This window comes from Phyllobates terribilis, unplaced genomic scaffold (genome assembly GCF_046119375.1).
Source record: "Phyllobates terribilis strain yellow unplaced genomic scaffold, ASM4611937v1 Scaffold_4__5_contigs__length_816908805, whole genome shotgun sequence".
NCBI classification, from domain to species: domain Eukaryota; kingdom Metazoa; phylum Chordata; class Amphibia; order Anura; family Dendrobatidae; genus Phyllobates; species Phyllobates terribilis.
Genome location: NW_027362764.1, coordinates 465593535 through 465665623, shown reverse-complemented (window position 1 = coordinate 465665623; position 72089 = coordinate 465593535). Strand labels below are relative to the sequence as shown.

At 43.0% G+C, this 72089-nt stretch overlaps 1 protein-coding gene across 1 annotated transcript; it reads left to right on the top strand.

Annotated features, from left to right (window-relative positions):
* Positions 1–21655: 21655 nt before the first annotated feature.
* VPS4B (vacuolar protein sorting 4 homolog B) lies at positions 21656–62013 on the top strand. The gene is made up of 11 exons (XM_073678671.1): positions 21656–21890; positions 38142–38253; positions 43293–43446; positions 44454–44518; positions 45341–45460; positions 46063–46219; positions 47752–47900; positions 48002–48083; positions 53896–54115; positions 56292–56432; positions 60505–62013. Exons 1-11 carry the CDS (start codon positions 21867–21869, stop codon positions 60604–60606), a joined length of 1326 nt encoding a protein of 441 aa, XP_073534772.1. The 5' UTR covers positions 21656–21866; the 3' UTR covers positions 60607–62013.
* Positions 62014–72089: the final 10076 nt, after the last annotated feature.

The window sequence follows — 72089 nt, the reverse complement described above, 5'->3', positions numbered from 1 at the left end:
TTCGCTTGCGCCAAGGATCACTTATGATGGGCACACTTTTAGGCAGTGACCTGGGAGTCAGAGATGCTTCCAGAGGTCTTCCCCATGCTGTTCCCATGACTTTTCAGCACTGTATGCATGTGTCTGATGATGTGTCACACACCACATGGCCAGATAAGATTGTAAAATGTTAAAATGACATTTCCTGGTGAATGCATTTGTCTTGGTTGAAAGCAATGCAAAAGTGCAAAAACGCATCAAAAAAGCTACGTGTGAACATAGCCCAAAGTGTGGAGGAGTATTTTTGGTTTTGGTTATTTATTTTGTCTTCTATACAAGTCATTACCCTGGAAAGGATGTTCCTTAACATATTTCCCAGGAAAATCCATTTTGGTTTCGTTTTTGTTTGTTTTATTGTGAGTCCGTAAAAGTGGCATAATACCTCTGACAACGTTGTTGACAGCAGTGACCTGGGAGTCAGAAATGCTTCCAGGGGTCTTCCCCATGCTGTTCCCATGTCATTTGAGCGCTGTTCCCATGTCATTTGAGCACTGTTCCCATCGACTTGGGCAATTTTTAGGCCCTCTGCAGACTGCCGGGGAGAGCCATCTGAAAAATGCTTGAGTTTCCCATAGACCTACATTGGGCTCGTTGCTCGGGTCGAGCACCCGAGTATTCCAATTTGCTCGACCCAAGCAACGAGTACCCGAGCATTTTAGTGCTCGCTCATCACTAAAAATAATCAAAGGTGGGTGCACAGTAGTATCCAGAAAAGCACCATCTCTTGGATCGAGCCTCTCCCCCGGCTTTTTGAAAAACACACATGCTGATTCCTCTAGTTGGCTACGTTTCAATGTTTTTTTCAATTGTGGAATAACATCCTGCAAAACATGCAAATACTCCCACAAATGCCAGAAGTTTACAAACTCAAGTAGCAAAACGTTTCTTAATTGCAATACGTGCAGTGTAATTTACAGTATATAATGGAATGCACTGCTTGCAATTTAAAATATGTCAGCAGCACAAAACGCCAGTTAAAGACTAGAATCAGAGGGCACATTAACTATATCGAGAACAAAGGTGTCAATAGAAACATATCACAAATCTCCAAACATTTTATGCAGGAACATCAAAGTAATCTTACCATACTAATTATGTATGCAATTGAAAAGACACATAAAAGCCTTAGAGGTGGTGATAAGGAGGAAATACTGAGAAATAGAGGCGTGGTGGATCTTACATCTAAACACCCAAGTACCACATGGTTTAAATTTGGACATCATGCTTTCCTACTAAATCTCCATTTCCACCCTGCTCTCTCTTCTTAGGCTATGTTCACATATTGCGTCTTTTCAGAGTGTTTTTTCTTCAGCAAAACCTGATCTCTTGCTAGGAAGGTTTGTTTAGGATTTTGCTTGTTTTTTCCTTGTATTTGCTGCATTTTTTGCTGCATTTTTCAGGATTTCAAAGTTCAGCTTTGCTTCCACCACAGAAGCATGAACATAGGTCACAAATGCAAGACATATGTGAAACCATTGGTATAGAAGGATTAATGTTTTTCCTCTCTGCTCTATATTTCTCTACATTCTCTAGATTCCTGTCCCCGCTCTACCTTACGCTTGTAAACTTGGATGTTATGCTTCTTATCTTATATGCAACATTCTGCTAATTCCTGCTAAAACCGTGTTATGGGGACAGGGTGAATAAAGTTATCATGACCTGGACAAAGGGGGAGGGGTTACGCAGGCTGTATTGAGTTACATTGATTGTAAATGGTATAAGAGATAGTATTCTTGTGTGAATAAACAGAAACGTATTTGCTCACTATCTGTGTGCAGTCTTTTCTCCGAGCGCTCGTAATATTGGAGGGTCTAATCTCTTATTTCGGCTTCACTGGTGATCCAGCATATCTGACTTTGGGTCAGAATCAAAACAGCTACAACAGTTTTTGGCGCCCTAACGTGAGGTCATGGTAATCAGCCTATTAGGAAGCCGTGTATGGGAGTCTCCAGAGAGATTGAAACTTCAAATTCCACCTGCAGCATGGTAAGAAGCCTTTATTCTTACACTTTGTCTTTGTGCTTTCAATCTCTTGGAACTCTTGCAATATATATGGATGAAAGTTGCAAAAACCATGGTCCAAGAACCGAAACCGACATCACCAGTGAGTTTTCATGTATGAGAGTTGAATAATAGAGTAATAAGTATTATAAGATGCATCAGAGTTGAATAATAGAGTGATAAGATTATAAGTATTAAAAGTATCACCTGTATTATTATTTATCTATCTGCTAACTTGTTGAGCTGGTTGCGTAGTGCACAAAGCTGCAGGGTTAGGGCAGTCTCTGCGTGATTCTATTGCTGTGGTTATCTTGGATTGGTAGTACATTATTTAAGGCTGTATAAGCTGTGTTTATGTTTATGTAAGTGGCTTCGGGTGTTGCCGAAGCATCAGTGAACACTACAGTCCTTATAAGTGTGCACTCATTGCTAGGTTCAATAGGCAGGCTATGAGATTTGTATGAATTTTTGTATATATGTTTATAAGAACCTATGAATGACATCTGAATGACACAAGTGATGAGTAACTGAGTATAAGGGACAAACAAATAAGTCCCTGATTGAGATAAGAGGTTCCATTAGGCGTGGTCCACTGTATGTGACAGAGGACATTCAATTCACTTTGAGTTGAAACAGGTGGAGTGATTGAGATAAGGGACTCTATGTGAAAAAAAAAATCGCTGTGAAGTAGATCCCTGATTGAGCACGCATGAAAGAATCGTTATTTGTCATTTTTGTGATTCTGTTATTCTGTGAAAGCTGCACAGAAGTATAATATGTCAGGCTGAGTCCTACAGGAGTTTCATGTGGAATTTTTGGAGTTTCTGCGTTATGCTGAACAATTATAATAAGCCTATCTCATAGATGGTATGACATTGGACTGGTTCCTGTTTATGTATGATTACACTCGGATAGGATCAATCTTTTCAATTTATCCTAGGGGGTCATTGATCTGTCCCTATAGTGAACAACTTTGGTTTCATTACCCTATCTATGAGAATGAAGGTTTCAAAGACTGTGAGAATGAACTAAGACTGTATACTAATTATTCCTTTTTAACAAAAATAATAAGCTTAAGAAACTGTCATATTTGCAGCATTCCTTTAAGTTCTGTCCTTATCTCTGTGCTGTGTACTGGTTGGGAGGGTCTACTCTGCTCCTGTATGTGAAAAGGAGGGGGTGAAGTGCTGCAGCCATGCAGCTGCAAGTCCCTGCGAGAAATGTTTGTGTGTTTTTAAAGAGACAGTACTGTACCGCCCGCTGAGAGTAAAATTGTAAGTTGAAGGTCCAGGCACACTAAGAGGGCATTTACGGAAAGGTGAGCTGTGTGGAGAATAAGTTGAAGCCATGGGCAACTTGTTCTGGGTGCAGTCAGGGCCCCCAATGGGATCCGAAACAGCTAAACAGACAGAAAAAGACAGACATGGAGAGGAAGCAGTGAAGAGTGGGGGACCAACACTGAAAAAGGCAGATATGCCAGAGTGTGGATGTTTGGATGTACAAAAATGGCACAGTTTCAGGGAGAGGAATAAATGGTGGCAGGTGGCTGAGGAAACACATCAGCATGGATTTTTTTTTTTTATTTTAACATGGGTAACAGGTGAAAATGGACCCCAAAATTTGTTGTGCAATTGCTCCCGAGTACGGACATACCCCATATGTAGGGGAAAACTATTGTTTGTGTGCACAGCAGGGCTTGGATAGGAAGGAGTGATGTTTGGAACGCAGACTTTGATGGAATGTTCTGCGGGTGTCATGTCGCATTTGGAGAGCCCCTGATGTGCCTAAACAGTGGAAAACCCCGACAAGTTACCCCATTTTGGAAACTACACCCCTCAAGGATTTTATTCAGGTGTATAGAGAGCATTTTGAACCCACAGGTACTACACAGCATTTGATAACATTAGGTCGTCATATTGAAAATTTTCATTTTTTTCACGAAAATGTAGTTTTAGCCTTAAATTTGTAATTTTTACAATGGATAATAGGAGAAAACGGACCCCATAATTTGTTATGCTATTTCTCCCGCACGCGATGATGCCCCATATGTCATCACAAATTACTGTTAGGCCACACGTCAGGCATGAGAAGGAAAAAGCATGATTTGGCTTTTGGAGTATAGATTTTGGTAGAATAGTTTGTGGGAGACATTTGCGAAGCCCCAAAGGTGCCAGAACGGCAGGACAAAAAACAAAAGTGACCCCATTGTAGAAATTACACCACTCAATGAATTCATCTATGGCTGCAGTGACTATTATGTAACATTCACGCCAGGCTTTATTCTGGAGAGTTCAAAATATGCCAGTTTAGTGCCCATACATTGTGCCCCCATAAAGTGTAGTGCCCCTGTAATAGTGAAGAAGGGTGTAACCTTCTCCTAGGACTGAAGTAGTTAGAATTACATATCCCCATAGTTAGGCACTCTCTGAACTGCTATTAGGTCAAGTTACGGGGTTAATTTCAGTGGAGTAAGGGGGAAATGCAGTGACAGGGATAGACATTGGGCATGTCTAGAGGTTAGATATAATTCCTTGTGGGGCTGCAGTACTTTTTATCAGCCACAAGATGCCACTGCTGGGCACAGTTGTCAGTGAGAGGCAAGGCAGTTGCTAAGCAGATGGCTTAGTGGGTGGAGCCTATAGGTGTGCTAAAAATAGCGGCAGCCGTTATTTTTGAGTCAGTTGAAGCCCTGTCAGGGACATGACAGGAACTCTTACGTGCGGACGTCCAGGGAAATTGGCTGCTAGGGTAGACGGGGGCTCTCTACCCTCAGACAATGAATCTGTAGTGTGAATATCTCCTCACGCAGAAGTCCCATTAGACGGCCGGAAAAACTCAACAGAGGTATTGAGGACCCAAGGCACTTCTAGTCTGCAGGTAGTAGAGGAAAATAGGACTCCAGGATAAGCTGTGAGGGAGATAAAGGATCTGGGCACACTGTCGCTGGTGAGGAACCGTCTCTTAGGCTAAGGAATAGAAACAGAGACATGCTTCACCCAAAGAGGGCAACAGGGCTGAAGATGATTTTAGCACTGTATGGGAGACAAGAACCTGTTGGGCCTTATCCAATTTATCAGACTGTAAATATTGTAATTACTCCTTTCCCCCAAGTGAAACCCCAGTTATATTTAAGAACTTTGTGTCCTCTGAAATTATTACTGCCCTGGTCCCAGAAGGGAAATGTCTGGAGACAGCTGCGACCGGATGGTGTGAAGTAAGTGAAGAATGTCACATGCACAGCCACACATCAGAGGGAGGACATGAAATGTCGGTAAGGTGACAAAGCGAGCAGGGGCCACAACTCGCCCACGATTACCTCGCTGGGGCACCTTACATTTGGCGTAGTTGGCAGGATGCGAGCTCCTCGCATGAAGAAAACAGGGAAGAGCCGACGCAGAACACTGAAGAGAAAGTGTTGGAAGACATGCGGCACAAGATGGCAGCCAGAAGCATGGATTCTACGATGGCAACAATGGCGGTAAAGTATAGGAGAAGAACCGCTTATCGTGGGAGTGGACTGCGTCGGAGAGCGCAAAAAGGTGTCCAGCCCCTGCGACTTCCAGCCGAAAGAATGGGCCCAGCAGTAAAGATGCGTCCCAGGATGGGACGTCCAGTAAAGAAGACGGCGCGGGACAGAGCAAAGCCCGGTCCAGTGACCATCAGCGCGTCAAGAGAAGGAGCGTGGCTGAAGGCGGAGCTGCCGGGAGAGATTAGTGATGCGGCGGTCACTTTGGGAGCCTGGCCTAGAAAGAGGAGGAGTCGGACGCGCAGGAAGCGCATCACCGGTAAGCGACCAGCGCCATTCCTGTGTAAGCCTGCGACAGAGAAGGAGTAGAGAGAGGACGCCAGGAAGAATATGGCATGCGGCGGGTCGATTCAGGAGCAGCGCACTGTGCTCCGCACCTATCTAAGGGGGAGAAGCGCGGCTGAGGACCAGTCAGCTGCACCACAGACAACCGGGTCCATGGAGGAGGAAATCCTCGAGAAGGATGAGGAAGTCTTCTGATGGAGGGCCAAAAGAGAGGCTCTGCAGTTGTGGGCTAGGGAGGCACCTAAATTATTTCTACCCCCACCCAAGGCTGATGTCCCTCAAGAGGAGGAACCCAAGAAATGCCAATGGAGAGAGGTTGATAGCGAAGAGTAGGAAGGCTTCGCAAGCTCTGGTGAAGCTGACTCTTCTGGTGAGGCGCACACTGTCAGCTCCCCGCCAAAACAACCAGGAGGGGTTGGAGGAGCTGGTCAGGGGACTGCCAGGGATTCTCAAGCTGGCGCCAGCAAAGTGGTCCACAATTGTAAGGTTACCAGGTATGGCCCCACCCAAGTCGACTGCAGCAGCGCTACGTTCTCGGATGAAGACCCTGGGCCAGCAGGTACCCTGACCAGCCTTGCAGGTGGAAGAAACCACCTTCATCTGCAGCATAGGCTGCCTTCATGAAGGAGCGGAAGGAGGCACAGAAGAAGTGAGCACTTCTACCAAAAAGGTCAGTTGACCTTCCTGTTGCTTTAAAAATAGGACCCACTGGTGGTGGTTCCTACCAGGGTCTGTTTCCTAACGAGGGTGGATCACTCTGTTATGGTAAGGGCCAGAAAAATAGGAGGACTGTTTCACTACTTCCCAGGCCAAGGAGGCCTCAAGCAGCACGAAGTTGTGTACATAGGTGAGCAGCTGTTTTATTTTTATTTTTGTTGCACCTGTTGCACCTTTTTCTGCTGGAATTTACAATGCTGAGGCACACCTTGAGGATTGATGTCCTCTGCTACTAAGAGACTTGCGACCTAGCGGGAAGAACCGGTGACCCCCGCTAGGGCCAGGAAGAAAGAGACTCATGGGGTGTTTCCCTGTGACCGTGTGCCTCAGAACGTAGCCCTTGAAGGAGATTGAGGGCTATTGGTGTTTGACCCATTTTAAAGATATGGACATGGACACTGTGCTTCCAGGGTCCTTACCAAGAAGGACCGGTACTTGTGAATACTGTTGAAGGCTATAACAATGGACTGTTCCGGGGCCCTTAACCGAGAAGGGCCGGTATCCACCTGAGAGGAAGATTTCAAGAATCGTTGAGTACTAAAATATGTTAAGTACAGTACAGACCAAAAGTTAGGACACACCTTCTCATTTAAAGATTTTTCTGTATTTTCATGACTATGAAAATTGTACATTCACACTGAAGGCATCAAAACTATGAATTAACACATGTGGAATTATATACTTAACAAAAAAGTGTGAAACAACTGAAAATATGTGTTATATTTTAGGTTCTTCATAGTAGCCACCTTTTGCTTTGTTGACTGCTTTGCACACTCTTGGCATTCTCTTGAATCCGTAGCATGAATATCTCCTCACACAGGAGTCCCATTAGTCAGCCGGAAAAACTCAACAGAGGTATTGAGGACCCAAGGCACTTCTAGTCTGCAGGTAGCAGAGGAAAATAGGACTCCAGGATAAGCTGTGAGGGAGATAAAGGATCTGGGCACACTGTCGCTGGTGAGGAATGGTCTCTTAGGCTAAAGAATAGTAACAGAGAGATGCTTCACCTAAAGAGGGCAACAGGGCTGAAGATGATTTTAGCACCTGTATGGGAGACAAGAACCTGTTTGTATAAGGCCCATCTATTAGACTGTAAATATTGTAATTACTCTTTCCCCCCAAGTAAAACCCCAGTTATGTTTAATAACTTTGTCCTCTGAAATTATTACTGCCCTGGTCCCAGAAGGGAAATGTCTGGAGACAGCTGCGACCAGATGGTGTGAAGAATGTCACATGCACAGCCACACATCATAGGGAGGACACGAATTGTCTGTAAGGTACCAAAGCAAGCAGGGGCCACAACTCGCCCACGACTACCTCGCTAGGGCACCTTACATTCCCATACATTTCTCCTGGTGACACACACATCCCATAAATTGTTAAGTGCTCTCCCCGCTCCAATAATGCCAAACATGTGACCGCTTACTGCGGTTTAGGCATAGTGGGTCTCAGAAGGAGGGGGACATTTAGATTTGGAAAGGCAGAATTAATTGGATTTTATTTGAGGGAGTGGGAGCTGTTGCTTTTCCAGAGTCTTTGCTCTACCAGTAATGTGGGACCCCCAATTGTCCCAGTGACAGATGACGAACCTGAGAATTGTCTGGTTTTGTGTGTGATAAATTAGGGGTTTTATTGGTAACATTTTGGGGTACATAATTTTCGACTCCTTAGAGAATAAGACTGGATCACCAGTCTACCCTGAGCACTTACATCGGAGTTTCCGTGTAAATGCCACAAAAAATGCAAACCACCCACCACAAAGAGGCAGATGGAGACACTTTGGAGTCCGTTTGATGTCTGCTCCGGTGGTCTCCATCTTTTTAGGTATGCACAGATCTGTGGTCGTCCACACTTGTGCGCTAAAAAAAAGCCTAAAATGATGGGACACCGCTGGAACAGAAACCAGTCCAAGGGGACTCCATCGGCCTCATAAGTGAGTGGCTCCATCTGGGTTTTTTGTCTGAATTGCGGTTTTGGTGAATTTATACAGAAACCCCAACGTAAGCACACAGGGGGGAGAGCAGGATAAACGTGAGTCAAGCCTTCTTCAGATTTTTTTGGAGGCAGAATAAAGAAATAGACAGCAGTACCAGAACAGTTCTTTTTTTTTTTTTTCACCATGCGATATAAATGATAAGGTGGATTTATTCTTCGAGTCGGTGTGATTACAGGGATACCAGATTTATATTGGGTTTTTTTAGGTTTTGCTGCTTTCACACAGTAATAATGTTTTTTTTATACAGTATAAAAAGTAGTTATTTTCGTCGCCATATTCTGAGAGCTGTAACTTTTTTATGTTTTAGTGAACAGAGCTGTATGATGGCTTATTTTTTGCAGGACGAGTTGCAGATTTTTTTGGTACCATTTTGGGGCACATAGTAATTTTTGATCGCTGATCACTTTGTATTCAGAATTTTCAGACACAGAATGAACAAAAACCACTAATTCAGTTAATGTTTTTATTTTTTGCACCGTGTGGTAAGAGTGATAAGACCAATTTGTTCGTCGGGTCGGTACGATTACAGTGATATCAGATTTATATATTTTTTTTAGGATTTGCTATTTTTACACACTAAAAACAGTATTTTACAAAAAAACAATTTGATTTTGCATCGACACATTCTGAGAGCTGTAACTTTTTTTATTTATTTTTTTACGAATGAGCCATATTACGGCTTGTTTTTTGCAGGAGGGTTTGGCATTTTTATTTATATATTTATTTACATAAGACTTTTTGATCGCTTCTTATTCACTTTTTTGTGAGTCAGTATGATGAAAAAGCGTCATTTTTGGCGTGTTTATTATTATTTTTTTTTACGCTGTTAGCCAAATGGAGTAAAAACTGTGAAAGTTTTATAGAACAGGTAGTTCCGGAAGCGGCGATACCAATTATGTGCACTTTTTTCGTTTATTTTTGTTTTATCACAAACGTTGCATTTTGAGCTGTGAAACGGATTTTACTGATTTGTGTGCTCTTTTTTGTGTTTTTTTTACATATTTTATTTAACTTTGTTTTACTTTTTCACTATGTCCTACTGTGGGACATGTGTAATTTTCACTTTGATTGCTGATCTCACACACTGCAGTACTCCTGTACTGCAGTGCATGAGAACTGTCAGTGAGTCACTGACTCAGCCTGACTGTGCCTGTGAGACCCAGTTTATTGATGGATCTCACAGGCCACTGTACCCTGGGATCATCAGTGGTGCTATACACTTATGCCTCAGTGCCGTGAAAGAGCGGCGCTGAGGCATAAGTACCCTTAACTGCCGCCGTAAAAATGGGTTGCGGCGGTCGTTAACGGGTTAATAAATTTCTTCAATGTGGTTTTGAGCACCTCGAGGGGTGCAGTTTTTAGAATGGTGTCACTTTTGGGTACTTTGTCATATATGCCCCCCAAAGTCACTTCAAATGTGATATGGTCCCTAAAAAAATGGTTTTGTAAATTTTGTTGTAAAAATGACAAATCGCTGATCAACTTTGAAACCCTTCTAACTTCCTAACAAAAAAAATTGATGTTTCAAAAATTATGCAGATGTAAAGTAGACATGTGAGAAATGTTATTTTTTAACTATTTTGTGTGGTATAACTATCTAATTTAATCTATCTGACTTAATCTACCTATCTGAGTAAAACAGTCATGGCTCATACCGCAAACCTGATTTCTCCAGCGATGCTCTAGGAGTGCCGAATGCCTATGGAGGAAAACTCACACACTAGAAAACTTAATCCACTATAAATTTATGTTAAAAACCTATAACTCTGCCCTTCACCTCGCCAAACAGTCTTACTTCACCACCCTGATCTCCTCACTATCCAACAACCCAAAAAAACTCTTAGACACCTTTCACTCCCCCTTCAGTCCTAAAGCGCAGGCCCCTATCATGGACATTTGTGCTGAGGACCTGGTCTCCTACTTCACTGAGAAAACAGAGAACTTCCGTCAGGAAATCAGCTCCCAGCCACCAAGTGCCATGACTCCCATCTCTCCCCACATCTCCTCTGGATCACTCTCCACATTTGACCCAGTCACAGAAGAAGAAGTCTCCAGGCTCCTCTCTTCTTCTTATCCTACTACATGCACCACTGACCCCATTCCCTCACACCTTCTCCAGTCTCTCTCTTCTGTCATCACTACTCACCTTACTAAAATCTTCAACCTCTCTTCTGGTATCTTCCCCTCCTCCTTCAAACACTCTATCATCACTCCATTATTAAAAAAGCCCTCTCTTGACCCTTCCTGCACAAACAACTACAGACTAGTCTCCAATCTCCCATTCATCTCTAAACTCTTGGAGCACCTTGTCTACTCCTGCCTTACCAGTTACTTCTCCATTCACTCTCTTCTAGATTCATCACAGTCTGGCTTCTGCCCCCTACATTCTACAGAAACTACACTCATCAAAGTGACCAATGACCTTCTGACAGCAAAACATAACGATGACTACTCTCCTCTGCTCATTCTTCTTAACCTCTCTGCAGCTTTCGACACTGTTGACCACCACCTCCTACTCTCTATGCTCCACTCAATTAGCATAAGGGACACTGCTCTCCTGGTTCTCCTCCTATCTATCTGACTACTCTTTCAGTGTATAGTTTGCTGGATTCAATTCTTCCCCCCTTCCTCTCACTATTGGGGTTCCTCAGAGTTCAGTCCTTCGCCCTCTTCTCTCTCTACATGGCCCCAATTGGACAGACCATCAGCAAATTTGGCTTTCAGTACCACCTTTATCCTGATGACACACAACTAGTGTTGATCGAGCACTAAAATGCTCGGGTGCTCGAAGCTCGGGCCGAGCTCACTGTGATACTCGGGTGCTCAACCCGAGCAATGAGCCCAATGTTAGTCTATGGGAGACCCGAGCATTTTTGCAGCGGCACCCTCGGCAGTCTATAGAAAGCTTAAAAAGTGCCCAAAACGATAGTGACAGTGCTCAAATGACATGGGGACAGCATTGGGATCGCCCCAGGAAGCATTTCTGACCCCCAGGTCACTGTTGTCAACAACGTGGTCAGAGGTATTAAGCCACTTTTACGGGCTCACAATAAAACGTTCAAAAACAAAAGTGAAACTTTTTTCCTGTGAAATATGTTAAGGAACTTCCTTTCCAGGGTAAAGACTTGTGTATAAGGTAAAATAAATAACCAAAAACAAAAATACTCCTCCACACCTTGGGCTATGTTCACAAGTACCATTTTTTATGCGTTTTTGCACTTTTGTATTGCTTTCAACCGTGACAAATGCATTCACCGGGAAATGACATTTTAACATTCTACAATCATATCTGGCCATGTGCTGTGTGACACATGCATACAGTGCTGAAAAGATATGGGAACAGCATGGGAAAGACCCCTGGAAGCATCTCTGACACCCAGGTCACTGCCTAAAAGTGTGCCCATCAGAAGTGATCCTTGCCGCATCAGAAGATGCAGACTTGCAACTATCCCCGTGCAAGTCCTTGTCCCAGGGCAGTGTTCAATTGTACCTCCCCAATTCCTTGCAATGCAAGCTAAGTATGCAGCCTGCCACCCACCCACCCCCAGGCTGCAATACCATACTGCTTGCTTGCTTGCACTTGAAATTGGGCCTTTTAGGCATCTGGAGGCGGAATCTGGCCACCACGTCATGGCTGCGGCGGCGGCCTGGTGTCCATACTCAGTTCCCAGCCGCCCGGCGACCGGGTGTCCACGCTTGGTCCCCAGCCGCCAGGGGGCGGCCGGGTGTCCATACTCGGTCCCCAGCCGCCCCTATTTGTCCCGGTGCGCCTTATACACAAGCGCGCATACCAAAACATTACCTGTGCCCTCACCAGTGCATTTAGTGAGAAGGACAGCCGAACCACAAACATGTGGACAAGTGAATGTGGCCAGGGATGGTCCATCTCACTGACGCCTTCACACTGGGTTAATATTGTGCAAGGTTGACACAATTGGACACTGGGATGCAACAGGTCCCCCAGACATAGAGGATTACGGGTCCTGGGTCAATCAGGCTTCAACACAAAGTTCAGAAGGTAGACAGCAGCAGTGGTCGGCCTCCTACACAATGAGTAAATTATTCATGATCATGAGGCCATCCATCTCCTTAGCTTTCTGTTCCTTGGAATGCAACCGCATGTATGTAGTAGCGGCTAGGCCTGAGGTGGTCAGTGTTTTGGCACATATCCTACCTCCTCCGAGGATTGCTGGATGTTTTCCTGCTACTATCCCAGTTCTAAAAATAAAGCTTCAGGTGATAAATGATGGATGAGGTGGTGGCAAAGGAGAAAGAGCAGGAGGAACAGGGACCATTCACATCAATATCAGGCCAGTCAACCACACATATCTTGTAGGATATGTTTCTGCACCAAAAGGAGCGGTTTGGCTACACAGTTATAGGGCATACAGTGAGTGCAATGCCTGCCTAAAATTTCGAGGCATTCCAATGCCCCTTGGAAGTGACATGGAGGTCAGAGGGCCTTAACTAAACCGTTTTTTCCATTTATAGCAACTGGGTCTCCTGTACACTGTTGGCCTAAGCAGTGAATAGAAGGTTTTCCAAAAATTATGAGGAACTGCAATGCCCCTTGAAACAGATGTGGATTACAGCGTACTAAAAACCTTCTACCCATTATTGGGGAGTGGGTCTCCCTTAGTGTTCATCTATGCATTGAAAAGCAAAAGCTGACTAAAATTAGGAGGAAATGCAATGCCCGTTGGAAGAGTCGTGGAGGTTAGAGGTAATTAAAAACAACATTTCAATGCCCCTTGGAAGAGCTGTGGAGTTCAGAGTGGTATAACAGGACGGTTTTAAGGCCCCTTGGAAGAGACGTGGAGGTCACAGTAGCTTAACAAGACGATTTTAATGCCCCTTGGAAGAGACGTGGAGTTCAGAGTGGTTTAACAAGACGGTTTTAATGCCCCTTGGAAGAGACGTGGAGGTCCCAGTGGAATAAAAAGACAATATCAATGACCCCTGGAAGAGACGTGGAGGTCACAGTAGCTTATCAAGACTATTTTAATGCCCCTTACAAGAGTCATGCAGTACAGCATATTAAAAACATTATTCCCATTATTGGGGAGTGGGTCTCTCATAGTCTTTGCCTATGCCTTCCAAGCAAAAGCTGCCAAAAATTAGGATTGAGGAACTTGCAATGCTGGCAACACGGACCACGGTCACCCTGGTGGTATAGTGGTGGTGGAGGCTGAGGATAAGGAGAAGAGCAAAAAACAGCCGAAATGAGGAAGCGTATACCCATGTGTGGGTGTGAAGCGGTTCATGGAAATACACCTACCGAAATAACACAGTGGATTTGACTTTATGTTACTCTGCTGTCATTTGGTGGTGATGAGAAGTCTGGCCCAATCCAGCCTTTTTGATAAGGGTCAGCTTGTCAGCATTGTCAGTTGACAGGCGAGTGTGCTTATCAGTTATAATTCCCTGAGCGGCACTAAAAACACGCTCCGATTAAAACGCTAGCGGCAGGGCAGGCCAGGACCTCAAAGGCGTACAGAACGAGTTCATTCCAAGTCTCCAGCTGGGATACCCAATAATTAAAAGGCACAGAGGACGCTGGTACGGTCGGCAAGGAACTCCCTCACCATCTTTTGAAACTTTCCACTCCTTGTGAGAGTACCCCGCGCCTCAGGGCCTGTAAGCTGGGAGGGTCTCAGAAAACTGTCCCAGAACGTTGACAGTGTTCCCCTGCCTCTGCTGGATTGGAGTTGCATCTCTCTTGCCTGTACGCCTTGGTTGGGCAACGAACTGTGACCTCTGCTGCTAGCGTGTTCAGATGGGAATTTTTTTAACAGTTCTGCAGCAAGGGCCTTCTGGTACTGACCCATTTTTTTAGACCTCTCCACCTCAGGAATAAGAGAGTGAAAGTTCTCCTTGTAGCGGGGGTCTACAAGTGTCACCAACCAGTAATGACTGTCACCCAACATTTTGACAACGCGAGGGTCACGGTTAAGGCAGCGTAACATAAAGTCAGCCATGCGTGCCAGACTGGTAACGGGCAAGATTCAGTGTCCTCACCAAGATGACGACGGACCATGCTCTCCTCCTCCTCCTCCTCCTCCCCCCTGTCCTCAGGCCACCCACGCTGAACCGACGGTATGACAGTTGTACAGGTACTACCGTCTACAGCGCATGATACCAGCTCCTGTTCTTCTTCCTCCTCCTCCTCCTCTCCCTCATTGTCCCCCAATGCATGTTGGGATGAGATGAGGCTGGGCTGTGTGTAATCGCCCGCTACGGCTTCTTGATCCATCTCATCATACTCTGGCTGCAATGCTCCTCTTTAATTCTCTGCAGAGAGCGTTGCAAAAGACAGACAAGTGGGATGCTGACGCTAATGATGGTGTCATTGCCACTCATCATCTTGGTGGACTCCTCAAAGTTTGTCAGGATGGTACATATGTCAGACATCCAGGTCCACTCCTGAGGTCTTATGTGTGGAGTCTGACCTGAATATCGACGGCTTTGTTGTAGCTGGTACTCCACAACTGCTCTCTTCTGCTCACAAATCCTTTGCAACATGTGGAGGGTAGAGTTCCAATGTGTGGGGACATCACACACCAGTCGGTGTGCCGGAAGCTGCAAACGCTGCTGCAACACAGCAAGGGCGGCGAAAGCTGTAGCCGACTTCTGAAAATGAGCTGACATGCGGCGTACTTTGACGATCAGATCTGGCAACTCGGGGTACGATTTAAGAAACCGCTGAACCATGAGGTTAAGCACATGAGCCAGGCATGGTACGTGTGTGATCTCGCCTCGCCTCAGAGCCGCCACCAGGTTACGGCCATTGTCACACACGACCATGCCTGGATGTAGGTTCAGCGATCTCAGCCACAGATCTGCCTGTTCTTTCACAGCTGTTCACAACTCACAAGCAGTGTGAGGTGTATCACCTAAGCTTATGAGTTTCAGCACAGCCTGTTGCCGCTTGGCTGAGGCAGTACTGCAGTGCTTCCAGCTTGTAACTGATGTGATATCTGAGATGGAGGCTGAACATGAGGAGGAGGAGGATGATGCGCAGGACCTGTACACTGTGGGGGCAACTCTGACTGACATAGGGCCCGCAATCCTTGGTGTGGGGAGGATGTGTTCCATCCCAAGGTCCGACTGGGTCCCGGCTTCCACTATTTTTACCCAGTGTGCCGTCAGGGAGATGTACCGTCCCTGGCCACAAGCACTTGTCCACGTGTCCGTTGTCAGGTGGACTCTCCCAGTAACTGCGTTGTTGAATGCACGGCCGATGTTTTGGGACACGTGCTTGTGTAGTGCGGGGATGGCACACCGGGCAAAATAGTGTCGGCTGGGGACCGAGTACCGAGGGACGGCCACCGCCATAAGGTTGCGGAAGGATTCCGTCTCCACCAGCCTAAAAGGCAGCATTTCCAACGCAAGCAGTCGTGAAATGTGCGAATTTAGGACTGTGGCCTGTGGGGCGTTGGCTGCGAATTTGCGCTTCATTCTAAGGTCTGGGATATGGTCAATTGAACGCTGCGGTGGGATGTGGACGTTGATGATGTTTCTTGAGAAACTGCCATAACAAGTGAAGACTGAGAGGAGGGGGCATCTTTGCATGCAGTATGGACAGGGGATTGCCTTGCACGCACAACAGGGGGTTCTCTTACACGCACAACAGCGGAAGAAGCAGTGATGACACCTGCTGACACTGGTCGTGGACCCAGGGGTTCGTCCCACAAAGTCGGGAGCTTTGCTGACATGTGCTTAATCATGCTGGTGGTGGTCAGGCTGGTAGTTTTGTCACCCCTGCTGATGCTGGCATGGCAGGTGGTACAAATGGCCTTTTTGGGGTTAACAGCAGTCTTTAAAAAAAATTCCAGACTCTGGAAGACCTACCGGTTGTACTGGCAACGTCCCTCGTGTTGGTGTTACGGGGGAAAGGTTGCCCGCCTTCTGTCTGCGGCCACCACACTGCTTCTTCCTGCCTGTTGCGGTACTCTGCCTCCCTCCCCCTGTGTGCTGCTGGCCTCGCTCTGCGTGTCCTCCTGCCACGTTAGGTCAGTTACTAGATCATCCACCACCTCCTCCTCTTCCACTTTCGTGCCACGGTCCCCCTCCTCACTTCGTGGCAATTGTGTCTCGTCATCGTCCACCTCTTGTGACAAATTGCCAGCGTCGACTTCATGTGGCCGTGGCTGTTCAAATATTTGGCCATCGCTAAATGGGATCTCCTCTTCCACCACTTCAAGCGGAGCAGGCGAGGGGCCCAAATATGGAAATGGACCAGTGAACAGCTCTTCAGAGTGTCCAACTGTGGGATCAGTTGCTGTCTGACGACACTCGGCATGGTGGGAGGAAGGAGCATCAGTGTGAGGAGGAGTATGCGGTCGAGACTCACGGCTACTAAGACTTGACCGTGTGGAAGACAGACCGGAGGTGGTGGTACCCAGGTGACTGGAAGTATTATCTGCTATTCAATTAATAACCTGTTCACACTGATCAGTTGGCAATAGTGGTGTTGTTGTGTGCTTCCCTAGTAATTCGGTCAAGAACTAGAAGCGAGAAGTTGTGGCTGTTGGTTGTGGCACATTTTCACCTTTGCCACGGCCCCGTCCTCTGCACGCGCCATCACCAGAACATCCAGTTCCACGTCCCTTGCCACGCGCCTTGCCCATTGTAAATGTAAATGAAGTAAAATAGCTTAGATTTAAAGCAAATAAATATTAGGGAGCGCGACAGATATTAAAATGATTACAAGCCTATCTGGAAATGGCGCCGCCTCCGGGATAGGCTTGGCGACGGACACCAGGATCACACTGAGGGAGATGACACCCCTTTCTCCCCTGATGAGTTACTGAGGTGATGAAACGCGTTGGGAGTGGTGTTCCACATGTAGTTGGAGGCTGAAGAGGTTTTGATGCCCCACTACAGGGAGCTGTCTTAAGGGAAAAGGCGAGAACCGACTCGTGTGAAGTGTGAACGCCCACTATAATCATAGAGTATCTGTTAAGGTTCACCAGCGCTGGGACATTCTCTTGACAGCCCCATCAGTCTCTGCCATTAGTCTTGGTTATGACACAGGTGGGTTATATTGGGGTAATATACCGTTAAAATCCTGTATATAACGAGTTTCTAATCAGTGTGGTTATGTACCACCACTGGCAGGCGCTTACCTGATTTTAGGTCCTAGTGACTTTTTGTATCTCTAATTTTACCTATTTTATTTATTAAAGGTTATGTTTTAACCTCTTGCACCACTTTATTTGCTTTAAATCTGTTCTGATTGTGTGGTTACCCCATTTAAACCCCTTTGCTATATTTTAGTAAAATAACTTACACTCGCACTATCAATGGCAAAAGGGCAATAAAAAGGAGATTAGACCCGTGGAAGAGGAAAACCACAGTTCTATTTCTCTGGCCTACACCAGAATCTTTTAAACAGATATATTTGTGTCTGAACAGTCAGCGAGACACTCAAACTGTTTTTTTTTTTATGGCAAAAAGGTGGATTACACCCAGATTTTAACCGTGGAAGAGGAAAACCACAGATCTAGTTATCTGGCCAAAACCAGACTCTTTTAAACAGATATATTTGTGTATGAACACTCACAGACACACTCAATTTTTTTTTTTTTGGGGGGGGGGGGGTGAATACCAAAAGGTTAATAAGACCGGTATTTGTACAGTCTGACTGAGGGGGGGAAAATAAAAAAAGAGGATTTAGATGAAGAAAAAAAAGGATTTTTCCTGGCCCCTGAGACCTGGGGCTAAGTCTAGCAATTTGAGAAGCAGCACACAGGACTGTAATGCAGTGTTTGTTGGTATAACCACTGCGTCTCCTATACAGCCTATACTGAAGGACTGTTTGTTTGATTTTGCAGGCTTTAGAGACCCTAGATTACCTATTTCGCAGTATAAATCTCTCCCTAGCTCAGCAGCACTCGCCCTACACTGTCTGATCCGGAGCGACTGTGTCCAAGATGGCGGCGCCCGGTTTTAAATACTCGAGGTGACGCTGTGCGGCCAGCCAATCACTGTAATGCCCACAACCAACATGGCTGCGGCATTAGAGTGACTGGCTGGCAATCCCTGCATGTTCATTGGCTCTGTAAAGAGCGCCAAACAGGCAGGGTGGAGACCCGAGCTCCTGCCCGAGTAACCCGAAAATGCTCGGTGCTCGCCGAACATCCCGAGTAGTGAGATGCTCGGGCGAGTACCGAGCAGTGTCGAGCATGCTCGCTCAACACTACACACAACTATACACTTCATCCCCTGACCTTACCCCCATTGTACAACAGAACACCAGTGACTGTCTGGCCGCAGTTTCCAACATCATGTCTGCTCTCTATCTGAAACTCAACTTTTCCAAAACTGAACTTCTTCTGCTCCAGCCATCTACTCACCTCCCTAAATCTGACATCTCCCTCTCCGTGTGTGACACCAATCTTTCCTTCACCTTCCATATACAATATTTGCCCGCTCTTGTCTCTTTCACCTGAAGAACATCTCTAGAATCCGCCCCTTTCTCACCTTGGAAACAACAAAAACTCTCACTGTTGCCCTGATCCACTCCCGCCTTGACTACTGTAACTCTCTATTTATTGGCCTCTCTCTCACTCGACTTCCCCTCTCTAGTCCATCCTTAATGCTGCAGCCAGGGTCATCTATCTGGCTAATCGTTACTCTGACGCTTCAGCTCTGTGACAGTCATTGCACTGGCTACCCATACATTATAGGATCCAATTTAAATTGCTTGTTCTCACCCACAAAGCTCTCCACAGTGCAGCACCCCCTACATCTCCTCCTTCATTTCCGTTTATCGGCCTACCCGTTTTCTACGCTCCGCAAGCAACTTTTGACTAACATCCGCATTAATCCGTACCTCCCACTCCCGGCTCCAAGACTTCTCCCGAGCTGCACCTATTCTTTGGAATGCTTTACCCCAAGAAATTAGGATGAACCACAACTTACACAGTTTTAGGCGCTCCATAAAAACACATCTGTTTAGGGTGGCCTATCATGTTCCCTAATCAAAGTACTTTTATGTATTTATAGCCCATTCATTATTTCTCCAAATATTATTCTCCACCAAACTACAAAAGCACTACAAATATTGGCTGGTGACTAGCTCATGCAGCCTTTATCTATATCTCATCCACTCAAGATGGCTGGACCATCATTGTAAATAAGCCCCTGTACTTTGTGTCACCCCCACCTTATTGTAGATTGTAAGCTCTTACGAGCTGGGTAGTCATTATTTTAGCTTTAATTATTGTATTCTCTTTTAGCTATGTTGCTTATGACTGTTGTATATAAACCTGTGAATTGTATAGCGCTGCGGAATATGTTGGCGCTATATAAATAATGATTATTATTATTATAGGGCATAAAAAATTCAAGTTTGCAAAATTTTCATTTTCATATATTTACATACATCATATCAACCAAATTTTTCCACTAACATTAAGTACAATATGTCACAAAAAAGTAATCTCAGAATCACTGCGATAATTTGAAGCTTTCCAGAGTTATTACTACATAAAGTGACACTGGTCAGAATTGTAAAATTTGGCCTAGTCATTAAGGTCAAAATTAGATCTGTCACTAAAAGGTTAAATAATGAAGGGAGAGTGGTCCCAATAAGTCTCAGCTGACACAGGAGCCAACAGAAAACTTAAGAGTTTAGACTAGGAATTCTTAACCCCTTCCATACCACAAGAAACCATAAACCTGTTTAACTCATGAATGGCCGCCAGATACCAAAGAGGACCTGTGATCAGCTAACCACTGTGATCTTCTAATCTCAGACGCACCACAGGTCCCAGCAGGGTGCGGCACATTTATGACATCAATACTATGAAAAGGTCGGCATTCTTCAGTGATTGGGTCCACTATAACTGCAAAAAAGAAAAGATGAAACCATGTTTTTTTTTATGTTAGCTGTGAGACTAGCCTGAAGTAGTGCTGTAAAGAGGAATGAGGACATGGGGGATTTGGGAGAGACCAAAAGGTAAGCTTTACTACTTAATCCCCTTATATTCCAAGTAAAGGACATCGGGCTTAGTAAAGCTGTCACGAACGCAGGTGGACCCACTGTGCCACAGGGCCAGGCTTGCTTAGGAGGGCCGTAGCTAAGTGACTACCTGGTGTTCACTAGAGCACCTGATGATGGAGTCAGGCTTGAGGTGCAGGTAGCCGCCAGGTACCATTCCTAGGCAGTCCTCCAAACTGCGGCTGATGACCCAAGGGGTCAGGTATGCAGACACGGATAACGACTCGGGCTCTGGGTCCTGCTCTGCCCCATCTACATTGAGGTCGGCTGACACATGGTGAGGTTTAATACTAGAGAAAGGACCATCCCGATTGGGTACACCTTGTCGTGGTGGGATGGCTTTTACGCTTTTATTATCAAAATAGTGGTTGACTAAGTACGCTATGTAATCTACATGTACTATTACTATTTACTTACTATGGGGTATATGCTCATTTTATTTTTGTCTTAGTTTTTTTTTGTTAGGTGGCCACAGTGTGAATGTGTACCTACATGTTGCAGTTATACCAACATATGTTCCAGGTCATTCCTTTGGTTTTCGTTACAACTGTCGGATTATCAGACCTCCCAACTATTGGATGCAATAGCTCATCCTTACTGGCCTTGTTACACGTGTATGTGCGGACTCCTCACGCCGCACCTTGGCATTTACCTGTTGTAACACTGCAGCTCTGGCTATACTCCACCACCCTCAGTAAGGGTGACGTACAGCACTATGGGCAGTGTTTGTCACAGTCATGAGTATAGGACACCGGGCTAAGTAGCGCACGTTATATTGTAGCGTGCGCTACTTAGCCCGGCGTTGTCATGTGTATGCCACCAGCTACTTATTGACTACCAGGGCGTGGCTATGGCGGCTGTTATGCAGGACAGTGTAGCGTCACGTGCCTCACATTACTGTACAGTCCTCTACTGCTGCTCGTCACCTCACATGACAAGGTCACATGCTTTCCTCCGAGCCGGAAGTAAAAGTACAGGCAAGTGACAGCCCCTTCGATCAACCTATCGCTCGAACTCTCGAGGGGCGTTCCTCTCCGCGGGTGCGGCTTCCTAACCTCGTAGCTGTCGTCATCGTGTCATGTGCTGGAACTCCCTGAGTCAGGTGATTGGCTGATTCCCCAGTGACGTAATTCAGCTGTCGCTCGCTCCACACGGAAGTCGAAGTAAACCCGAAGGTGTTTCTACACACCCGGAAGTGGCTCCCTGCTCCAGTGCTGTCTTAGTGGATGCTCTGCTGACCAAGTTGACATAGTACAGTGATATTCACTAGCCACCCGGCGAGGGGTTGAGGGGACATGGCTGCCAACGGTACTTTACAGGTAATTATCTCACTACGCCTGGCGAGGGACGTTAGAGGCTTCACATGCGCATGTGCTGCACTAGAGAGATGTAGTCACCTGGACAGGTAATGGGCAAGTGGTGGGTGTTGTGAATGGTGGGCTGTCACAGGTAGTGGATGAGGTGTGGGGGAGATGTGACCGGGCTCTGTTCACATTTATGGCCTGGGTCTGTAGTAAACAGCTGATGGGTCGTCCATGAGCGACCTGGCACAGAGACCCGCTCCTTATAGTAATGAGGGGGCCTGGCCCTACTTGCCGTTTCCAAATTACTCTAACTAGGAATTACGTGACGCAATCTGGCAGCCATTGTGATAAACCTCCCGTGCCCAGCTGGAACTCCAATGAAAACCCTGAGAAATGCTAAATTGGTGTCTGCAGTGGGCACAGGTGTGACCCCCACATCGGGAACGGGGTGAACTTATGATAAATATTGTGGTCACTGATGTATCACATATCTGAATGGGGATACGATGGAGGATCCAAAAGAGTGAGCGACACCAAATGATCCAGGCTGCTTATCACTATTGGTTAGTAAAAATAAAGTATTACGTAGTGTCCTTATTGGGTTATATAATTTATTTTCAGAGCACCATTGATTCCATGGTGCTGTACATAAGGGGTGCAAAACATAAGTTACAGTGAACAAACTAACAATAACAGACTGGTACAGAGGGGGGAGAGGGCCCTGCACTTGCGGACTTACAGGATAATGGGGAAGAAGGCAATAGATTAGGGGTTGCAGCATCTCCGGTGATGGTGAGATGGGTCATTGCAGGCTGTAAGCTTTCTTGAAGAGATGGGTTTTCAAGTTGCATCTGAAAGTTCCAAATGTGGTGGATAATTGGATGTGTTTCGATACAGAATTCCAGTTGATGAGCGATACGCGGGAGAAGTCTTGGAGGTGATTGGGTGAGCAACGTATGAGTGTGGGAGGATCGGAGGCTGCGTGTTGGAAGATATCAGTAGATTAGTTTGGTGATATACGGAGGACATTGATTATGGACTGCTTTGTAGGTCAGTGATTAGTAGCTTGAACTGTATACGTTGGGGAATTAGGAGCCAATGATGTGATTTGCAGAGGAGTAGCATGGACAGAGGTGTATTAGTCAGGCAGCAGAGTTAAGGACGGACTGGAGAGGTGCAAGAGTGTTAGCAGGAAGGTCACAGAGGAGGATGTTGCAGTAGTCGAGGCGGAAGATGATGAGGGCATGCACTAACATTTTAGTAGATTCTGGGTTGAGTACAGGACGGATTTTTGGAAATATTTTTGAGTTGGAGGTAGCAAGAGCTTGGATGTGCGGAGTAAACTTTGAAGGCCGGGGCAGAGTTGGGGGTCACTCCGAGGCAGCAAACTTCCGATACTGTGGAAAGCATGGTGTCAATAATTGGGATGGATAGATTGGGTAGAGGAGTTAGGTGAGATGAAGGAAAGATGATGAGTTCAAGTTTTGTCCACATTGAGTTTTAGGAAGCGAGAGGAGAAGAAAGAGGATATGGCTGATAGACAGTCTGGGATTCTGGACAGCAGAGAGGTGACGTCTGGGCCAGCGAGGAAGCGGAGTCTCATCAGCGTGTAGGTGGTAATTGAAGCCTTAGAACTTTGTTGTCGCAGGCCAAAGGTATAGATTAAGAAGAGTAGGGGTCCCAGGACAGAGCCTTTAGGGACACAAACAGAGAAGAGGGCAAGATGAAAAAGGTGCGTTTTAAAAGGTATGAAGAGATCCAGGAGAGGGCAAGGTCTTTGACTCAAAGGAAAGAAAGGAGTAGGAGAGAGTGGTCGACAGTGTCGATGACAGAAAACAGGTCTAGAAAGAGTGTTTCTGCAGCCAATCCACAGGGATGATTAGTTAACTACTAGAAATATTATGTTTACGTTGTGTTCAATAATTTTTATTTCAATAGAGCCATCATATTCCGCTGCACTTTACATATTAGAGGGGACTTGTACAGACAATAAAGACATTACAGAGTAACAATAAAGTCGGGTACCAAAAGGAGTGAGGTCCCTGCTTGCAAGCTTACAATCTAGGAGGAAATAGGGGAGATATGAAAGGTGAATGGTATAAAATGCTTGTATTGTATGGTCCTGCCATCAGTAAGTTACATAGGGGGATTCAAATAACTCTGCATGAACCGGTCACTAGCCAGTATCAGTACAAGTTCACGTCTGTGTTGGACACTCTGCTCATTGCGGTGGGGCTTTTTTTTCTAGTAAAATACACCCAAAAGAGCCAGATAATTGAATTAGATCTGTCAGGCTCCTGGTGTCTGCAAGTGTGATGAAACAAAATGTTCACATCAGCAATCTAGTTTTTTTCAAAGTCATACTTTTGGGGTTATACAGTTGAGATACTCCTTTTAAAGATGACCTGTCACTTCCCATAAATAAATCATTATTTTTTTACATGGTGTAAATGCCAATGTTCTCCTGAGTCTGGTGCTGTTTGTTTTGTTTTTATTTTTTGTTCTCCACCTCTCCATTCCTCAGGTATGGCACCTTCTTCCCTGTATGTTATACTATTGATTTTAGCCAAGTGTGGTCGTCTTCATAAGTATCATATTCATTTGAACTAATGCGCCTCTTAATTTGACACATCTTTCAGCTATAGTGTACCACCACAAAAAATCTACTCTGGTCAGTTCTGTTGTAATTTTTCTGGCATTTTTATGGTGTAAGTTATTATGAATTGGTTGGCTGTACACCTCAGCGCCTATCCCCTCCCGAGAATCTGCAAATTTTTCAAAAAGCGTCCCGGAACATGTGTAAAAACTCTAAGAGTCGCAACATTTTTACGCAACTATAAGTTGCATAAAAAAATTGCAACTGTTCAAACAGCTTTAAACCAGAATTCTGTTGAAAACTGATTCGGGCCTTTATATATAGGTAAAGAGTGGCCATATCTCAGAAACTGAGATATGCAGGAACAGATCCTGTGGGTTCAGGATCTGTGCCTGCCCAATTTCTGGTTGAAGACAGTTATTCAACCATCATCTGCCTCTAACAGCATTGTGTGTAGTCAAGTTTTACCAGCTGCTGTTACCCTTCCTAAATGCTGCTGCCAATTCAATTCATTACTGCTCATGTTTCAGAGGCGCCCTTAGGCTATGTGCCCAATTTTCTGCTTCATTTCTGCATGTCCTCTCCTGGATAAACGCATGCGGAATTCCGCACGCGTTTATCGCGCGATTTCCACATGCGGAATTGCCTTGTCTTTTTTATTGCATTGCAAAGGCAATTCCGCTTGCGGAAACGCAAAATTAATTGACATGCTGCGGATTTTTCCCCGCATCATAAACGCTGCGGAAAAATCCGCAGCATGGGCATTAAACTTGCGGAATCCCCTTGGGGACCATGGGGGGCGGATTACATAGCATTTCACAAGCGTTTACGCTGCGGAAATTCCGCAGCATATACGCTTGAAAAACGCTACATGGGCACACAGCCTTATATTATGTACACATCTTTGTTGTGAGTGCCAATGGATTTCTATGGCAGCTGGGGGTCTGCTGAAGACCTATATACCTGCCATGATGGTGCTCTGTTTAATCACAGCCTGCGGCGGGGCATCATAGTGGACCATGATTTTTACTATATACAGGTGCATCTCACAAAATTAGAATATCATCACAAAGTTAATTTATTTCAGTTCTTCAATATAATAAGTGAAACTCATTATATAGAGTCATTACAAACAGAGTGATCTATTTCATGTGTTTATTTCTGTTAATGTTCATTATGGCTTACAGCCAATGAAACAACAAAAGTCATTATCTCAGTAAATTAGAATACTTTATAACAACAGCTTGGAAAATGTTTTTAAAATTCCGAAATGTTGGCCTACTGAAATGTATGTTCAGTAAATGCACTCAATACTTGGTCGGGGCTCCTTTTGCATCGATTACTGTATCAATGTGGCATGGCATGGAGGCGATCAGCCTGTGGCACTTGCAAGGTGTAATGGAAGCCCAGGTTGCTTTGATAGCAGCCTTCAGCTCGTCTGCATTGTTGGGTCTGGTGTCTCTCATTTTCCTCTTGACAATACCCCATAGATTCTCTATGGGGTTAAGGTCAGGTGAGTTTGCTGGCCAATCAAGCACTTTGATACTGTTATTTTTAAACCAGGTATTGGTACTTTTGGCAGTGTGGACAGGTGCCAAGTCCTGCTGGAGAATGAAATTTCCATCTTCAAAAAGCTTGTCGGCAGAGGGAAGCATGAAGTTCTCTAAAACTCCTTGTAGACGGCTGCTCTGACTTTGGTCTTGATAAAACACAGTGGACCTACACCAGCAGATGACATGGCTCCCCAAACCATCACTGATTGTGGAAACTTCACACTAGACCTCAAGCAGCTTGGATTGTGGCCTCTCCACTCTTCCTCCAGACTCTGGGACCTTGATTTCCAAATGAAAATTGGTATTCTGGGACCTCGTGGAGTGTCAACGACTGCCTTCTGGATATCTGTCAAGTCAGCAGTATTCCCCATGATTGTGGAGCCTACTGAAACAGACTAAGGGACCTTTTTAAACGCTTCGGAAGCCTTTGCAGGTGTTTTTTGTTAGTAAATTAGAATAATTGAGATAATGACTTTTGTGTTTTCATTGGCTGTAAGCCATAATCCTCAACATTAACAGAAATAAACACTTGAAATAGATGACTCTATATAATGAGTTTCACTTTTTGTATTGAAGAACTGAAATAAATTAACTTTTTGATGCTATTCTAATTTTGTGAGATGCACCTGTACTTCAATAGATTTGCAATGCCATCAACAGAAAAAAAAAGTTACAATTCTCAGAAAAAGGCGGCATAAATTAAAAAAAAAATTATTTTTTTTTCTCCCCACTATTGTCAAGGAACCAACATGGGGAATCACACAGATCTCCCGGCTGGTACCAATATGTTAAGGAACAACCTTCTGCCGCCTCCAATCGTCAGGACAATTACAAAATTGACAAGTGATGGACAAGGCCGCAGCTATTTTCACTACTAGGCAAGTTATTGGGGAAATCACAGGAAGAGTTTAGTTAATATATACACATTCGATTCCAAGCAAGGAAAATGTGTACGGTCACTGCTAACTCCACAGTAACAAAAGGAACGAACTGCCGCCACCACTCGTTTATTGGTGCCGAATGGACACCCTTTACAGATAGTGTATTGCATCAGGGGTACGATTTATACAGCAAGAGGAACAGAGTTATTACATTTTATAAATTTAATCCAAAAAGTAGGCAGTGTTTTAAAAATATACAAAGATGTGCTTTTATTAACATAAGTTACACCAACATACCTCCCCTTTGATGACTCTTAACAGGGCTGGTCATGTGATGTGACTCTTGTCTTTAACAATTTCTGCAATTTCAAAATTCCATATCTTCACCCCTGGAGGCCCCGGGTGGGAGATATTTTTCCGATCACGATTTTACTTTTCTATAGAGAGGAAACATGGCATGGACAGCATCATCCATCTGACCATCTTAATTTGAAAGTGTTACCTCCACCTCCCAGTGACGTAAGACAATGTGTTACGTTCACCTCTTTGTCACTAGTCAAAAAAAAATGCCTTTCTCTGTCATTTCTATGCTGTTCATAAAAACCTCAATATTCAGAATTTGAATGTAACTAAGGAGCTGACATCAGTCTGTTTACAGTTCTGTGTAGAAAAGGAGGCAAGGGCCATAAATCTGCCACCTCCCCCATTCTTAGGCAAGCTGGAGATGGGACTCCTGTTTGCTATCCTTCGGATACCAACTTTAATTACCTCTTCACAGCAAGGGGGTCATGTAGGGGTTAAGGCTATGTTCACACTACGCCTTTTTTATGCAAATTTTCAGCTGCGTTTTACAGTACCAGCAAAGTCTGAGATTTCAGAAATGTCATGCGCACACACTGTTTTTTGTGTCATCAGTACTTTGTGCTTTGCATGTTTTTTTGTACAATAGAGCATGTCACTTCTTTCAGCGTATTTCACCCATTGAAAGTAATGGGTTGGTGAAAAAAAACAGCCATGTTAACACTAGGCATCAGGTTTTGCTGCATTTTTAGTGAAGGAAAAAAAAAAGTACAGCAGTATATGAAATTCATTTATTTTTGTGATTTATTTTTTTTTTACCATCTTGTCTTGGTCACCTGAGATGGCAGATTGCATTAGTACAGTTTAATTAAATTAGTTATGTCTACACTGTAAATATTGGCTCACTTAGGTGTAAGATTGAACAATACCTGTGTCCCACGGAGGTGTGAAATTGAACAATCTCTAAGCATCTCAATAGCAGACCATAGTATGAAAATAGTGTCCTACAAACTCAATGCACTGCGAATGTTTTAGAAAGCCTATTCTTGAACAATTCACCCCCCACTGTTATATTTGTAATTCTGATTAATATGGTTTCAGATATGTCTTGCACTGGTCCCTGTGTTCATGCTGCTGTGATTGAAGCAAAGCTGAACTTTGGCATCCTGAAAAATGCACCAAAACCTGCACTTTTGATGCAGCTTCTTTCCTGCCAAGAGATTGTTTTGCTGCCGAAAAAATGCTGAAAAAACACCTAGTGTGAACATAGCCTTCGAGTAGTAGTCAGGGCTGTGGAGTCGGAGTCTGTGTCCATTTTGGTGGAGTCTGTATAAAATGGACCGACTCCTAAAAATATATAATAATTTGGGTACAGTAGTTCAATGCAGGATGTGCTGTACATTTTTTTTTTTTTTTTTTTAATAAGAATTTGGGTAACTTATGAAATGTCCTATAAATATCTGTTCCTGATCTAATGATTTAGGCTTTTAGTTGAGATTATTTATATAATACCATTGATTCCATGGTGCTGTACATGAGAAAAGGGCTTCATACAAAATACAGATATCACTTACAGTAAACGAACTAACAATAATAGACTGGGACAGAGGGAAGAAGACCCTGCCCTTGCGGGCTTACCTTCTATATGATGGTGGCGAAGGAGACAGTAGGTTGGGGAGTTGCAGCAGCTCTGGTGGTGGTGAGAAGCAGCATGGTCATTGCAGGTTATAGGATTTCTTGAAGAGATGGGTGTTCAGTTTCTGTCTAAAGGATCCGAATGTGGTGGCTAATCGTACGTGTTGCCGCACAGAATTCCAGAGGATGGGGGATATTCGAGAGAAGTCTTGGAGGTGATTGGGTGAGGAACGAATTAGTGTGGAGGAGAGAAGGAGGTCTTTGGAGGACCGGAGATTACATGAGAGAAGATATTGGGAGATTAGTTCGGAGATGTACGGAGGAGAAAGGTTCTGGATGGCTTTGTAGGTCAGTGTTGGTAGTTTGAACTGGATACGCTGGGTAATTGGGAGCCAGTGAAGGGATTTCCAAGGTGGGTGAATCTGTGCTTCACTTTATGTACATGCTTAGTAGTGAGTCCAGCGCTGTGGACTCTAAGTTAGGGAAATTGAGGAGTCGGAGGTTTGGTTAACAGACTCCACAGCCCTGGCTAGCCTTTCTTCAGTATTCACTAAAATAATGGACAAAAAATTGACAAATTTGGTATTCCTGGACTTGTACTGACAATTGTGAATCTTGTTTCCAGATCCTTGCAAAGCAGTGACCTAAAAACAAAACCCAAAAAAACGTTGCAATTAGTTGGGGGGTTCACGGTTTCACTGTATTACTGTATTTTTGTATTTTTTTCCAGTACATTGTATGGAAAAGTGAATGGTGTCATTCAAAGCTACATTTCGTAGTGCAAAAAACAAGACCTCATATGTCTACATGGTGGCAGAAAAAAAATATGGCTCTTAAAAGGAGGAACACAAAAAAATGAAAGCGTAAAAATGAAAAATTGTGTAGTCTTTAAGGGTTAATGAGTTTTTGTTTTTTACTCTCCTTTTTAGACTATTATGTGGTGTTCAGTGGTGAACACACCTGCGGTCCCCGGAAATCTGCCTGGGGCCAGAAAAAAGATAATCACGGGCCAGTGGTTCCTCACCCTTGGACCAGTGCATTTAAATAGCAGGCTGCTCCTACACTTGCTATGTGGACGAGAACACTGACCCCGTCATTGGAGTCCAGTTCTTGAAAATATCCAATAAACCAGTACCTTAATCCCAAAGATGCCTTTGTGTGTGTACATGGAGTAACACAATTTCTGGCCATTATATTATTTGCATCCTGCATTTTTCACTATTTTCCCTTCTACAGGCTCGATCTCTAATCTTTTGTGGACTCGGACCTTGTGGGTGGAGATTAGCTGCTATGATGGCACCCATATAAAGTACACTCAGAGATGGATTCCTGCTCTTCTTTCTCTGTAGGGAAGCAGCACTGCTGAACTATGTGGTTGTGAATCCTGGACTGATGCTAGAAGATGTTTATTCTGTGTGTCATTGTCAGTGCCTTATTCTTGCTCCTCCCTCCTCCCCTGTCCATAGAGTATATTTGACTGAGTAACCAGACACATCACTTTCCTGGCAGTCTAACTTGCTTTCACCAAGAAGTGGCTCATAAGTTAAAGAAGCAAATTTTGATAAGATATATTGCAAAGTTACTTATATTTGTCCATACTATTGATTTATCATAAGTGTTATTGGAAATTGAAAGTGACAAAGATGTCTTTCTTGTACATATATGGGTGGGAAGGTCATGTTCACAGTAAAGGTGACCATATTTTGGAGCATTTACTTACTGGATGAACAAATTACTGTAACTTTGGAGTCAGTCCAGGAGAGAGAGGGGAAGATGTACCAGTCGTGTTGTAGGGTGCATTTACATTTCTACGAATCTTCCGCCCAGTTTATCCAAATTGTCTCTTCAGAGAGGAAGAGGGCCAGAACTCTAGTGCCACCTACAGGAAGTAGCAATCCTGAAAGTCAATAGTGACCCTTTAACGAGCCTTATCACATGACTTAAGATATAAGCCAGAACAAGAAACTCAATTTGCAGACACCGTGTTTCGGGGTACTGTCCCTCGTCAGTGCACAGTGTGAGTTCTGTTTTGGCTTTGTGAGAGGCGTTAGCTCAGTATCTAACGGGTAACATTTCTCCTTGTGGAGAGCGACATGTTAATCATGTCACGATGAGGAGATTTTTAAAGCCGCAATGCTCCTCTGGGAAATATGCAAATTGTCTCTTCTGGTCCTCTCCCCCCCCCCCCCGAGACAATTTGCATATTTCTCAGAGGAGCATTGCGGCTTTAAAAGTCTCCTCACCGTGACATGTCCAGTTTATCAGAATTTTTCTCGTCATTTTATTCATTTCATGCAAGGGACTGGCCTGTCAATAAGAATATCCTAAGATCTAAGTAGACAATAAATATAAAGAAAGGGCACCAGCAGATATGACTTCTGGTCTGCTCTGATTTGCAGTCAGTCTCCAACTTACAAACATCTGACTTGCATATGACCTCTAGTTACGAACGTCAGATGTATCAAAAGAACCTAAAGTTCATCTCAATACTAAAATCTCCAGCTGTCGTCGGGTCCTCTTCTTTCTTACTGCATTTCCAGGCTCCTTATTATAGGTTGAGAATTCTAGCCACATCCATGTCAGCACTCACTGGTCATCAAAAGGTCGTGTTGTCATCGCAACCTTATGACGTGCAGTGAGTTCTGGTCTGGACACTGCTTGAAGTCCTGACCTTAGTGAAAAGGCCTGAGATGCTGCTCGCCTGACAACAGAAAGTAAAGGACCAGACTGCTACCAGTGTGGTGGCTGTAAAGGTGAGTATAGGTTAAAAAACCTGATACTCTCCTCTCTTGTGGCCCCAGTGCTCGCCATCCGGTCCTCTTCTTTTCTCTGTCGTGCACCCCATCTACCAAACTTGCTGCCATGTCCAGGTCACTGTACATCATAAGGTTGCATTGACGATGCAACGTTATGAAATGCTGTAACCACCAAGGGAGGCCTGGCTGCAGCTGGAATTCCTGGTCTATAATGAAGAGTCCAAGATGCGGCACGCCATGGTGGAAAGAAGACTGGACTGCGGGCAACAAGCAGCGAGGATGCCAGAGGTGAGTATTTGGGAACAAAACTATAGAACGCATCTTGTTCGTAACCCAGGGACTGCCTGCACTTAGCTACACGGAGATGTTCCAGTAAAGTTTCTGTGGTTATTGAGGTATGTATATTGATTCTTATGTGAGCTCCTTCATTTCTTGCATCACTACTAATTCTTTCCTCGTGACTACAGGTGTTTCATAAACAGTGACTTGTTGTTGTAAATGTCATAGATACAGAAATTCCTCTACTTACAATGTTGTTGTTTTTTTCTGGGAAGGCTATTGGAGATTGAAGCTAATAACGATTAAAGAGAAATAAGCACATGCCTGATATAGATAAATCAAGTCCTTCTATATAAAAGTCAGAAATAGCTGATGGAAGCTGTAAATCATTTTCTGTGTTGATGGTTCTTTACCGGTCCTGTATGCGGTGCACACCATGTACGAGAAAAATAAAGTAAAGCTGTCTTCATATGGTGTACAAAGGAACAAGTCATTCCAGAATAGGTAACAGGCAGTATAGGATGAGCAGTCCACTGCAGAGAGGCGCTACTAAAGAGCAAACCAGTGCATTCACATCTGTTATGCTGGTGTTAAATGCTCGTTCTGTATCTGGTTTCAGGTTACAATGACATAGAACTAACCATTGTATATTGTAATTGATGGACCATTGTAGCAGGAAATGGCATATGAAGCAGTTTACGGCTGTGTGCATACGGTGCGTTTTTCTGCGCATAATTGGGCCAAAAATGCTAGGGAATCCTTATGCCAGCTAATTAAATGAAAATCCTGAAGTGCTGTGCACATGATCAGTAATTTTCCTTTGAATATTTGCAGTGTGTTTAAGTCTGCAGCATGTTAATTCTTTATATGTTTTTGCCAGGTTTTTCACCCATTGACTTAAATTGTGTCAGTCAAATCCGCAGCAAAAACACAGGTATAAAAATGTTTGCGGATTTGACTGACTCAATTGAAGTCAGAATCCAAAACACGCCAAAAACTGAGCATGGGTCACGGACGTCTGCTGATCAAAAACTACTACTCCCATCAGCATACGGCTGCTGCCGCTGATGACGTCTATAGCAGGCGCCGCTGAAAGGAGAAGTAGTCTCTCATCAGCCGGCGCCTGTGACCCGCAGTCAAAAAAAAAAAGTTGAAATAAAAAGCACATTATATTCACCTAACACCAAATCCCCGATGCGAATGTCACCTGTAAAAAATCAAAAATAATAAAGCACCATATCACTGACCTGTCCACCATAATCCAGAGTGTCCCACGGCAATCGGATCATTTAAAGAACAGTTACACCTAGAGATGTGACTGCTCTAGCCGGCAATACACTGACAGGAGCGTGATCGATCTCGCAGTGTATAGTGCTGAGCTCAGGGGATCTCACAGTACTGCCGCTGCGTGAGAAAATTCTCACGCAGTGGTGGTGCAGTAAGTGAGGTGACCGGGGCTCATAAGCTGATGAACTCCTGTGACCTCTCTCACGGCAGCTCAGCGCTATGCACTGACATAGGAGCGATTACACTCCTGTGTCAGTCTGCTGTCATGTAGAGCAGTCACATCAGTGACTGTTCTACAAATGATCCGATCGCAGTGGGACACTTTGAATTATGTCATCACATCGGACAGGTGAGGGATATGTTTTTTTTTGTTTGTTTTTGTTTTTTTTTTTTTTACAGTTGACAATGGCTTCAAATGGATTAGGCGTTGTGTGAGTATACTTTATTTTTTATTTTTAAATAAATGATTAAAACTGTGTGGACTTTTATTTCAAATAAAGGATTTTTTTTTCAGGCCATGTGTTTATTTTAAAACTCTTAATATGGGGTTAGTAATAGCAGTGTCAGCCAGACACCTTCATTGCTAAACCTGTAAGTCAATAGTTAAACAAACTGAGAATAAAACACTTTATAAAACACTTTATTTGAAATAAAACAGACACATCCTTTAATCATTAAAATTAACCCAATATACCCACCCCAGGTCCGACCGTAATCCAAGGGTTAAAGCGATGTCCCATGTTCCTTTTTTCAAATATCTTTATTTAGCTCCAAAAAGCATTCATTGCTATGCAAAAAATGCACTTTTTTCCGCAGCATTTTTGCTGCCAAGAGATGCAGAAATTTCTGCAATCAAATACTCAATGTAAGCACATACCCTATGGCTGACACTACCACTATGCTGCATTAACCACACCTCTGATGTGACTTGCATTTATATGATCACATTTGTGAGATATGAAGTCCATGTATACAAGAATTACTCTGCGGAAGTCTGGAAGTTCAAAGGACCCAGGTGCAGTTGGATACTTGTACAGTCCCTGTGATGAAATGCGCAGCACGGCATGGTTAGGAAAGTCCTGAAAGTCAGATATCTCATCAGCAATTCTGAGTGTTCTCATGGCATGACTAATTGGAGCAATCCTAAAAGTAAATTTCAATCCATTTGAGTCTTATTTATCTAATTTGTATATCGAATTTCCCAGAGGAACATTGCATGGCCTGTAAGTCTCCTTACATTTGCTTAGCACTCTCCTCGAGAAAAGATGTTACCCCTTAAGGCTATGTGCACACTGTGTGGTTGTTGTTGTTATTATTTATTATTATAGCGCCATTTATTCCATGGCACTTTTACATGTGAAAAAGGGATATACATACAAAACGATTACAATGATCTTTGACAAAACATGACGGCGATTGGTACAAGAGGAGCGAGAACCCTGCCCGCGAGGGCTCAGTCTACAAGGGATGGGTGAGGGTAGAGCTAGTCGTGCATAGGTATGGTGAAGCGATGGTTAATGCAGGTTGTAGGCTTGTTGGAAGAGGTGGGTCTTCAGGTTCCTTTTGAAGGTTTCCACGGTAGGCGAGAGTCTGATATGTTGGGATAGAGCGTTCCTGAGTAGGGGGGATGCACGGGAGAAGTCTTGTATGCGATTGTAGCAAGTGGAGATAAGAGAGGAGTAGAGCAGGAGATCTTGTGAGGATTGGAGGTTGCGTGCAGGTACAGTACAGACCAAAAGTTTGGACACACCTTCTCATTTAAAGATATTTCTGTATTTTCATGACTATGAAATTTGTACATTCACACTGAAGGCATCAAAACTATGAATTAACACATGTGGAATTATATACTTAACAAAAAAGTGTCAAACAACTGAAAATATGTCTTATATTCTAGGTTCTTCAAAGTAGCCACCTTTTGCTTTCATGACTGCTTTGCACACTCTTGGCATTCTCTTGATGAGCTTCAAGAGGTAGTCACAGGATATAGTCTTCCAACAATCTTGAAGGAGTTCCCAGAGATGCTTAGCACTTGTTGGCCCTTTTGCCTTCACTCTGCGGTCCAGCTCACCCCAAACCATCTCAATTGGGTTCAGGTCTGGTTACTGTGGAGGCCAGGTCATCTGGCGTAGCACCCCATCACTCTCCTTCTTGGTCATTTAGCCCTTACATAGCCTGGAGGTGTGTTTGGGGTCATTATCCTGTTGAAAAATAAATGATGGTCCAACTAAACGCAAACCGGATGGAATAGCATGCCGCTGCAAGATGCTGTGGTAGCCATGCTGGTTCAGTATGCCTTCAATTTTGAATAAATCCCCAACAGTGTCTCCAGCTAAGCACCCCCACACCATCACACCTCCTCCTCCATGCTTCACGGTGGGAACCAGGCATGTAGAGTCCATTCTTTCACCTTTTCTGCATCGCACAAAGACACGGTGGTTGGAACCAAAGATCTCAAATTTGGACTCATCAGACCAAAGCACAGATTTCCACTGGTCTAATGTCCATTCCTTGTGTTCTTTAGCCCAAACAAGTCTCTTCTGCTTGTTGCTTTTCTTAGCAGTGGTTTCCTAGCAGCTATTTTACCATGAAGGCCAGCTGCACAAAGTCTCCTCTTAACAGTTGTTGAAGAGATGTGTCTGCTGCTAGAACTCTGTGTGGCATTGACCTGGTTTCTAATCTGAGCTGCTGTTAACCTGCGATTTCTGAGGCTGGTGACTCGGATAAACTTCTCCTAAGAAGCAGAGGTGACTCTTGGTCTTCCTTTCCTGGGGCGGTCCTCATGTGAGCCAGTTTCTTTGTAGCGCTTGATGGTTTTTGCAACTGCTCTTGCGGACACTTTCAAAGTTTTCCCAATTTTTCACACTGACTGACCTTCATTTCTTAAAGTAATGATGGCCACTCGCTTTTCTTTACTTAGCTGCTTTTTTCTTGCCATAATACAAATTCTAATAGTCTATTCAGTAGGACTATCAGCTGTGTATCCACCAGACTTCTGCACAACACAACTGATGGTCCCAACCCCATATATAAGGCAAGAAATCCCACTTATTAAACCTGACAGGGCACACCTGTGAAGTGAAAACCATTTCCGGTGACTACCTCTTTAAGCTCATCAAGAGAATGCCAAGAGTGTGCAAAGCAGTCATCAAAGCAAAAGGTGGCTACTTTGAAGAACCTAGAATATAAGACATATTTTCAGTTGTTTCACACTTTTTTGTTAAGTATATAATTCCACATGTGTTAATTCATAGTTTTGATGCCTTCAGTGTGAATGTACAATTTTCATAGTCATGAAAATACAGAAAAATCTTTAAATGAGAAGGTGTGTCCAAACTTTTGGTCTGTACTGTATGTACTGGAAGGCTAGGTCACAGATATATGGAGGAGACAGGTTGTGGATGGTTTTGTATGCCGTGGTTAGGGTTTTGAACTGGAGTCTCTAGGCAATTGGGAGCCAGTGAAAGGATTGACAGAGAGGAGAGGCTGGGGAATAGCGGGGTGGATTAGTCAGGCAGCAGAGTTTAGGATAGATTGGAGGGGTGCAAGAGTGTTGGAAGTGATACCACGGAGCAGGAGGTTGCAGTAGTCGATGCGGAAGATGATGATGGCGTGTACTAGTGTTTTTGCAGATTCGTGGTTGAGGAATGTGCGGATCCGGGAGATATTTTTGAGTTGGAGTCGGCAGGGAGTGGAAAGGGCTTGGATATGTGGTTTGAAGGAGAGTTCAGAGTCCAGGGTTACCCCAAGGCAGTGAGCTTGCGGGACTGTGGAGAGTGAACAGCCATTGACATTGATAGATAGGTCAGGTGGGGAGTATGAATGGGAAGGTGGAAAGATGATGTAATCTGTTTTATCCATGTTAAGTTTTAGAAATCTGTCAGAGAAGAAGGATGAGATAGTGGACAGACATTGTGGGATTTTGGTTAGGGAAGAGATATCTGGTCCAGAGAGGTAGATCTTTGTGTTGTCTGCATAGAGATGATACTGAAAGCCGTGAGACTCTGAGCTGTCCCAGGCCAAATGTGTAGATGGAGAAGAGCAGGGGCCCTAGGACTGAACCTTGGGGGACACCGACAGATAGGGGGCGAGATAATGAGGAGGTGGTGGTGTGTGAGTGGAAGACATTGAATGTTCTGTCTGTTAGGTATGAAGACATCCAAGATAGGGCCAAGTCTGTGATGCCGAGATATGAGCGAGTCTGTAGTAATAGGGAATGGTCCACTGTGTCAAAGGCAGATGACAGGTCTAGGAGGAGGAGGACAGAGTAGTGTCGCTTGAATTTCTTGGTTAGTGGGCTGTTGGTGACTTTAGTCAGGGCAGTTTCAGTAGAATGGTGCAGTTGGAGGCGGTCAAAGAGCGAGCAGGAGGTGAAGTGGGAGGACAGTTCAAAGTGGACATGTTCCAGTAGTTTTGAGGCATAGGTGAGAAGTGATATGGAGCTGTAGCTTGTCAGAGAGGATGGGTCAAGGGAGGGCTTTGTGTGTTTTTTTTTCCATGCAGAATTGGCCCCAAAAACACATGTTAATCCTTATGGCAGCATTGCCAATGTGATTTTTGAAGATCTGTGCACATGATCAGGAATTTTCCTGACAGGATTTCATGTGCGTTTAAATCTGCAGCATCTCAATTCTTTGTGCATTTTTGCTATGTAATGCGTTGGAAAAAACGTACAAACACATCAAAACGTACTGGATAAAATGAAAGTCAGTCATGTTGCAATGATTGTTAAAGGGTCGGAATTGATTTTTAGGTTTGCTACCCCCAATAGGTTGCACTAGAGTTCAATTCCTCTTCCTCTAAGGAGACAATTTGCATGCAGCATTACATGGTATATAAGTCTCCTTATTTAAGCTAGACACTCTCTACAAGGAGAGACTTTACCTCTTAGACAGTAATTGGAGCAGAACTATAGACCTGCTATATAATGATACTATTAGTTCATAATTTTACAATTTCTTTCATCATTTTTACAACAGAAAGCTATTGATCTGGCAAGCAAAGCATCTCAAGAAGACAAAGCGGGAAACTATGAGGAAGCTCTTCGATTATATCAAGCTGCTGTCCAGTATTTTCTTCATGTGGTAAAATGTAAGTGTACGCAAGAGTTGTAATATATGCTTTACACTCTTCTCTGTTCTATATCCTTTGGCATAGCAAAGTGCTGCTATTTAATTGGTGATATAACCATGGAATGCCTAAAGTGTTAAAGGGGTAGTCCAAAGTCCAAATTTTCATACTAAATACCTATCTATTTAATGCCATAATCTCAACTATTTGTAATATACTTGAATTACAAATTCCCTATCTTTCCCTAGCTACGCTATATAACTGTTTTTCTTTTTCCCCACTTCCTTTTTGATGACACTTAGTTTGAAAATCCCAGTGCTTGCTGGTCACTGCCGCAGCCTCTGCCCCTCCCTGAAACGAAGCATCTTCAATGACGCTCATTTCAGGGGCTGGCCTAGTCCTAGCACGATGTGCACAATGACAGCACGCTCTCTGTTGCTGACTCAGATCAGCAGTAACAAGCCAGAAACAGAGCGTGTTGTCAGAATACCCAAGGTACATAGAGCACCGCCCCCGCAAGTGACGTCACTGGTCTCTGTACACCAGGAATTCTGACAATGCACTCTGTTGCTAGCTTGTTACTGCTCATGTGAATTGGCAACAGAAAGCTCACTGTTATTGTGCACATCATGCAGGGACAAGCCCAGTCCCTGAAACGACCATCATTGATGACACTTCGTTTCAGGAAAAGGGGTAGTGACAATGCACTGGGATTCTCAAACAAAGTGTCATCAAAAAGGAGGTGGGGGGGGGGGGGGGGAGAAAAGCAAATAATGAAGATAGGGAATTTTTTAAATAGTTTAGATTATGGCATTAAATATATGGGGATTTAGACTAAAAATTAATTTGGACTTCAGTCCAACTTTTTAATTGTCCACATTTAATGTTTGCGTGTCTGCTGACAACAACATGATAAACCAGTCTGTCAAATACTGGCTACCAATACATGGTGTTATGAAATGTGGCATACTACAATCTTCTATTTAAGAATTTAGAGCAGATAAGAGCTGGCACGTTTTTAAAAGGGGTTGTACAGGCAAAAGGTGCTCTTTACCTGTGGTTTGGATTCTTTAAAAATAAATCATACTCCCTTGCTGTCGCACTATGGGATCAAGTACACACTGTCCTTCAGTCTATGCTGGCAGTGGAAGCAATAACAGCGCCCATCAACCAGCCACAGGTCTGCAGGGACTTGTGGTAGGCTGCGCTGGATCCAATAGAGTGGCAGCATTTTCTTGGACAAACCCATTAAAGGGTTATTCTCAAGTTGTCTTGAACAGCACACAGCTTTCCAGTCTCCTTACTTCCTGTTCTGTTTTGTTTAATGTTTTTTATTCCCTAAGGGTATGTTCACACTGATGGGGTTTTTTTTGAGTTTTTAGAGCAAAAACTCTTCAAAAACCATGAGATTTGATTGGCAAGGTTTTGCTCCCAAAACTCAGCAAAAAAAAATTATGTGAACATACGCTTATTGAAGCTGGCGTCATAAAAATTACTATTTTCCATAGTTTTTTTTTTTCTTTCATTGTTTCCACCCCCCCTCAAATAACCCCTTAATGACGTGAGACATATTCATACGCCCCATGTCATCACCCCCTGTTTAGCGCGGGCTCCGGCACTGAGCCCACACTAAACCGGACACATGTCAGCTGACATGTGCCCGCAACAGCCGCGGGTGGAATCGCGATCCACCCGCGGCTGTTAACCAGTTATATGCCGCTGTCAATCTCTGACAGCGGCATTTAACATCGCCGAGCCTGAAGCGCTTAAGAGCCCCGCCCATCGGTGACCTGATCACGGGTCACCGATGGGTTGGCATGACAACCCGAGTCTGCAGCAGACCCCTGTGGTTGTCATGTCCATACATACAGCGCATACACCATGCTGCATACAGGCAAATCTGCTCATTGCCTGTATGCAGCAGAGCCAATCAGACAAGTGCTGCTTCTAGTCTCCGATGGAGACTATAGAAGCAAGCAAAAAGTAAAAAAGTGTTTTTAAAAATATAAAAAAAAAATAGTTTAAATCACCCCCCTTTCGCCCCATTCAAAATAAAACAATTAAAAAAACAAAAAAAAAACACATACATATATTTGGTATCGCCGCTTTCAAAATCGCCCGATCTATCAATATAAAAAAAGAATTAATCCGATTGGTAAACGGCGTAACGAGAAAAAAAAATCTAAACGCCAGAATTACATTTTTTTGGCCGCTGCAACATTGCAATAACGGGCGATCAAAACATCAGATCTACCCCAAAATGGTATCATTAAAAACGTCAGCTCGACGCGCAAAAAATAAGCAATTACCTGGCTCCAGATGACGAAAAATGGAGACACTACAGGTCTCGGAAAATGGTGCCATTTTTTTTTTTTTTTCACCACTTAAATAAAAAAGAACCTATACATGTTTGGTGTCTACAAACTCGTAATGACCTGGAGAATAATAATGGCAGGTTAGTTTTAGCATTCAGTGAACATGGTAAAAAAAATAAAAAAACTCGGAATTGCATTTTTTTTTTTTTTTTTTTTGCAATTTCACCGCACTTGGAATTTTTTTCCTGTTTTTCAGTACACGATGAGGTAAAAATCAGTTATGGTGTTCAAAAGTACAACTTGTCCCCCAAAAAATAAGCCCTAACATGGCCATATTGACCAAAAAATAAAAAGTTATGGCTCTGGGAACAAGGGGAGCAAAAAGCGAAAATGCAAAAAACTGAAAATGCTCCGGTCATTAAGGGGTTAAACACATGATTTTATTTAATAGGTTATGTGCATATTACACAACAGAAGAAGGAAAAAAAACTGCAAGTTTTTAACATGTTTTCAGGTCAACAAAAAAGCTGCCATGAAGTGTCTGTTAAGTTAGCTGCAGGCTATGTGCTCATGATGCAGAAATGCTCAGGATTTTTTCCTGAGCGTTTCTGCATCTCCCTGGCAGAAAAAACGCATGCGGATTGTACCTGCGGATTGTACATGCGTTTTTTCAGCCAGGGACAAGCGGAAGTGAAGCGTTTTTAGCATGCAATTTCGCATGCGGGTTGCCAAGCGCTTTCCAAGCGATTTTAGCATCACTTGGAAAAGTGCTTGACAAAAGTTGCATGGATTTTATATAGTGTGACCAAGTTAGTTAAAATAAAGACTAAAAATGGTAAAAAATACAAAAAAAAATAAAAAAACACATACTCACCTTCTCCGATGCGTCCGGTCTCCCCGGTGTCTCGCGGTGGTGTAAAAGGACGTTCCATGATGTAATTTAGTCATGTGACAAGTCACTCGACGCCGACGTCAGCGGTTGCGTGACCCGTCACATGACTAAATGACGTCATGGAAGGTCCTTTTAGACCATCGCGTGCTGCTGGGGAGTCAGGACGCATCGCTATGGAGACCGGGGGCCATCAGAAGGTAAGTATAATGTATTTTTTTTATTTTACTTTTTTTTTTTTTTCTTTTACAGGTACTATGGTACCGGGGTCTGGAGGAGAGTCTCCAGACCCGGGTACCTATCCGCACATTGAATCGCTTAATATCCGCATGTGCACATGTAGTCATGTGCAATTCAATTCAAGTTGATGGCGGCAAAATCGCCCCGATTCTGCAAAATAATTGGTAGTGCTGCGTATTTTTCCGCAATGATAATCCGCAACGGAAATTTCCGCAGCATGTGCACAGCACATGCGGATTATCATTGGGGAACATGGCAGGCCTTCTACCAGGCGTTTTTTAAGCGTTTCTGCGGCCGAATTGCCGCTGCGGATACGCTTAAAAAACTCATAGTGGGCACACAGCCTTAGAAAGGTATTTATGTTTGCACTGTTATATATAATATTCTGGAGCATCGTATTTGTTAAAACAGGAGACAGGCTTCAGGTCACCAATAAACATTTTTGCGTAGAGAGAAAAGTGTTGTGTCCAAAATATGTAAAGTATTGTTACAGCCACAATACAAGCTGTTGAAAAAAATACAAGTGTCTTTTTAGAAGTCCTATTTCCCCATTCACACAACTTGGTTGTGGTTTATTAGCCGCATCATTCCCAACAAAGACTGGGAATTATGGGCAAATACAATGCACACAGAAAAACCAATGTATAGGTTTTCCACAGCTAATTTAATTATGGATGGACAATAAGTTTTCTATTTGGTCTAAAAGCAGAATCCGAATAAATGCTTTTTTTTTTTTTTTTTTTTTTTTTTTTTTTTTTTTTTTTTATATTGTTTAACGATTAGTAGTCAGTGGTAGTGAGAACAAACTTTATAGGCAGTGTATGCCTCAGCCTTATAGCAAAATGTGGTGTGCACATACATAGCTTAAAATGCACCCCTCTAAAAAAAAATGCTGAGCTTACAGGAGCAATTAACGTGAACAATAAAATTAAGAGCCATTAGGCATGACTTATAATACATATATGTTAAGTACAACTAGTGTGGTGAGCTATGAGCTAAAGTATTATAGGCCTAATTATTAAAAAATGCAGTGGAACAAACAGATTAACAAGTGTATCTATTAGTAACCCAGTACAACTTGCAATTTCCCACTACAGGTTACAATATGAAAGCTTAAGGGGTTCTCCCATTTGGGCAACAGAGGGGGTCCCCTGTTATTTAACTACTTTTAAGAGAAAAGAGGAAAGGTGTTATCAATCAGCAGTATTTGTATGTTATGGTACAGGCTGATGAAGCTGGCAGTGCCATCACTTGGAGTAAAATTTTACATTCCACTGAAATTGGTACTAAATAAAATGACTGTGCTGCTCTTTACTACTTTGGATGTTACGGAGACTTCCCAAGTTACTGAATATGGCCTCCATGTACATTGTTTCCTATGATATCCAGAAGGGACAATAAAGAAACAGCTAGATGTGTGTAAAAAAAAAAAACACACTTTCCATTCTGCCTGTTCATTTTTTTGTAAATTGCCTAGATCTACCGTAATTAGAATTTGCTTTGTCCTGCAGAATGACAGCTTCCCTGTAAATTTTTTACTCCAGTACATTGATTGTTTTACATTGCATAGGGGAATATTTAGTATTTTATGTGTGACTAATAAAAACTATTTCTAGATGAATCACAAGGTGAAAAGGCAAAACAGAGCATCAGGTCAAAGTGCATAGAATATCTTGACCGAGCAGAACAGCTGAAAGCCTACCTGAAGAAAAATGAAAAGGCGCCCCCAAAACCAGTAAAGGAAGGAGCTCCTCGAGCTGAAGAGAAAGGGTTTGTGTTGAAAGATTTTCTCAAGATGTCTACAATTTATATGCAGTTAGGACACAGAAGTCACTATTGGTGATTATTTTGTGTTTTGAGATGAGTTGTAGTTTTGAATTCCACCATTTATGAATGGGAGCTTTTATGCTGTATACAGTTTAGTACATCAGCGATGGGTGTACTGTGTCTTGCTGCATTGAAATGTACTGTATTTTTCAGACTATAAGACTCCCTGAACCATAAGACGCACCTAGGTTTTAAAGGAGGAAAGTGGACAACTTCTTTAAGCTATATAATAACCTGTTACCTACATACTGGGGACTTCAGTGGCTCATAGTTGCATAGCAAATAATAAAAGTGATCAGCATGCAACAGTGATCCAATATATATCCAGTTTAAGTACTGAGTATATGGTGCCTTAATTTTAATGATTCGAAGCACAAAAAATGAAAATATAAAAAAAAATAATTTTAAACATATAATAAAAGCTATATTTTAATCACGTACCTATTCCCTTTTTCCTTACATTTATAAACACATACAGACACACACAGCTCTACTACATAAACATTTACATACGCACACTCAGACATGCATACATAACACACACTACTCATTCACACATTACAGTTACACACACACACACTACATTACCACATCTTGCAGTTTTTGATCAGGACCTGAACGGAGGACCTGTAAGGTTATTGAACTGCTCATGTGGCAGGTCCTTCAGCTACTCGGCTCTTGCAGCCTCCATTCAGGTCTCGGTACCTTCCTCTTCTGTTCTGCACAGATTACATAAATAAGTGTCAGACAGGAGGAGACAGGGCAGTTATCTCTGTGATCAGGAGGAATGCTGTGTCATTTTTTTTTCTCCATCACAGGAAGCAGCTTCTGGACTATAAGACTCACACACTTTTTAACACAAGTTTTTCTTGTTGAAAAAAATGCGTCTTATAGTCTGAAAAATACGGTACTTACAATTTAATCTTATTATACATATCTCATTTATTTAGAAATGAAAGTGATGATGGCGATTCAGAGGACCCAGAAAAAAAGAAAATGCAGAGCCAACTCCAAGGCAAGTATGGGTCCTTTTATTGTCAGAATTAGGTTAGGGCCACACCACAGTATTTTATCTCATCCGAGAGAATCGGTTTGTCAGTCCTTGAAAATCAGACTGTACTCTGATGTCATCCAAGTGTAGTCCTGCTTTTTTTTTTTTTTCACGGACTCATTGACTTGCATGGCCAAGTGCAATCTGATTGGTTCCAACTCTGGAATGATGCAATTTTTTCCTCTGTCAGAGGAATAGATCAGAAATGTGCACGGCCCCATAGAATAACATTTATCCGAGTGCGATCCTTCGTTTTGATGGATCGCACTCGGACCGAAAATATGGTCAGCTGCATAATCCCTTCGTAAAATAGGGATGCTTTCTTTCATAATTGGTGCACCTGTCTACGGGAAGTGTGTGATGTTGCAGATGAACCCTATTCACTCTTATGGAACTAATCCGAATTGGATTATGATGGATGGTTTTCTGCTATCTTTCAAAACATCGGTCTGTTTTGCTGCAACCATACTCTTCCCATGCACTCGCCTGAACCCGCATATTACGTCTGTTTTAAAATGCATGGTTAAACTCTGATTTCAATAATTTTCAAAAATATCTTCCTGTTTAAATCTGCAAATGAATCAAGTTTATAGAACGGGTGCCCTTGAAAAACGCCTGACTAAACCTGAATTCTTTGTGGTCCCATGATTTGTATTGTTTGTGCTCCTGACATTTATTCATTTTTTTTATTTTATGAGCATAAAAAATTGTATATTCATTGCTTTCCTTGACCTTTGCCGATTTATTTTACAATTGTTATAATGGCTGGTGTCCATTTATGTGCAGGCGCTATTGTCATGGAAAAACCAAACGTCAAGTGGAATGATGTTGCTGGACTGGAAGGTGCCAAAGAGGCACTGAAAGAAGCTGTAATTTTACCAATCAAATTTCCTCATTTGTTTACAGGTAAACACATTTACACCAACACAATCTCATTTTCATGACATTTTAGTTGAAACTCCGCCTAAGGTGGTTCACACATGAGCTCCATGCATGAGCTCCACTGGCTTCATACATGATGCTTTGTTAGGTAGTGTTAGGGTATGTGCAAATGTTAAGTATTTATTTATTGCAGAAATTTCTGCACAACTTCTACATCTCTTGGAAGGAAAAACGCTGCCTAAAATAGGTCTGTTTTTGGTGCAGATTTTTCCCCACTGAAGTATGAGTGAAATCTGCAGCAAAAACGCTGAAAGAATTGACATGCTGCAGATTTAAATCTGCAAGTCAAAAATAAGTAACTTGTGCATGACACTTTAGGATTGTCATTCACTTTGCTGGCATCAGGAAACCTTTCAGGTTTTGTGACAAATATGCCAAAAAAAAATAATGTGACAAATATGCAACATGTGTAAAGGCCCTTGGATGGCAAGTTATCCAATATATGAATGTGTAATTATGTGCTGCAATATGAAAATCTGAAACTATTTACAAAACTGCAAAGTTTCATGTGATAAGAATCAGAAGTTCAGATCCTACTAGATGAATTGTTCTTGTATCTTTTCCAGGCAAGAGAACTCCCTGGCGAGGCATACTTCTTTTTGGACCACCAGGAACAGGGAAGTCCTACTTGGCTAAGGCTGTGGCTACAGAGGCAAACAACTCCACATTCTTTTCAATATCTTCCTCAGATCTGGTTTCCAAATGGCTGGGAGAAAGTGAAAAGTGAGTCAAACTGGTAATCTCCCTCTACTCCAAAGATGTGTTGGCACTTTTTAATGAGGATTTCACAATATATTTCATCTGTATGTCCAGATAAAAAGGGTCACAAACTGCCTGCTATTGTTGGAAATTCAATAATTAACATGTCATAGTGGTGAGCAATATGTGTATTGAACAAGAGTTAGAGGTTGTCCGCTACTATTTAAAATTCCCCCAATGTATTTAAACTGGGAAGAGAAGTTTTTTTGTAATTACCTTGTGTGTTCTTTATTGCATGTGAGCGGCGCTATTGCTGACCGCTCACAGGCATCACGTGACCCCCGGCTGCAGTCTCCTCTGGCATCCGCATATGTCATGTTAAGTCGTGCGTGACCCAGTGATGCGCTCCCCGCTGATTGATGGGCTGTGGGCAATGTTTCCCCATGCGCAACAGCTCCGCATCCACCGTGCGATTTCCCAGTGAATGCATTCATTGGGAAAGCGTGCGGTGGATGCTGGGCTGTGACGCATGGGGGAAACCCCGCTCACAACCCATCAATCAGCGGGGAGCGCATCACTGGGTCACGCCTGCTGCAGCCAGGGTCACGTGTTGCCTATGAGCGGTCAGTGATAGCGCCGCTCACAGGCAATAAAGAACACACAGGGTAATTACAAAAAAACTTCTCTTCCCAGTTTAAATACATTGGGGGAATTTTAAATAGTATTGGACAACTTCTTGAACCACCTGTGGCAGTTCAGACTGAAAATCCATGGCATAAACTAGAAGATCAGCTTTGAAACTTTGCCATGGATTTTCTGCAACTACACATTGCATTTTTCCTTGATGAGGGAAACCTCCACTGCTTAAAGTGAATCTGTCACTAGGTTTTTGCTGTGTAATCTGATAGCAGCATAATGCATGGGCTGAGACCCTGATTCCAGTGATATGTCACTTGCTGACACAATCACTTTTCTCTGCTGCAGTTCTAGCAGTATCAGAATGCTGAGCCCTGTATAACCCCGCCACACCTCTAATTGACAGCTTTCTGTGTATACTGTACATTGATAGAAAGCTGCTAATCAATGGTGGGGGCGAGGTTATACAGAGCAGTTGACTAGGAGGCACAAGACCCCTAGTCCTGTAATGATGATCTTCTGCTGATAAAACACTGATTTTATAGACAAAACAACACACAACCTAGTAATTGACACTTCGCTGGAATCTAGCTCAACATTATGCTGCTCTCAGATTACATGATAAAAGCTGATGACAGATTCCCTTTAAAGTGCATTAACACTAGAACACTGTTTTTTAAAATATGCAGTAGGTGCATAAACACCGTGCTGCTTTTGCGTGCACAGAGTGGTGTTAAGAGGTGCACACTTTTGAACACTTTTTTGAGTGATCAGGGAGGATCACATTCATTTTTATTTAATTTATAAACCAAATCTATATAGGTAGCTATATCCTTTAGAGTCCTATGTTAAATAGGATTTGTTGTAAGGATATATAAATTTTAAACCTTGCTGATTATTGAGTCTTATGTGTATTACAGGTTAGTGAAGAATTTATTTCAACTTGCCAGGGAACACAAGCCTTCCATCATCTTCATTGATGAGGTTGATTCACTTTGTGGCTCCAGAAGTGAAAATGAAAGTGAGGCTGCCCGGAGGATTAAAACTGAATTCTTGGTCCAGATGCAAGGCAAGAGATGTTCATCAAGATTTACAGGTTTCCCATGGCAATTGAAGAAAAATTATGGCAAATCTTCATTACTGATATATTTTTTTTATTATTTTTTTTAGGTGTTGGTGTTGACAATGAAGGTATTTTAGTACTTGGAGCTACAAATATACCCTGGGTGCTGGATTCTGCAATTAGGAGACGGTATGCTAACTTTTTTTCTAATAATATGATTTTTAACTAGGTGCCTACGTGATACAGGATATAACATGCTAGCTACTAATCCATAGTGCAAAACTGAGCAAGGAAAACTGACGGTTGCAGTTATTTTTGGGGTGCAACCAATAAGGTTCACATTCCATAAAGTTAAGCAAAATAATTAATAGTAAAATTCCACTGACAGGTTGAAAAATTTATTTGATTTTATCAAAGTCACAAAACTTATAAAATATGCTTATATAGCCTCACACACATTTTGTCCTGTTCAATAAAGTACGCTCTATTAATTTCATTGGTAAACACTGTAAACCCAAGATAAAACAAAACAGTGGCAGACTTAGTTTTTAAGCATTCCTCCAATACTAAAATAATTTCACATAAATTAAGGTAAATGCTCCCATATATTTACACGTAAATTAAACTGAGACTAAGTATAGTGAAAAGTAAAAAAAAAAAAGACATATGAAAAAAATAAAGAGAATAAAAAAATAATACATACACATATTTGGTATTGCTGCATTCAAAAAAAGTCCAATCTATCAAAATAAAAAAGTAATTAAAGGGAACCTGTCATGTCAGTTGGAGCGTGTAAACTGCCCCCAGGTTGTTGTTAGTGATGCAATATGCATCACTGACATGCTTTTGCATTAAAATCGGTGCGTAATCTCTCTTAAAAATCACTTTATGTACTTATATCTTACTTTCTTGTTTAGTCATTGGGGTGTTTCTTTCTTTCCTTATTCAGTCCGGCTTGTCCCGCCCACTCAATTTGAATTGCCCCCGGTGTGCACCGACGTCGCATGAATAGGCTTGCTGTGGTCACGCTGATGCTGTGACCCACGCTTGCACAATGTGTATTGAACGGCCGAGTGTGCGCAGTGATGAGCGGCCCCAGCGCGTGTACTGGAGACACTCGTCACTGCGCACGCGCGGGAGCCGATCATCGTGGTGACGCGCGGCCGTTCAATACACATTGCACAAATGTGTATTGAACGGCCGCGCGTCACCACGATGATCGGCTCCCGCGCGTGCGCAGTGACGAGTGTCTCCAGTACACGCGCTGGGGCCACTCATCACTGCGCACACTCGGCCGTTCAATACACATTGTGCAAGCGTGGGTCACATCATCAGCGTGACCACAGCAAGCCTATTCATGTCACGTCGGCGCGCACCGGAGGCAATTCAAATTGAGTGGGCGGGACAGGCCGGACTGAATAAGGAAAGGAACACCCCTATGACTAAACGAGCAAGTAAGATATAAGTACATAAAGTGATTTTTAAGAAAGATTACAGCACCGGTTTTAATGCAAAAAGTGTGTTAGTGATGCATATTGCATCACTAGCAACAACCTGGGGGCAGCTTACACGCTACATCTGACATGACAGGTTCCCTGTAAACCCGATCGGTAAACAACGTAAATGAAGAAAATTCAAGAACGCCAAAATTTAATTTTTTTTGGTCACTGCAATACCACCAAAAATGCTGCAACAAGTGAACAAAAGGTTATATCTATCCCAATATTATCAATAAAATTGTTGTTTCACCCTGCAAAAAATAAGCAGTCACAGAGCTCTATCGACCAAAAAATGAAAACGTTAAGGGTCTTGGAAAATGGTGACACAACTCCCCCAGTTTATTTTTATTTTTTTGTAAACTTCAGGGTTTTTTTATTTAGTGGTGAAAAAAAAAATCCGAACATATTTGGTATCACTGTAATCGTACTGATGAGCAAAATCGTATTGCGAGGCCACAATGTACACCGTAAAAATCATTCCCAAAAAGACGTCAGAATTACTATTTTTTTTTTTCACTATTTCTCCCCACTTGGAATTTTTCTCCATTTTTTCAGTACACTATGTCGTAAAATGTATGTCATTTAAAAGTACAACATACAGAAAAATAAAAAAGTTATGAGGAAAAAACAAAAACCGAAATTGGCCATGTCATGAAGGGGGTTAAAAGGTTATTCCTACTTCCAGTCACTGCTGAAACGGAAAGATCTGTCTGTGGGCCACCCCACCCACAAGAGGTGGATGCTCTGAAAATAGCCAAATGGGCTACACTGTTAGCATAATTTCCATTCACTTCTGTGGGAGTTACAGAAGAGAGTGTAGCACAGCCTGCTTGGCTATCTTTTTGGGTGCATAGACATAGTAATTAATGGCTGAGAAAGAAATATCTGAGATTGAAATACCCCTTTTTAAAGAAAAATTGGCTCGATCCTTGATGGGTTAAATTAAATCTGACCAAACACATAAGAATCTGTGTGATAACTGTACAATAATTGGATACATTGGAAGGCAGGAAGAAGTATTTTGGTTTACTGTAAGCTGTGTGCTAGCTTCCATATACAGTGCAGAAATAAGTATTTGATACACTGCCGATTTTGCGAGTTTTCCCACTTACAAAGAATAGAGGGCTTTAATTTTTATCATAGTTACACTACAACTGTGAGAGGCAGAATCTTACAATGTGATTTTCTGGATTTTTTTTTTTTTTTTTAAGGTTTTTACATAATTAATTTGCATTTTATTGCATGAAATAAATATTCGATAAAATAGAAAAACAGAACTTAATATTTGGTATTGAAATCTTTGTTTGCAATTACAGAGGTCAGACGTTTCCTGTAGTTCTTGACCAAGTTTGCACAAACTGCAGCAGGGATTTTGGCCCTCTCCTCCATACAGATCTTCTCCAGATCTTTCAGGTTTCAGGGCAGTCGCTGGGCAACATTGAGTTTCAGCTCCCTGAAACATGACACTATCCATCTTCCCTTCAGTACGGTGCAGTCATCCTGTCCCCTTTGAAGAAAAGCACCCCCAAAGTATGATGTTTCCCCACCATGGTTCACGGTTGGGACTGTATTCTTGGGGTTGTTTTCGTCCTTTTTCTTACTACAAACACGGCAAGTGGAGTTGATACCAAAAAGTTCTATTTTGGTCTCCTCTGACCACATGACCTTCTCCCATGCCTCCTCTGGATCATCCAGATGGTCATTGGCGAACATCAAATGGGCCTGGACATATGCTGGCGTGAGCAGGGGGGACCTTGCGTGCCCTGCATGATTTTAATCCATGACGGCGTAGTGTGTTACTAACAGTAATGTTTGAGACTGCCCCCCGCTCTCTTCAAGTCATTGACCAGGTCCTCCCATGTAGTTCTGGGCTGATTCCTGACCTTTCTCAGAATCATCCTTACGATGATGACGATGATGATGATGATGATGATCTTTTTATTTATATAGCGCCAACATATTCCGCAGGTCTTTACAATTCAGACAATTTACAGACATCATTGTCATTGGGGCTCACAATCTACCTTCCCTATCTGTATGTCTTTGGAGTGTGGGAGGAAACTGAAGAACCCGGAGGAAACCCACGCAAACAAGGGGAGAACATACAAACTCCTTGCAGATGTTGTCCTTAGTGGATTTGAAGCCAGGACCACAGCGCTGCAGTGCTAACCACTGTGCCACCATGCAAGACAGATCTTGCATGGAGCCCCAGATCGAAGAAGATTGACAATTATCTTGTGTTTCTTCCATTTTCTAATATTTATGCCAACAGTTGTTGCCTTCTCACCAAGCTGCTTGCCTATTGTCCTGAAGCCCATCCCAGCCTTGTGCAGGCCTACAATTTTGTCCCTGGTGTCCTTAGACAGCTCTTTGGTGTTGGCCATGGTGGAAAGGTTGGAGTATGATTTGATTGTGTGGACAGTTGTCTTTTATACAGGTAACGAATTCAAACAGGTGCAATTAATACAGGTAATGAGTGCAGAGAAGGAGATTTTCTTCAAGGGCTCATACCCATATGCGAGGAAAACGGACGAGTGCAATCCGATAAAACATCGGATTGCACTTGAACCAATGTTAATCTATGAGTGACATCTCCCCTGCGTTTTTTTTTTTTTTTTCCGCTGAAATCGGACTGATAAAAAAATCGCAGCATGCTGCCTATTGCTGCGTATCTCGGACGAGAATCACCAATATAAGTCAATGGGTGAGTGAAAAAAATCGCATGGCACTCGGACCATGCTTGATTTTCACACACCCCTCTCTTTGAAACCCGGTAATCCATCAGCCGTGAACAGTTAAAACACAGTGGTACCAACAATTTAGAATAGAGAGAATAGCTGTACACACACAGAACAGTTGAATAGAAAGATGTCATTGACATATATAATTAGTACAGTGACTGATTTGGTTACTGTACTTGTCATTTATTTTTAAATTAAAGAATTTAAAAAAAAAATGGTGTGGGGTCCCCTGTAATCTCTAGCAAAGGGTAAGCAGACAGTTGAGGCCAGATGTTTTTAGCCTGTGAAGGGGGTAATACCTATGGAGCTTCCCAGGCTATTAATATCAGCCCCCAGCTGTATACTTGGCCTTTAATGGCTATTAAAATGTGGGACCCCCCCCAAAAAAAATTGATGTGGGGTCCCCCTCTTTTAACAGCTAGCAAAACTAGGCAGACAGCTGGGGGGCTGATATTAATAGCCTAGGAAGGGGCCATGAATATTGGCCCCCTCTCAGACTACAAACACAAGCCCTCAGCCGCCCCAGAAATGGCGCATCCATAAGATGCGCCAATTCTGGCACTTAGACTCCGCGTTGCCCTGTGGTGGTGACAAGTGGGGTTATAGGGCTGGGGTTGATGTCGGCTTATTATGCCAGCTGACATCAAGCCCAGGTTAGTAATGGAGAGGCGTCTATAAAGACGCCCCCATCACTAACCCCATAATGAAAATAAAACTATTAAATAAAAGCACCCAGAATAAAATATTTTATTTGAAATAAACACACTGACTCCTTTAAATAGTTCTAAATTAAACCCTACTTAGCATTATGCCCATTCCTCAGAATCCCATGTCACCTGTAACAAAAATAAAATAATAAACTAACCTCATTTTCACCTTTCCGATGTAAAGAATTTAATCCATGTGTCCCGCGACGGGTCCAGCTCTGCTACATCTAGATGGCAGGCTGCATAGTAGCTGGATGCGACCATCCATTTTTTGGGGGGTCCCCCATTTTAGTAGCCAGGAAAGGCTAAGTATACAGCTGGGGGCTGATATTAGTAGCCTGGGAAGCTCCATGGGTATTGCCCCCTTCCCAGGCTACAAACATCTGCCCCAGCTGTCTGCTTAACCTCTGCTGGAGAATAAAAGTACGGGGGACCCCACGCCATTTTTTTATTTTTAATTAAACAATAAATTACATGTACAGTAAGCCACACATGCAAAACACAGAATATATATCTGAATTTCTGTATGTATCTATAAATCTGTGTGTGTGTGTGTGTGTGTGTGTGTTAGTGAAGAATATTTCCATAGAAAACTATGTGTAAATGACCATTCCCCTATGTAAAAGCCCATGTTAAAATCGCATTGCATACAGATGCTTGGTGTGAAAATCGCATAGCACTCATCCGTTTTTTCGGTCCAGATATCGGAACGTTTTTTTTTCCACACATAGGGCTTCTAAGGGCTCATACCCATAACAAGTCTGTGAGAGCCAGCATTCTTGCTGGTTGATAGGTGATCAAATACTTATTTCATACAATAAAATGCAATTTAATTATGTAAAAATCATACAATGTGATTTTCTAGTTTTTATTTGTAGATTCTGTCTCTCACAGTTGAAGTGTACCTACGAAAAAAATTACATACCTCTCCATTCTTTGTAGGTGGGAAAACTTGCATAGTGTACTCTGCAGTGTATCCAATACTTATTTTACCCACTGAAAATATGATTGTATGTTTGCTTAATTTGGTAAATTTATCTTTATCGTTCTACAGATTTGAAAAGAGAATTTATATCCCTTTACCAGAAGCACATGCCCGGACCGATATGTTTAAACTCCATCTTGGAACAACTCCGAACAGTCTTACGGATTCAGACTTCAGAGATCTTGGAAAAAGAACAAATGGGTATTCTGGTGCAGACATTAGCATCATTGTGCGGGATGCCTTAATGCAACCAGTGAGAAAAGTTCAGTCCGCTACTCACTTTAAAAAGGTATGCTTCTGTTCATTTTATAATTCATTGTTTTTACTATTATTATTCATAACTACCTCATGCTTTTTACTTCCCCCTGTCTGCTCCTGTGCAGATTCTGTAAGTTTTCCTCTAATCATGATTGTAGATAGTGTTGTGGGCTGTCAATTGTAACCGACTGGACACCAGACATGCCACATGAATCTTTGCACTGCCCTATGAAACCTTCTCTGCCCTACATCACCAGGGTTAGAGAGATTAATGTCTGCTTAGCTCTATATTGCAGCCATTAGCTTTGCTAATTATGGCTAATTATTTTGCACTTAACATCAATATGTACAGTGGTGGCCAAAAGTATTGGCACCCCTGCAATTCTGTCAGATAATACTCAGTTTCTTCCTGAAAATGATTGCAATCACAAATTCTTTGGTATTATTATCTTCATTTAATTTGCTTGCAAGGAAAAAACACAAAAGAGAATGACGCAAAAAATCAAATCATTGATCATTTCACACACAACTCCAAAAATGGGCCAGACAAAAGTATTGGCACCCTCAGCCTAATACTAGGTTGCACAACCTTTAGCCAAAATAACTGCGAACAACCGCTTCCGGTAGCCATTAATGAGTTTCTTACAATGCTCTGCTGGAATTGTAGACCATTGTTCTTTGGCAAACTGCTCCAGGTCCCTGATATTTGAAGGGTGCCTTCTCCAAACTGCCATTTTGAGATCTCTCCACAGGTGTTCTATGGGATTCAGGTCTGGACTCATTGCTGGCCACCTTAGAAGTCTCCAGTGCTTTCTCTCAAACCATTTTATAGTGCTTTTGGAAGTGTGTTTTGGGTCATTGTCCTGCTGGAAGACCCATGACCTCTGAGGGAGACCCAGCTTTCTCACACTGGGCCCTACATTATTCTGCAAAATTTGTTGGTAGTCTTCAGACTTCATAATGCCATGCACAGGGTCAAGCAGTCCAGTGCCAGAGGCAGCAAAGCAACCCCAAAACATCAGGGAACCTCCGCCATGTTTGACTGTAGGGACCGTGTTCTTTTCTTTGAATGCCTCTTTTTTTTTTTTTTTCCTGTACACTCTATGTTGATGCTTTTTGCCAAAAAGCTCTACTTTTGTCTCATCTGACCAGAGAACATTCTTCCAAAACGTTTTAGGCTTTCTCAGGTAAGTTTTGGCAAACTCCAGCCTGGCTTTTTTATGTCTCGGGGTAAGAAGTAGGGTCTTCCTGGGTATCCTACCATACAGTCCCTTTTCATTCAGACGCCGACGGATAGTACGGGTTGACACTGTCGTACCCTCGGACTGCAGGGCAGCTTGAACTTGTTTGGATGTTAGTCGAGGTTCTTTCTCCACCATCAGCACAATCTTGCGTTGAAATCTCTCGTCAATTTTTCTTTTCCGTCCACATCTAGGGAGGTTAGCCACAGTGCCATGGGCTTTAAACTTCTTGATGACACTGCGCACGGAAGACACAGGAACATTCAGGTCTTTGGAGATGGACTTGTAGCCTTGAGATTGCTCATGCTTCTTCACAATTTGGTTTCTCAAGTCCTCAGACAGTTCTTTTGTCTTCTTTCTTTTCTCCATGCTCAATGTGGTACACACAAGGACACAGGACAGAGGTTGAGTCAACTTTAATACATGTTAACTGGCTGCAAGTGTGATTTAGTTATTGCCAACACCTGTTAGGTGCCACAGGTAAGTTACAGGTGCTGTCAATTACACGAATTAGAGAAGCATCATATGATTTTTCAAACAGTACCAATACTTTTGTCCACCCCCTTTTTTAGATTTGGTGTGGAATTGTATCCAATTTGGCTTTAGGACAATTCTTTTTGTGTTTTTTCATTGAAGACAAATTAAATGAAGATAATAATACCAAAGAATGTGTGATTGCAATCATTTTCAGGAAGAAACTGAGTATTATCTGACAGAATTGCAGGGGTGCCAATACTTTTGGCCACCACTGTATTTTCTGCTGTTTTGGGGTGCTCAGGCCTTACCGTGTTTTCTTACTAGTTTCATAAGCTTAGAGCTTTCTTCAAATAATAAAGGATACATGGAATAACGTTGTACAATGTAATGTCCAATAAAAACAAAATGTTCTACGTATTGCTTCAGGTATGTATTGTGCGCATTTTTTTGTATAGGATTTCATTTTTATTTTATTTTCAACCGTAACAGGTTCAAGGTAAATCACCACTCGATCCCAATGTAATTTGCAATGATTTACTTACTCCATGTTCTCCCGGAGATCCTAATGCAATTGAAATGACATGGGTGGACGTTCCTGGAAATAAGTTATTGGAGCCAGTTGTAAGCATGGTAAGTTCTGTTTAGCACATATAGTAAGTTACATACAAGTGTACCACCAGATTGAAGGCAGACCAGCTCATATATTAGTGAACTACATGCAGTAATATCCTTTTTCAAGCATTTAAGCTTCACAACAAACCAGAGGTTAGAGAAATTTGCGTACATCTGAAACCTACAAAAACAAACTATGATCTCTTGTATACTGCACAGACTTCTAGGGCAAGTACAGAGCTAGTAGCAGAAGAAATTATGCTGATAATTTTTGTCAGAGCTGTATATACACACACTATCTTAAAAGTTAAGAGACCACTGCACAGTTTTCTACAAATCACCATCTCTACATGTCTGACAGCCATTTCATTCCGGTGTCCGTTGAATTCCAACCAAAGTCCACCTCATTCTACTTAATGTGCTTCTGATTAGGTGATCACCTGAACCAAATCTTATGTAACGAGGGAAAGCATAAAAAACACTGCTGTGGTCTTCATAATCCTCTTACAATAGTACAAGCTGGATGGCAAAACAAGTGCTAGGAATAGCCCAAAAGTAATTTGAATGAAAAAATAACTTTTAACCATGCTAAAGGAGTTGAAAAGAAAAGTCTTGAGTGAGTAAAAGAAGGGCTCAATTCTGGCTTTACTAGCAGAGGGATACAGTGAGCGCGATGTTGCCTCCATCCTTAAAATTTCGAAGACTGCAGTCCATTACAACAAGGTCAAGCAGCAGACATTGGGGACAACAAAGCTACAGACCGGCAGAGGGCGAAAGCGACTCTCCACTGACCGGGATGACCGTCATCTTATTCGAATGTCACGTCACTCAGCAACCGCAGGATGACATCAAGTGACCTACAAAAGGAGTGGCAGCTGGGGTGAAGTGCACGGCAAGAACAGTTCGTAACAGGCTCCTAGAGGCAGGCCTCAAGTCATGTAAAGCTAGAAAAAAAGCCTTTCATCAATGGGAAGCAAAGGAGTGCCAGGCTGAAGTCAGCCAAAGACCATAAGGATTGGACCATAGAGGACTGGAGTAAGGTAATCTTCTCTGATGAGTCTAATTTTCAGCTTTTCCCAACACCTGGTCATCTAATGGTTAGACGGAGACCTGGAGAGGCATACAAGCTACATTGTCTTGCACCCACTGTGAAATTTGGTGGAGGATCGGTGATTATCTCTGGGGATGCTTCAGCAAGGCTGGAATTGGGCAGGTTAATCTTTGCGAAGGACCTATGAATCAAGCCGCATACAAGGTTATGCTTGAAAAACACTTGCTTCCTTCTGCTCAGGCAATGTTCCCCAACTCTGAGGACTGTTTTTTCCAGCAGGACAATGCCCCATGCTACACAGCTAGGTCAGTCACTGTGTGGATGAAGGAGCACCACATCAAAACCCTGTTATGGCCAGCCCAATCTTCTGACCTGAACCCCATTGAAAACCTCTGGAATGTAATCAAGAGGAAAATGGATAGTCACAAGCCATCAAACAAAGAAGAACTGCTTAAATTTTTGTGCCAGGAGTGGCATAAGGTCACCCAAAAGCAGTATGGAAAGCATGCCAAGACGCATGAAAGCTGTGATTAAAAATCATGGTTATTCCACCAAATATTGATTTCTGAACTCTTCCTGAGTTAAAATACGAGTATTGTTGTTTCTAAATGAACAAGAACTTGTTTTCTTTGCATTATTTGAGGTCTGAAAGCACTTTCCTTTTTATTATTTTGACGATTTCTCATTTGCTGCAAATACAAAATTTTTAGCTTTGAATTTCAGACATGTTGTCTGTAGTTTATAGAATAAAACAACAATGTACATTTTACTCAAAAAATATACCTGTAAAGAGAAAAATCAGAGAAAATTGAGAATTTTGCAGTGGTCTCTTCTTGCCAGAGCTGTGTGTGTGTGTGTGTTATATATACAGTATATAAAATCTATTTTATACACTCTCAATAGAATATTATTGTAGCGCTACTGCCGGCGCCCGTTCATTGTGTCCCCTTCCTCCTTCATGTAGACACGCCGGCTTACTCACTGCCCCGGTCCACTGCGCGGTCCCCGGTTTGCTCCTGCTTTCTGCTACTTCCTGGTATGCGCACTGCAATTCCCGGCGGCGGGGGCCGTCCTGCCTGCGCGGTCTGGGCGGGGCCGTCCTGCCTGCGCAGTCTGGATGTGGGTCCACGAACCACATGAGCCGCCTTCGAGCTTAACAATTTTTTTTTTGGGGGGGGGGAGGGGTGCTTTAGTTACTTCCTCCCTTTCTAATTTTTTGATTGACTGGGGCATATCAAGGCTTATTTTTTGCAGGATGCGTTGTAGTGTTGAATAATCATTTTAATATATAATGGGATAAAGGTTCCAAGTGGGGTGGAATTGAAAAAAGTCAGCATTTTCCAGGGTTTGTTTTTACTAGTGTGCAGTAAAAATAATAAGCTGAAAACCTTACTGACTCGTAGAACAAAGTTATGTTGGTCTAATATTAATAGTAATTTTTTTTTCTTTGTTTTACTACCAAAGAAAAATTTGTTTCAGTCACCATATTCTATCAATATTAGCCCCGGGCTGCCATAATAAGCTTCCAGGGATCACATCATGGGGAAGAGGGGCTGATAGCCATTGGAAATTACACCACATTTTCTCCCTTTCCACTCGTACATATTCCCAACTTTTTAACCATTGCCACAGCCAATACACCCACACACTGATGTTGCAGTTCTGCCATACATGTATGCTATGCATAATCCAAGGAGTTAAAGGGGTAGACTGAAACTGTTAATTTTAATCCTAAATGTCTATTCAATGTAATAATCAAATTGCTTTTCTGATATACTTTAAATAAAAACTCCCTACCATTTCCGCTATTCTCCAACTGCTTTATTTTTATTTATTTTTTTAACTTCCAATTTGACATTTTGTTTCAGAATCCACACTGCTTGCTGGGATACTTGCACGAGAGGTCATCAGGAGAAAGGGGCTGCGTTTACTGCCACAGCTGCTTTCCCCACCTTGAAACAAAGAGTCATCAGTGATGTCTGTTTCAGGGGCTGGGCTAGTTTCTGCTCTACTGAGCAATTCTGACGTATGCTCAATAGGAGCTCAGTGTGCAATACTCTTTTTCAATGCTCAGTGATGGTGTGCTCACTCGCTGGTTCTAATGATCAGTGATGAATCGGCCAAGAGCATTGTGAAGGAGAGCAGGAAGAGCAGAGACCAGACCAGCCCCAAGTGTGTTTCGGAGAAACGGGCTGGTCTTTGCTTTCCATGCTCTCCTCGTTTTCTACTTTACAATGCACACTGACAGTTCTCCTTTGCCGGCTCGTCACTTCTCATTAGCGTTGGCAAGGGAGCTCACTGTTGGTGTGCATTGAAAAAGAATATCGCACAGTGAGCAGGGAGGTTGTTCTGAGCATACTTTGGAATTGACAATTGCATGCGCAATAGAGGAGAAATTAGCCCAACCCCTGAATGTCATTTCAGGGTGAGGAAAGCCGGTACAGTAGTGACCACAGCATTTTCCCCCTCATGACATCTCGTTTGAGTATCCCAGCATGCACTGGTGGTTCTTAAACGAGATGTCCTAAAACCTTAAGTTAAAAAATAAAATGAATTAGGGCAGAGAGGGAATAATAGGGACTTATATTAGGGTATACTAGAAAAGTGATTTAGACTTTTAAATAGCCATTTAGGATTAAAATCAACATTAGTTTTGAACTAAACCTTTTAATATGTATAATCAGCAACTACCTAATGTATATTCTGATCTCTTTAGTAATATAACACTTTAGTTTGAGCAGATGTCAAAAAAATCTGCATGTAGTCTCAAGAATCAGAACATCTTCTTTCTGGCCTGCCATCTAATAATTATGATTGCCATAATTTCTTTAGTCTATTTATCAAATTTAGTATAAATAGCAATAAGGGTGAAATTATATCATTGTATTTTAATATGAATCTTATATTAATATTCTTAATATATTTTGTTTAATTGGAGTCGTTCAAATCAAAATTTGTATTTCACATTTGCTGATCTCTGAATCCAGCCTTGAGGGGGAAAAGCCTCTTTTTCTAAATATACACCTCTTTTAATTTCAGCCTGACATGCTTAGGTCACAAGCTAACACCAAACCTACTGTAAATGATCAGGATCTGGAGAAACTAAAGAAATTTACAGAAGACTTTGGACAGGAAGGTTAAGCAGAGTGAAAAAAAGAAATGCAAGGTTGCCTTCAATAGCTTTTCCTGTTTGATATTCCTATTTGTTATGGCACTACAAAATGATTTGCCAGTAAAACTGTTCTCCCAAGTGATACACTCTTTGAACTGTTCTTCTGTATTCTCCTGAATCATCTTATACACTATATATGGCAGACAATATACAAACATTAGGACTTCAGTATGCAGTCTTCAGACATTAGGTCCAACTTAAGGCTTTCAATAGCAAGCCCAACTATTGTATAATTGGAACTCATTACACTGTAAAATGATCTTGTCCGTTCAGCTGGTGGAGACAATTGGCACTTTTAAAAGTCTGAATTTTACTCAACTTACTAATTTTGTTATTTTTTTGTGTTGAAAAGCAGACAAATTTGATTTTGTGCACTCATTCCATTATTTAAGTACCATTTGTTAACAACTAAATGCAATATTTAAGAATTCCGTAGAATGTGGATATTTTTTCAAAGATTTATCAAATTTAAAAAATGCTTTTTTTTTCCAAATCTCCTTTAGAATTTGTATTTTTTTTAAAATACAATAATATATGAATGTATATACTTTGTGTTACTCTTATAGTCTTGGAAAAGTAGCTTCTTAGCTTCTTATACAGTTTATTATGTGTGTGTATATATATTTTTTTACATTTCCAAGTATATACTCAAGTCAATCACATGCCAAAATATTAATGTGGGATTACGGTCTAATTGGAAAAAGTATTTTACAATTGTCTTCCCACTTCAAATTTCGGAGCATAAGAACATTTCCGCTAAATTAAAGGGTAAATCAGGTGTCTGTAGTCAGGTATCCTGCACCTGTCCTACTCATCAGAATGGGACATGCACATGCAAATGTAGATATCTGTACACGTGATGTCATCAGCGCCTCTCATTTCCCAATTTGGAAATGAATTGTGCTGGACTAATCTTTTAATTGCAATTCCATTAGTGGTACTTGATGACAATTTGTTGGGTGAAAGGGATTCATATTTTCTATACTGTAGAGGCCTTGCTTAAATACTCATCTAAAAGATAATTAGAACACAGTAAATGTATGAATTCTGCAACATGATTGTATTTAGCAGGTTTGTAATATTAAATTACATTGTGCCTTTGTAAGTAAAAAGGTAAAAAAAAATTATTACAAAGCGCTCTTTACTTGACTTTGTCTTATTTCAACAGTCTCCTCATGCAATACTATTATCTCCAAGCATGTTAACAAATGGATGTTTCCTGTTTTTTAATGTTTTTTTTTTCTTCTTTTGTGGCACTCATGGCAGTGGGATATTTTTTGTTTTTTGTGTCCATTATTTTATGTGCTGTTTATACATGAAATCATATGGCTGCTGAATCTTCTTGTACACTCAATAAAACTCTATTCTTTTCTGGAGATGTGTATTCATTTTGCATTTGTATACAGACGTGTTGTTAAAACTACATTATGGCCACACTAGTAAAGTATTATTTATTCAAAGTAATATGTTCTGAATAAGGATAATGTATACCTTTTTCTTCATATTTAAGGGTTTAGACCTGTGAAGACCCGGGGTCTTCCGTGGTCGTAATACCACTCAGACAACACAAGGTGAGGGTAAAACAGTGTGGCAATATTTTATTGAACCACCAAACAGACAATAAACACATAGAACAGTCCCAGCAAATACCCAAGGTGGTATAACATTACAGTCTCACCCTTCCGCTGGCGCGCCTAGGAGTAGAACAGCTGCGACTTTGGGACTTCCAGGACCATCTACCTCAACCAGTGGCCCCCCGCTTTCGGCGGGCCCCCATAGAGAGGCGATGGCGGCAAGCTTAGAAAGCTGACAGTCCATCTAGGTACAAGGCCAGGAGACCCGAGGGTCCCACCCTGGCCTCTCCGAGAGTTTCCATGGGACCAGATGACTGGCTGGTCCCAATATGGCTTCTCCGAATGTCGCCATGGGTTCCAGGCAACTGGAGGGTCCCACCTATCAACCCCAAACAACATATCCATGGGGCCAGGTGACTTCATCGTCCCAACCTGGTCTCCCCAAATGTATCATGTAGGATCCAAATCTGTGTCTCTGGCTCTAAACATACTAGAAAGCTGCTGTTCTGAAGAGTGTCTCTGATTCTCTGCTTCTCCTTGATTCTCCTTTCAGCAGGCTAAGGTCATCAGTCACAGGTCAGAGATAAAGGTGCAGGGCTCGCTCAGGTCTCATTGTTTGAGCTATGCAATTAGCATAGTAACAAACATCATTGTTCCCAAACACTGAGTCACTGTCCTTCTCGACCAGCCAAAGAAACACATACATTCAAAGGTCAACACAAAGATAATAGTGTATTTATTCAGTCGTCCATGACAGCACCACGTGAGAGAGAGGATCCGCCCATCAAGGACAGGAAACCTACAGGTTAAAAAGGGCGGCCCTCTCTTTCCGCCTCAGTTTAGGTTTCCTGTCCATGATGGGGGACCTTGCAGGCTTACCTGCAGAAGATGGACTCCTGTCCCAGAGAGGGCCACAGCAGGTGGTTGGAGCCGGTCCGTCTCGGTCCTCTGTAGATGCCACGGCAGGGCTCATGGGGGCGCCTCCGTGAGCGTTGCGGCAGGCGCGACATCGCCTCACGGGAGGTAGATGTCCGCCAGGTGTGGGACCGCTAGCGGGCTCCCCCCCCCCCCTCGCTACCGCTTGCAGGAGATCCAGGTCGCGGCGCACGTGACGGGCGCGACCTTCTGACGCGACTTCCGGTGCGCCGGGCAGGAAGCCCTGTGACGTCACCGGAAGGGGCGGAGCTCGTTTGAATTTTTTGGCGCGAGCAGCTGAACGCCGGGGGATTGAGGACCTGGCGGCGAATAGCCCACCTGGATCCCACCTGGACCTGGGGAGGAAGACCAAGGAGCAGGTAACGCCCTCCTGGGTAAAAAAAAAAGAAACATACACCCACACATGGTACCGGTATGGCCAGTATATAAAGGGTCTGGTAACATACAGAGGTGCTTCCCAGCCCATTCTTACATTGTAAGCTATGGAAGATTCACAGGAGCTGTCACCTAGGCAACAACATCTGCTACAGGAGCAGCCCTCTGGGGAGCCCTCACAACTAGTGGCGCAGCGTCATTCCCGGCTAGGGTCTGGTCGTGCAACTAGAAGAGCTACCACTAAGAGCAGGAAGGACTGTCCGGTGCGGCGTGATTCCTCGCCATGCATGCTGGATTCTTCTGCTTCTACGGTACCGAAGGTTCTGTGGGGTGAGTGGAATCTTCGTGAAAGTTCTACTAATGTTTCCTCCTTTTTTCTATCTGACTTTCTTTTAGAGCAAGAAATGTTCCTCGAAGTCCAAGCACAGAGAGTGTGCCTTATGCAGCTGTCCACTCCCTAATTCTTATAGCAAAAGGTTGTGTCAGCTTTGTATCAGCAAAATGATATCGGAGGAGACCCCAGATTTTTCCCTAGGCCTAAGAACTTTAATAAGGGAAGAAATAGGCAAAGCATTGCAAGGTTCAGAGTCTGGGCATATTCCTCAAGAAACCCAGCCGGGTTCAGACTCTGAGCTATCGGACGCTTCCTCCTCCGCCTTCTCTTCCTCTGATAGTGAGCCAGACAGACAGTGCTTCCCCCTGAAGGAGGTCGATGCCCTAGTAAAAGCCGTCCGATCTACAATGGGGATAGTGGACTCGGGGGTAGAGCAGTCACCTGAGGATGTTATGTTTGGTGGTCTGGGGCTAAAGAAGAGAAGGGTCTTTCTAGTAAATTCAAGGGTGAAAGACCTCATTGATAAGGAGTGGAGAAAGCCTGACAAGAAGGGTAGTGTTCCTCCATCCTTTAAAAGGAAATATCCGTTTGAGGATGCTATGTGTTCCTCCTGGTTAAAAGCACCCAAGCTGGATGTTGCTGTTACTAAAGCAGCGAAAAGAACTTCCCTCCCGTTCGATGATATGGGTGCATTGAGAGACCCCCTAGACAGACGGGCTGATACTTTCCTGAAAGGGGCATGGGAGACAGCTGCGGGAGCACTGAGACCAACAGTAGCAGCTACCTGTACGTCCAGAGCCCTGATGGTGTGGCTTGAACAGCTAGACAGTCAGTTGAAGGATGGGACTTCTAGGAAAGACATTATTTCTTCCCTTCCACTGCTTCAGGGGGCGGCAGCTTTTCTTGCTGATGCATCTGTGGACTCGGTGAGGTTGGCAGCAAATTCAGCAGCACTGTCAAATGCGGCTAGGCGAGCCTTGTGGATTAAAAGCTGGCCAGGGGATTTACAGACTAAGTCCAGACTGTGTACAATCCCGTGTGAAGGGGAATACCTCTTTGGTCAGACCATGGACGACTTATTGGAGAAAGCGGGGGACCCTAAGAAGGGGTTTCCATCAGTTCCTCTACCCTCCTTTAAGAGATCGTTCCGGAAGAGGAAATTTTTCCGGAAGAGATATTTCAGGGAGCAAGACAAGTCTGATGAAAGAGGTCAAAAAGGTAGAGGTCTACTCTTTAGTCCGTCTCCAAAAATTGAGCAGAAGCCAGGGGATACACAATCAGCCCAGGTGGGATGGAGATTGTCATTATTTGTCCCAGCTTGGGAACAGATTTCTCATAGCAATTGGATTTTAAGCCTGATTAAGTATGGTCTTAAATTTCAATTTAAAGCATTGCCTCACAAAAGGTTCATGGTTGTTCCCTCCAGTTCTTCCCCAGAACGCCAGGCTGCCCTCGTTTCGGAAGTACAAACCCTAATAAGAAAGCACGTCCTGATTGAGGTTCCGGAAGCTGAAAAGGGTCTTGGTTTCTACTCCCCGCTCTTCTTGATTCCAAAACCGGATGGAAGTTTCAGGACAATTATAAATCTGAAATCCCTGAATAATTTCCTTAAAATACACACCTTTAAAATGGAGTCTTTAAAATCCGTAATAAAGTTACTTTTTCCCCACTGCTATATGGTAGTGCTCGATCTCAAAGATGCGTATTACCATATCCCAATTCATAGTGATTACCAGAAATACTTGAGGCTGGCCATTGAAATAGACGGGGTGGTTAAACACTTCCAACACACTGCACTCCCCTTCGGTTTAGCTATAGCCCCACGGGTTTTTACTAAAGTAATGGCGGAAGTTATGGCCCATATAAGAGAAAGGGACATTCTAATTATGCCTTACCTGGATGATCTCCTGATAGTGGGGAATTCGTTGGTTCAATGCGAGACCCACCTGCAGGAGACCATGTCGGTCTTAAAGAGTTTGGGGTGGTTTCTAAATTTAGAAAAATCTAGACTATCTCCACTCAAGGTACAACAATATCTGGGGGTCATATTAGATTCCAGGAAACAGCTATGTTGTCTTCCAGAAGAGAAAATTGATAGAATCCGGGAGTTGGTAGAACAATGTATACGTAAACCTTCTATGTCACTCCGTAAGGCCATGTCACTATTGGGAACCTTCACCTCCACTTTTCCTGCGGTTCGTTGGTCACAATTGCATTCAAGAGCCTTTCAGTGGGATGTGTTGTACAATAACGCAGCTTTAGAGGGGCATCTAGACCGTAAGTTTACGCTAGGTCCTCGTGCCATATGGTACCTTCGTTGGTGGTTACGACAAGACAATCTTGCTAAAGGGGTTCCCTGGGAATGTAGTCCAACTGCAGTCTTGTCCACTGATGCAAGTGCTACAGGTTGGGGAGCTCACTTTGAAGGGAAATTAGTGCAGGGAACCTGGTCAAGCAGTGAGCAACAGTTGTCATCAAATGTTAAGGAGCTTCTGGCGGTGCAGCATGCGTTCAACGAGTTCCTTATATATTTTCAGAACCAGCATGTCCGTGTACTCTCGGACAATCAAGTCACGGTAGCTTACATAAACCACCAAGGGGGAACCCACTCAAGAAACTTGATGAGGGTAGCGAACGCACTTCTGCTGAAAGCCGAAGATCACTGTCTCTTTCTTTCGGCTACTCATCTAAAAGGCAAGGAAAACATCACAGGTGTAGATCCTTTAGGTGTAGACCCATTACCAAAGCAAAGATGTCTCCCTGGGATTTGAATTATGTCTTAGATGCCTTGACCAGTCCTCCTTTTGAGCCACTAGATTTAGTCTCCCCCAAAATGATTTTCCTAAAGACGGTCCTGTTAGTAGCCCTAACTTCAGCCAGGAGAGTCAGTGACCTACAGGCCCTTTCAATATGCCCTCCATTCACGCAAATTCTGGACGATAGGATTATATTAAAACCTGATCCAGCCTTTCTTCCTAAAGTGGCCACTCGATTCCATAGAACCCAGGAAATAGTTCTCCCAACTTTTTGCTTTCCGCCCAAAAATCAAAAAGAGGAGAGACTTCACACTTAAGACATTAGGAGGTGCTTACTAAGGTACTTAGAAGTATCACATGGCTTTAGAAAGGATAAGTCCCTATTTATTTGCTATCAGGGGGCTAGGAAGGGTTGTAAGGCCTCAAAGGCTACAATCGCTAGATGGATCAAGGAGGCCATTTCCCTCGCATACTCCTCAGGGGATAAAGAGATACCGGAGGGATTGAGGGTGCATTCTACCAGAGCGGTGTCAACCTCCTGGGCGGAGAAGACAGGGCTTTCCATTGAGGAGATTTGTAAGGCTGCCACTTGGTCTTCTCCCTCTACTTTCTATAGGCACTATAGATTGGATCTGGGTGGCTCTGCAGATCTCACTTTCGGGAGAAGGGTGCTTCAAGCTGTGGTCCCTCCCTAATTTCCTTCGTCTCTGTAATTCTCTCACGTGGTGCTGTCATGGACGACCGAATAAAGCCTTAGTTACTTACCGGTAACGGGATTTTTCGGAGCCCATGACAGCACCCGTATATTCCCTCCCTTCACTGGTGTTGTGCACTCCTGTAGATTTGATTTCTTTTCGGTAAGTAACTAAGGCTTTCTCTTAGCTTAACAAATCTAGACGTCTGGCTGATTAAGATTAGAAGCTGTTTTGTCACAAGACCCTTGACCATCTTAGTCATATGCAGTGTTCCCACCAGGCTTTGTGCTGTGGAAATTATGTATTTAGCGAAGCACTCCCATCAAAGTTTTTATCTTAATATATTGCAATCATCATATTATATAGCACTGTGTACTTATGTCAGGTTTGTCAGGGACGACACCAGCAGGATCATACAATATCCCACCGCTGCCGTCACTTTGTCAGGAATTCATGCACACAGACACGATTCTGATTACTCGCAGAGACCACCCGCTGTGATCTCTGGAGCGAACAGCTCTCTGCTGCTCCCTATCGTCCGGACAATTGCACGATTGGCCGACGATCAATACAGGAGCCTATCCGGCTGTTCTCACCAAGTAGTCATCGGCAAGCTAGCAGTGAGCGTACGGTGTACACACCTCTGAATTCAAACGCATGGAATATGTGTATATGCCCTCGTACTATTACCGATAGACTCACGATAACCCAATTAATATTATTCGCTGCCACCACCAATCAACTTTAAATATTCAAATAGGCCTGATTGGACACCTGCTTTCTGGTAGTGTGTATGGCTTCGGAGGAGGAACAATTACAAAACAGAAGAAACAGAACTATTAAATTTTATATTTAATCCAAAAGGGAGGCAGTGTTTATGAAAACTATGCAAAGATTTTACAAAGGGGGACAATACAATACAGAATATACAGTTGCACAAAATAAAAGGGATTAATGGAAGAAACTTAATAAACAGCTCGCAGAGAGAGGTACCCATTTGATGAGGATACAGCCAGGTGGGATAAAACCCCTAAAATTGATGCGGCAGTGGCGAAATAATCTAAAAGATTCACCCTGCCATTTGAGGATTTGCATGCTCTCAAAGATCCTCTGGACAAAAAAAGCTGAAGCTTATCTAAAACAGACATGGGAGTCCTCAGCGGGAGCATTAAAACCGGCAGTCGCAGCCACTTGCACAGCCAGGTCAATGATGATCTGGTTGCAACAACTGGAGGATCAGATTAAATATGACATTCCCAGGGAAAAAATCCTGGCCAGTCTCCTGCTAATGCAAGGAGCTGCTGCCTTCCTCGCAGATGCATCGGCAGATTCAGTGACACTAGCAGCTAGGCCAGCGAATTTGTCCAAAGCGGACTGCAGAGCACTGTGGCTCAAAGCTGGCCAGGAGACGTCCAGTCCAAAACCAAATAGTGCTCAATCCCATGTGAAGGGGAGTTTCTCTTCAGTCGAGTTCTGGACGACATACTAGATAAGGCGGCAGATAAAAAGAAAGGGTTTCCCAGTGTATCTATGCTGCAGTACAAAAACTCCTTTCGTAAAAGGAGATATAACAGGAACAAATTCTCCAGAGAACAAGGGAAATGGAAGGACAGGAAGCCAAAGAGTGGAGGCTTCATGTTTGGAGTGCTTTCCTCTGAGAATAGAAAAAACCTTAAGTGACGGGCCTCCCCAGGTAGGAAGAAGGCTCTCCCACTTCCTACCCGCCTGGGAGAAAATTACATCCAGTTCCTGGATATTGGGGATAACAAAGTCAGGACTGAAACTTGAGTTCATTTGTGTCCCTCGGCAAACCTTTAGGATTTCATCTCCCAGGGAACAAGCAGCCCTAGAAAAGGAATTGTTAAGCTTAGTGGAAAAACAGGTTCTGAAGGAAACACCAGTAAAGGAACAAGGGAAGGGATTTTATTCTCCCTTGTTTCTAATAAAAAAAAAACGGTCGGCACCTTCAGAACCATAGTCAACTTGAAAGGCCTGAACAAGTTCCTGATGTACAGACCCTTCAAGATGGAGTTTATAAGAATCGCCATAAAGATGTTGTTCCCGGGATGTTACAGGAGTGTCCTGGACCTGAAGGATGCCTATTACCACGTTTCAATGCATGCGAAGGATCAGCAATTCCTGAGAGTGGCTATATTTATCAACAAGCGAGTCAGGCATTTTCAATACACCGCTTTGCCCTTCGGCCTCTCTATGGCTCTGAGGATCTTTACAAAGATCATTCTGGAGGTCACGGCACATTTACGGGAACGGGATACCCTGGTAGTCCCATATTTGGACGACTTTCTAGTAGTAGGCAGGTCAGTAGAACACTGCAATCTCAAGTTGACCGAGGTCAGAACCAGTCTGGTCGAACTTGGGTGGATACTAATCTAGAAAAATCAAGACTGGAGCCACAGAAGGTTGTCTTTCTTAGGGCTTTCCTTGGACTCAGGAACAGATTTGTCTACTACCGGAAGAGAAAAAGGATAAGATTGTGGCCTTAGTTTCAGCAGCAGTCAAAAAGCCATTTATGACACTAAGGAAGGCAATATCTCTACTAGGAACGATGACTTCATGTATCCCAGTGGTGCAATGAGCTCAAATACACTCGACATTTGCAGTAGGATATCCTGGCAGCAGAGAAATGACTCAGGACATTTAAAGGAGAAGATAACTTTCCAAATCAGCTATCAGATCAGTCACATGGTTGCTGGGATTAGAGAACCTGTCACAGGGAGTTCCATGGTCTTATCAAGACAAAGACATAATTACGACAAACGCGAGCTCTGATGGATGGGGAGCACATCTGAGGGATTGTGTAATACAGGGAGTCTGGTTGGATACCGAAAGGATTTACTCCTCAAATAAGAATGAGCTATTGGCTGTGAAGAATGCGGTGATGAAGCTCCTTTCTCAATTGCAGGGGCGGCATGTTCGCATTATGTCAGACAACCGCACAACAGACTCCTATATCAACCACCAGGGGGGCACAAGATCCCACCCACTCATATTGGTGACTGAAGAAATCCTGCAATTTGCAGAGCAACACCAATTAACACTCTCGGCGCTGCATATACTGTTGAAACCAGAAGTTTACATACACTATATAAAAAGACAATTCTTTACAAAAAAAACAATATATGCCTCACCATGCATTTAATCCATCCTGCTGCTCATATCTTCTGGGCTCAGACCCACAATGCCTTGACTCTCAGCCAGTATACATAAAGAGAAAGTGGGAAAAGTCTCCAATAAAAAATAATTCTCACTTTATTTGTGCAACATATTAAAATATATAAAAGTCCATGATAGCGGAGCAATATTTTAATATTTTCCACAAAGTGAGAATTATTTTTTATTGGAGACTTTTCCCACTTTCTCTTTATGTACAGTTATATGAAAAAGTTTGGGCACCCCTATTAATCTTAAGCTTAATGTTTTATAAAAATTGGTGTTTTTGCAACAGCTATTTCAGTTTGATATATGTAATAACTGTTGGACACAGTAATGTTTCTGCCTTGAAATGAGGTTTATTGTACTAACAGAAAATGTGCAATCTGCATTCAAACAAAATTTGACAGGTGCATAAGTATGGGCACCTCACCAGAAAAGTGACATTAATATTTAGTAGATCCTCCTTTTGCAAAAATAACAGCCTCTAGTCGCTTCCTGTAGCTTTTAATGAGTTCCTGGATCCTGGATGAAGGTATTTTCGACCATTCCTCTTTACAAAACAATTCCAGTTCAGTTAAGTTTGATGGTCGCTGAGCATGGACAGCCCTCTTCAAATGATCCCACAGATGTTCAATGATATTCAGGTCTGGGGACTGGGATGGCCATTCCAGAACATTGTAATTGTTCCTCTGCATGAATGCCTGAGTAGATTTGGAGCGGTGTTTTGGATCATTGTCTTGCTGAAAGATCCATCCCCTGCGTAACTTCAACTTTGTCACTGATTCTTGGACATTATTGTCAAGAATCTGCTGATACTGAGTGGAATCCATGCGTCCCTCAACTTTAACAAGATTCCCGGTGCCGGCATTGGCACACAGCCCCAAAGCATGATGGAACCTCCACCAAATTTTACTGTGGGTAGCAAGTGTTTTTCTTGGAATGCTGTGTTTTTTTGCCGCCATGCATAACGCCTTTTTGTATGACCAAACAACTCAATCTTGGTTTCATCAGTCCACAGGACCTTCTTCCAAAAAGAAATTGGCTTCTCCAAATGTGGTTTTGCATACCTCAGCCGACTCTGTTTGTGGCGTGCTTGCAGAAACGGCTTCTTTCGCATCACTCTCTCATACAGCTTCTCCTTGTGCAAAGTGCGTTGTATAGTTGACCGATGCACAGTGACACCATCTGCAGCAAGTTGATGCTGCAGCTCTCTGGAGGTGGTCTGAGGATTGTCCTTGACTGATCTCACCATTCTTCTTCTCTGCCTTTCTGATGTTTTTCTTGGCCTGCCACTTCTGGCCTTAACAAGAACTGTCCCTGTGTTCTTCCATTTCCTTACTATGTTCCTCACAGTGGAAACTGACAGGTTAAATCTCTGAGACAGCTTTTTGCATCCTTCCCCTGAACAACTATGTTGAATAATCTTTGTTTTCAGATCATTTGACAGTTGTTTTGAGGAGCCCATGATGCCACTCTTCAGAGGAGATTCAAACAGGAGAACAACTTGCAAGTGGCCACTTTAAGTAGCTTTTCTCATGATTGCATACACCTGGCTATGAAGTTCAAAGCTCAATGAGGTTACAAAACCAAAAAAGGGCTTTAGTAAGT

Excerpts from the sequence above, each read along its gene's own strand:
- VPS4B (XM_073678671.1), top strand. The coding sequence starts at position 21,867 with ATGGCTGCCAACGGTACTTTACAG. Across the intron at positions 21,891-38,141 it reads CTGCCAACGGTACTTTACAG|AAAGCTATTGATCTGGCAAG; the intron begins GTAATTATCTCA and ends TTTTTACAACAG. Across the intron at positions 48,084-53,895 it reads GATTCTGCAATTAGGAGACG|ATTTGAAAAGAGAATTTATA; the intron begins GTATGCTAACTT and ends ATCGTTCTACAG.